Here is a 72,089-nt window from a genome sequence, read left to right as displayed (position 1 = left end):
CAGACTGCCTTAGCATCCTGCGTTGCTGCCTCCTCCCCTTTGACACCTGGCTGACACACCTGCTTGACTTGGAAGTCCTGACTTCACTCTAGATCCAGAGTTGGGGAAAACTGGGGTAATTTTCCAAGGTCACACAGTGGGAAAGTGGCACATCAAGACAGACTCAGCTTTGCCGGACTCCAGAACCCATGGTCTTAAGCTCTGACCTGTTCTGTCTCCTCGTTCAATTATAATGAACTTTCTCCTGGATTTCTGTGTCACTCCCATCCTTTGTATTCTCTGCGACGTGGGGAACACATCCCACGCTCCCGCAGGAAGGAGTGGCCGGGTCCCCTTGTCAGCACCATTCATTTCTTTCTCTCTTCTGCAGCAGATGGAAAGGAAAAGAGACATGAAAAAATCGGACAGTGTGTCATCATTCGTGATCCAGACATTGAACTAATGGCTTCCAATCGTTTTGGAGAATTGTTCATTTGCAGTTTCCCCCGAAGGCATCTGGGGGGAGGGAGGAGTCTCAGCTCCATCGCTGGACATTTCTCCCTGACCTCTTCCAGAAAGGCAGACCTAACTCTTGCCCAAACTCCTCCCTCATGGTGGCGGAATGGACTTGAGACAAAATGAGCTAATACACTATAAGAGATACAGAGAGGTCATGGAGGAACTGGACCCACTTAGCTTAGGCGTCAATGCCTGCAGGTGGTGGACCCAGGATTTGGAGCCATGCTGTTTGACTCTAGAGCTTCCTTATAACTGCCTAGCTAGGCAAGGCCATGAGGCTGTACTGGGACAATGCATGGCCCAGAGGAAGATCTCAGGATGGCCCTCTAACCCAGGCTAAGAAGAAAGGGATCAGGAGAATCTTTTGGATATGATAATATGATAATGTACGAATTATCTAAAGAAAAAGAGAAATCTCGGTGGTGGAAAGAAGACTATTAAATGGTGAGGGTGGGGTGAGAGAGAATATTCTAGGAGGAGGAGGAGGAGTAGATACAAAGGCCAGGAGGCAAGAGAGAGCCGGGCCATTGGGCTGCCAATCGTAGTTGGCTAACCCTTGTGATGGAAACTGCTCTTGGATGCCTGTGTGCCAGGCTATTGAACAGAGTGATATTCCTGTACACAGAGAGTCTTTGGACTCTGTGGCTGCCTGTGGCCTTGTTTGCTCTTTGAGATTCCAGCTCAGTTGCAATCTTCCTGGGGCAGGACCTTGACTTTGAATTAAGTTTCTTCTCCATAGCAGAGCACATGTCAAGATCTCTAAACACCCTGGGCAACGCCCACTGGTACAAATCTACCTGTTAATGACAGTAAATCTACCTTTTCATTTACAGAAAACATCAATTAGTACGTTCTGCGAGTACCCAGGGAGGACCAGAATTTCTTTCTCTCCAGGGAAAACACCTCTGCCACACAATTTGAGTATAAATGCCCTCTGTAGGCTGTGGGTGCTGGCACGGACTCAGAGCAGGTAGCTGACAGACAGTGGCCAGAGCTGGATGGCATATTTAGAGAAGAGGAAGAGCAGACATTGTTATTCTGAATCGTTGTGAATAAGGACTGTGTTGATGGCACTCTGTCACAAACCTCATTCATTGCTCAAGCCATCCAGGAAATAGAGATTATCTTTCCTTGTCACAACCAGGACCCTCCAAGTGCCCCAGCTGACCGCTTTCCTATTTATGTTCAGAACTGTAATCATCAACTTTGTATTGGTCTTAAAAAAAAAACAAAAAAAATGTGGGTTAATGATTTTGCTACATTCAAAAAGTATCAATTTTCTCATAAATTTTTAGGATAATAGAAAGTTATTTTTACTATGAAAGATCATAATAAAATGGCTGAGTTACAGCAGGCTCATAAGAGGGTAGACAGTCCCAAACCGAGGTGGAAGCCCAGCGAGGAGGCCTTCTGAGGTGATCCTGCTCACTGCTTGTATTTACTGAAATTTTGGTTTTGTGGTAAATATGGATGAAGGATGTCATGACTTCCAAAGCCTCGACTGCATATTTTTGGAGATGTTCTTAAAATGCCCTCTTTTACTCTTGAATGGAGAGTGGTTATAACTTTGTGGTGCTGGTGGCAATCATTTGCATGGTTTAGATGTTTTTTAAACTTTTTATTTGGGACAATTTCAAACTTAGGGTGCAAAGTTACAAAATTAAAGCAAAGTACACCCTTAGAGCCGATATGCTGGTTTAACTATTGTTAACATTTGACCCCATTCACTTCATCTGCCTGTCTAGGTGCCCTTTTATTTTTAATTTAATTTAATTTTATTTTATTTTTTGATTCATTGTATACAAATGGGATATAACTTTTTATTTTTGTGGTTGTACACGATGTAAAATCACACCGTTTGTGTGATCATACATGTACATAGGGTAATGATGTTCATCTCATTCCATTATCCTGCTTTCACCCCACCCTCTTCCCACCCCTCAGTTCCCTCTACACAATCCAATGTTCCTCCATTCTTCCCTTATCCCCTCCCCCTGCTGTTATGTATCATCATCTACTTATCAGGGAAAACATTCGGTCTTTGGTTTTTCGGGATTGACTTCTTTCACTTAACCTGATATTCTCCAACTCCATCCATTTACCTGCAAATGTCATAATTTTTTTTCTTTATGGCTGAGTAATATTCCATTGTGTATATAAATCACAGTTTCTTTCCATTCATCTATTGAAGGACATCTAGGTTTTTTCTACAATCTAGCTATTGGAATTGAGCTGCTATAAACATTGATGTGGCTGTGTCACTGCAGTATGCTGTGGTATGTCCTTTGGGTATAGGTCAAGGAGTGGTTCCATATCAGATATTCTAAGGAATCTCCATACTGCTTTCCAGAGTGGCTGCACCAATTTGCAACCCCACCAGCAAAGTTTGAGCGTACTTTTCCCCACATCCTCGCCATTTTCTATTGTTGATTGTATTCTTGATAATAGCCATTCTAATTGGGGTGAGATGAAATGTTAGGGTAGTTTCAATTTGCATTTCTTATTACTAGATTAAGAGAAAACAAAATTGGGTTGCATGTCTTATTCATTTTCCCATATTTCATTATACATTTCCTAGATAGTTATCAACCTTGGTAAGTCTAATAGTGATCCAATACTTTTATTCCATTATAGTTTGTATTCCAATCATCAACCAACCCAATAATGTCTTAGTAATATTTCCTCCTCTAGTACATTTTCATCTAGTTAAGTATTTAATTATAATACCTCTTTCGTCTCTACCTAAATATGTTTGGGCTTCTGTAACAGAATACCATAGCTTGGACAGCTTAAAAACAACAGAAATTTATTTCTCATGGTTTTGAAGGTCAGAAGTCCAAGATAAAGATGGTAGCAGTTTCAGTGACTGTTGAGGGTCTGCTTTCTAATTTGTAAATGCTGTCTTCTCCCTGAATCTTTACAAAGCATAAGGGGCAACACAGCTACCTGGGATCTCTTTTATAAGGGTATTAATCTCAGGAGAGCTCTAAGTACATTTGATATGTCCCCCCAGTTAGCTTCTTGTTATTCATTCTCCACTGATTGCACAACTTTTCAGTGAGATTCAGTCACATATGTATCGCAGATTCATTGGGACAAAAGTAATCTAATGGATCTCTTAGTCCAAACTGAGATATCTATACGAATTGGATGCTGCTAGCTTGGAGCCCAAGTCACAGGCCCAGTCCTGTCTTTAACTCTCTGCACCGTCCTGGGATAGTCACATAACTAGGCCTAAATTTCTTCATTTATAAGAGGAAGGGATTGCGTTGGATGATCTTTAATAGCCCTCTGGATTAAACCATTCATGATTGTTTTATGAATCCATAACAAATACTGGTGTTCAAAGCTAACCAATGCCCTTATTTAGAACAAAAATAATAATAGCAACTTTTCATTGCATAGATCTTTGGAAAACTTAGTCTGGATTTGTAAAAAGAGCTGAAACTTAAAACTAGTAGAGTCCACTGTATTTTGATTTTGAGGAGGAAGATTATGCCTTGGTCTGGGCACAGAATGTTGTTTATCTCCTGCAGATAAACTGGCATATTAGCATCAGGATTCCAGGATACTCACATATTTCAAAACATATACTTAGTATCTAAAGATTTCTTTCCAGCTGATAACACTATTCTCGTAATAACACGCATTTAGGGTATTTTCCAAATACCCAAAGGCATGCATGACTTTAGAGAGCACATGTGTATTTCTTCTTGGCAACCCACTTTTGTGCTTAATTAAATTTCTTTTGGCAAAAGTGGCAGTATGGATTTGATACACTATTATTGTACAACATTACCAACGCGCCTCTCAGACTTCTGCCCTCGGTACCTCTGGTACCAGCACTCTGTGGCTGAAAGAAGAAATCTGTGAAAAGGCCAAAAGGCAAGCAGAACATTCCCCAGGGCAGCTCTTAAGGACCAGAAGGAGCAGCAGAAGAGTTCCAAGGAGGTGCAGGCTCCTGGTACTTTGAAAGGCTGCTCTAGTACCTCTTGCCCAGCTGGCTCTTTTTTTTTGATTTGCAGCTGGGCACTCCCGGGGCTTTCAGATAGTTGTGCGGGGTAGACTGTCAATGTAGGAGTGTGAAGCTTTGTGGCAGTTTACAAACTTTTGTGCTTATGTTCCAGGGGAGGATGCTTGGAGGAAAGAAAGTAGCAGAGACCAACTCAGGAGAAGGAGAGAGAGCTGGTGCTCAAAATCTGATTTTGATCCTTAGTAATAGTATGACCTTAGGAATATTGTTTAGCTGCTTAGAACCTGCTTCACTTCCAAAATGGGCTTCATCGGGCCCACTTGACAGGATTGTGAGGATTACAGAAGACATGGAAATGCAGGCCGTCGACCCCAGAATTGGTACTCAACAGTTATATCTTCCTCTCTTTCTTCTTTTCTTTTAAAGTAGGTAGTACCAGTATTGGCAATTCCATTTCATATGGGAGAAAATGAAAGGCTCCTCATGGAGCCTTAAGGTCACTTAACAGGAAAGGTCCCAGGATAGATTGAACTTTTGACTTTTGACTAGAACATTAATGTTTATCTCCTTTGCAAAAGGAGTTCTGGAAGTTGAACACATGGCTGAGCAGGTTTCTGCAAGACTTGGGAGAATTAATTTTTTAATACATTTTTCTCTTTTTAAATTTTGGAATAGTTGAAATTACAGAAAAGTTGTAAAGATGGTAAAAAAGACTCCTATGTACTTCCTGTTCAGTTTCTCCACTTGTTAATATCCTACCTTGGGATGTTATATTTGTTGCAATTAAGAAACCAACATTGACACATTACTATTAACTCTTATTATATTACTGTGAACTGAATTCTGGGGTTTATTTGAATTTCACTAGCTTTTCCCTAATATCTTCCCATCCAGGATCCTACATTACATTTAATTGTCATGTATCCTTAGCTCCCTCTGCTCTGTGACAATTTCTGGTTTTGATGACCTTGACCATATTGAGGAGTCCTGGTCAAGTCGAAGGTCCCTCGTTTGAGTTTTTTCTGTTTCCCCCGAGTTAGACTGGAATGAGGGGGTTTAGGGGAGAAGAGCACAGAGGTGACATGCCGTTCCCATCGTATCCCATGGTTGCTTGTGCAATCGATGTGCCACCACTAATGCTGCGGGTTACCTTGACCCCGTGAATCATGTCATGCTTCTTCATTGTGAAATTCCCCCCACCACTTTACATTCTCTGCTTTTTAAAGGCAAATCATTAAGCACAGCACACATGCAACCGGTGGAGGGAAGCTCCGCCTACTGGAGAATGTTTTTAATTGGCTTATTTTACTGTACCATAAAACAATGTTTTAATAATTTGTTCTCATTTTCCATCACATATGAAGAGCATTTCCTGGTGTTTCAAATTAGATACCAGCCAGCTTTGCTAATTCACCCAAGTCAGCCTTCAGAGAGCAAGACCATTTAACAAAGAAGGGTTGAATTGAAGAATATCTTTAAAATTTCCATGTCTGTACATTTTACCTAGGCGATGCCTGGGATAACCTATCTTATAAATTTCACTGTGTGTTATATGTGTGAATGTGTAGTATGCATGAAGACAAATTGTTCTTTTGGTGGTTTCGCAAAAGCTTCAGTATCGATAATGATCTGCTCCATTTCTAAACTTGGGTAATTAGAGCAGGGGGTTATTTTGATATTAACCATGCATTTTTCTTTTTTCCTGTAGGACCTACTCTTCAGGCACTTATCAGTCTGAAGACATTGTTTTTTATAGGCATCGACAAACAAAAGTAGGAGCCATTCAGAGAGAATAAGGCACCACATTTTTGGACTTTGAGATCTTATGTGATATTTGTGAATCAATAACAGAACTATATCTTAAATAGCGTGACTTTCAACTGCAAAAGCTGTCACAGAGAGAAGCAGAAGCAGTATTGCATTTGTTTGTCTGTTTTTCCTCTGAGCTTAACTTAAGATGTGGAGAGCTAAGTCCTGGAAGATTCAAGGCATTGTATTTACATGAGGTGTACAATGAACTGGGGAAGAAAGAGCCTTCTGCTGCCCCAAGGGAAACAAACATCTGACCGACAAACAGGAAAGAAGTACGGAAGACAGAACTATCTTGGTTGCTGGTAGAATCATGAGAAGGGACCTGTCATGCCAACTCCCTGATTGCATTATTTTTGGGAGGGGTTGATGAGGGGAGGGAATGATTGCTATTGAATACCTGATTTTAATACTTCCCAGGCAAGTTGTTGGGATTCCCAGAGCAGAAGGGATTTGTTTCCCAGAGTAAAATAATGGAGTGCTGCAAAACTCAGAGATATTCTGCATCAAGCCAATTAATGAGAAGTTGATTATCTGAGTGGCTGGAGCTGAGGATGGCCTCATGGTGTCCCAGGAACTTGCTCCAGGGTGTTGTGGGAAGTAACTGAGTATTTCTGGGTTCAATACAAGGAGAAGGCCTGGCTCAGAGGTCACCAGGGACCTTGTTCTGAGGAAGAGGAGGATACAGGACAATGCAGAACACAGCGTGATGGGGTGGAAGCATCCTTGCTCTGCCCCTGATTATAGGGGAAAAGCTTCGGGACTTCTACCACCAAGATCAATGCTACCCATGGGTTTTTCATAGATGCCCCTTATCAAGTTGAAGAGCATTCCTTCTGTTCTAGTTTGCTAACAGTTTTACAGAAATAGATGGTCGATTACTCTTTCTTCCCCTACATCTCCTGAGATGGTCACATAGGCTCTTTTTCAGTCTATTAATATGCTACACTGAGTGGAAAGGACAAAATTGAGTCTTGCTTAGGGAGTTGCTTCCTATCTCAGAGTCCAAACTTATTAATTTATATTTACTACGAAGTCTTTTCAAGTTTTAATTTTGACATAAAACCCTAATCCAATGTAAGATGATATTTATGTCTGGTGCGAGGCAGGAATCCAGTTTCGACGATTTCTCTATTGCTTGAGGTTGACTTAGTGTTCCCACAAAATTCGTGTCTTCCTAAAACCTCATTTGGAAACAATGTCACTGCAGATGTAGTTGGTTAAGTGAAGCTGAGTTTGGATGTGACTTCAGTGAGCCCTGATCCAGTGACTGGTGGCCTTGTAAGGAAACTGAGACACAGACAGAGGGTAGAAGATCACGTAAAGTAGAAATTCAATTTGGAATACTCTATCTCTCTATGTCTATCATTCTACATATATCAATCTCTTCTTCCATGTTACCACATAAGATGTCCAATTTTTCCTCTAGCTTCTTGAATTGATTAATAGTAACAATAATTGTTTAATGATGTCCTTAGCTACTAATTCTATCATTTGCATTATTTATGGGTCAGTTATAATTAACTCATTTTTCCTTAGCATTCTGTATGTTTTTGCTTCTTTGTGTTCTGTACATTTTAACTGGATGCTGGACTGTGACTTTTACCTTGTTAAATGCTAGATATTTTTTATTCCTAAAAATATTTTTGAGTTATGTTCTGGGATATGGTTAAGGTGCTCACAAAATACTTTGATCCTTTTGAAACTTAATTTTAAGCTTTGTTCATGGGATAGAGCAGCTTTTAGTTCAGGATTATTTTTTTCTCCACAACTCAGGCAAAACACTTTTGTATTCATCAGAGTCAGCTTCCCGGTGACATTAGGCAGGGCAGGGCCAGTCTATAAATCTTTGGATCCCCAAGTCTTAGCTCATTTTCTGGGTGCCAAGGATAGTTTTATAAAGTCTTCTTTATTAAAATAATATTTTTCTACCCCCAAGTCTTCATCATTTTTTCATTTCTATCACCCTCATTTGAAATCAATCTTGTGATTTTTATCAAACCAACCTCAGAACCAAATTCCAAGTTTCAATCTTTGACCAGCCCTGGGCTGCTTGGAAGATTCTCTCACGCCTTATTTAGTTTCTCTTCTGGATTGACTTCCTGCTTGTTTTGCAATATTCTGTCATCAGATTGCTCTGGGTGAAATTCTTTGTGAGGGTCACCTTATCAAAATGCCAAAAATTGACTCACTAACATTTCTTAATTATGTTCAAGATTTAAAAGGAAGTACCAAAAGTTAATAAAGAAATAGAAGGAAGTACCATTTCTGCAGCATCAGCTTCAGATATCCCCTTCTCTGTGTAGATTCCCTTCATCCCTGTTTGACTTTTCTCTTGATGCTTTCAGACTCTTTTCAAAATGTATCTATTATAGTATCTGTAGGAAACATTCCTGGGTTAGAGACCACAAGCCCGGGATAGCAGCCTGGGTGAGATGGGGCTGTTCATCTGGTATCTTCACATCCTGACCTTCATAAACCCATCTCAGGGTTATGCCCAATTTTGATCAGTCTGTACACTGAATTTTGCTTCAGTTGGGAAGATATGAAATTTGTGAAAAGTGGTACAGCAAAAAAAAAAAAAAAAAAAAAAAAAAAAAAAAAAAATCAAGCTGTATCAAAATACGGCTCTGGACTACTTGGAATATACTTCATGAGTTGCCTCCTGGATGTGTAAAGAAAGACAATAAGAGCAAGGAGAGTTCCCAGGGCACCGTCAAGGGTGAGAGAAAAATGCAGCCCCTGTAGGTGTAACTTCATTCCAGCAGGATGCCATCAGAATTTTCCTCCAAAATGTATTTGTATAAAACGTCTTTATTAGTGAGATGATTGTCCTAGTGAGGGATAAGCTCCTTAAGGATAGAGACTTTGAATAATTCATCTTTTCAATTCTCACAGAACTCAGTCCAGTCAGTGCCTTAAGCAGAATAAGCATCCATTTAAACAATATTTTTGATTACCAGGGTAATAAGGAAGCTGGAGACATAGTTCCACACTGAAGAGGGAAAAGAACAAGAGAGGGAGGAAGGAAGGAAGGGAAATACATGGTAGTGTGTGTTCATTTGTTCTTTTATTGTAAACTCTGTGAAGGAAGCACACATATCTATTATTCGCTACTGTGTACCTACTTACTAGAAACCTACTTGATGCACAGTAGATTCTCAGTAAAAATCCACGTCCACAGGGAGATAGGAACTCAGAGGGCTAGGTTTCTGTGTGGTCAGTGTTCTAGGAAGAAAGATGCTACTGGTTTTACCTAGAAAAGTCTTGATGTCTTGAAGGGCCTCTTTCCTCAGGTCTCCAAGAGTGCTTAGGAGATGATGAAGTGGAGAAAGGGCAAAAGAAAGGTCTTAGTAAAGAAATAGCCTGTCTCATTGAGAAATGAGTGGTCAGGTCATCTTGGACGAGAGAACTTGTGGTGTGAGGGGGGAACACAACAGGCTGGTAGTTTGGAACCCGCTGGGTGAGCATCTGACTGTCTGCTGTGTTGATACGCTAGCACTTCATCCTGTAGGTTTGCAGTTGCATCCGTGGTTTTCAGCTGGGGAGTGACATTATTAAATCTATATTCTAGAAAGATCACTCTGAGAGCATGTTTTGGAACTGGGAAGGAGGCAGGGAAACCGGTTGGGAGGCTCTTGCAACAGTCCCACCAAGAGAGGATGAGGGTCATGACCAGAGTCACAACCAAAGTTACATTTAACACACTGTCTCCTTTGTTTAAGTTAGGCAGAACACCTAGCTCATGCCATGCATCATAAACATGGTCAAATTGTACAGTTCTGAATGATAAATCATCTCACTTTCTCAGATCAATACAGAAGAAGATAAATGAGGGCCACTGGGAAGTGTTTTCTTGAGATGCAAAGTCAGGCGTGCCCAGAAAATGAGGTAGCTAGCTCCCAGAGCAGCGAGAACTGGTGCCCGTCAGAAATGCAAGTTCATATTTGCATGTCCCCTTCCTCTGCTTCCTGATCCCTGTTCCTCTTGTTGATTCTGCCATCTTCAACATGCACAGACGCAAAAAGCTAACCTGAGGAATTATCTAATAATGTAGTCATGCTTTTAGCAATCCATGTTAGCCTTATTTGACAGACTGTCAGGGTAGAGGGACAAAGAGAGACTTTTATATTACAGGTTTAAATGTTAAATCCTGTCATAAAATGTTCAGTTATACTTCACAGAAAGAAAAATATATTTGGCGAACAATGGAGTCAAGTTAAAACAAGAAAAAAGAGCATGTTCTGTTCTCTGGTAAATGTTGCTCTGCCAGGTGGAGAAGTTCCACAGCTTTCAAGGTCTTAGACAAGGCAGGGGATTAAAAGACCAAGAGCTGTGTGCAAGGCCACCCGGGGTACACACACAAAACTCATGGTGTTGGTGGGTATGGAGATGGTGGAGATGGTGTGGTGCTGGTTGTGTAACATGACGTAAGAGCAACTTAGTATTAGTTCGCTTTCCAGCTGTACAACTGTATGACTGGCGGTTTCTAATACTTTCTGCAAGTGGCAATTTTAGGAATGGCAAGAGGTATCAAATCAGAGCAAAGATCTCCAGCTGAGGTGAGAGCTGAGTCCAGGTCCAACTTCCAAGCCTAACTCCCATGAGACTGAGGACTAGTGACTTCTGCCACTTGGGGGTTATTTTCTCCATCAGTAAAGTGCGAGTTGGGTTGAAGCACCTCTAAATTCCTTTTTTGCCCTAATAAATCATTAACTCCATGGTGCATAATCTCTAAAGAGTTATTACTAACAGCTGATAAGTAGTAGCAAGCCTTTGCTCTTTTCTCCATAAAACAGGGCTAATGCCATCTACCACAAAGTGAAAAGGGGATTAGGAAAGTCCTATTAAATCATGAACTCTCAGTAAATCCAAGTGTCTTTTATAAGCTCTCCCACTTATTAAAAATGTTCGTTGAGCCCCTAAATGAGCTAGGTCTTGTTCAAGGACGTAAGTACGTATTGATCCATAAAAGAGTTTTGTTGGCTGCCTCCCTGGAGTTTCTGATAAATGAATGAATGTATGCACACCGACACAGGCTTTCTTCCCCTCCTCCCTTCCTCTTTTCTATAACGGGTTGCTCTCAGCCACTGTTGCAGATCCTGGTTGGCTGGATCTAGTGAGAGACCGAAGGCCAGAAGGGTTGGTGTGTGAGACTCTGAATGATCTCATTCAAGGGCCACCTCTGGACTTTTCTCTCCTACCTCTAGACCTCGCCACAGGTGTGGACTAATAGCGGGAATTGAGAAGGAACAGGTACCAGGGCTTCAGGATCCCCTGCCTCCTCTCCTCCCCTACTTCTCTGGCAGCTGTCAGTCCATGCTCTGTCTCTATGAAACTATCAATTCTGGAGATTTTATATAAATAGAACTGTGTACCAGGAGAGCTCTTATGTCTGTATTCCTTCACTCACTAGAATGTTTTGGAGGTATCTTTTTTAAAGTCCAATAACCTATTTATTTTAATTTTAAGGTAATGTTTTCATACAATAAAATGCACATATGTTAAATAGAGAGCTTGAAGAGTTCTCGTTGAAGTCCCACCCGTGTGATTACCACTTCAGTAGAAATAAAGTACATTCCCATCACCCCAGAAAGTTCTCTTTTTAAAGAGAAAGTCATTCTAAGGGTTTTGTTTTTGATCCTACTGGAAATGATACCTTTAAAAAGTTTTTATTTTCTAGTTGCTGATTGTTAGCATATAGTTAATTTTTGTGCATCAATCTTATTTCCTGTGACATTGATAAATTTACTTCTGAGTTCCAATAATTTTTAGGAGGAAGTATGTGGAGAATAGATTCCTTAATACTTCCTTCCTACCTAATCAACAATGCCTTCCGTGAATAAAGGACAATTTTACTTATTGTTTTTACAATTTTCAGGACTTTTGCTTCTTGCTTTTGCCTTATTACACTGGTTAGGACCTTCAGCACAATGTTAGGTAGAAGAGTTACTGTGGACATCCAGCAAAATAAACCTGTGAATGAAACCCTAGATGTTGGTCACCATAATGGGACAGGGAGGCAAAAGGCAGCAGCAGAGAGGGCAGAGGTGGAGATGCAGATTCAGAAGCCCTGTGATGACTCCTGTCCACACAGACAGCCCGCGAGAATGCAGCCAAATACCTTTGAGCCCACACTGGTCCTTCTGGATAGATCCTAGGCCATACTGTGACCTGAGCAATTGTTAGGCATTTAATCTCTGCATCCTAAATGTATTGTTTCCAATTATAAAATTATCATGAACACAATTTACAAACCTCTGTTTCCTAGGAATTGTGACTTTGGCTGTGTGGAATGCGCTGTGGTGAGTCTTACAAATTGACACATCCATGTGGTAGAATCAGATACCATCAATGACTAGTCATCTTTAAATACCTAGAGTTCATTACAGTTTTTCAATCCTTGGACTTTATTTTTCTCAGGCCTTAAGGATCCTTAGAAAGTTGAGACTTTACCTAATAAGTCTTTTCACATGCTTTATTTGCTCCTGTTCCTCCCAGATACCCAAGTAACCCCGTCCACAGGCCTCCACAGATACCCGAGTAACCCAGTCCACAGGCCTCCACAGATACCCAAGTAACCCCGTCCACAGGCCTCCATGGATACCCAAGTAACCCCGTCCACAGGCCTCCACGGATACCCAAGTAACCCAGTCCACAGGCCTCCAGAGATACTCAAGTAACCCCATCAACAGGCCTCCACGGATACCCAAGTAACCCTGTCCACTGGCCTCCATTCTTCTAGCTGAGAAAATAGGGCCTCAGAGAGCTGAGGGACTTGACCAAGGATCACACAGAGAATAGATGGCAGCGTGGAGATAGGAACCTGGGTTTCCACCGTGGGAAGCTTGGACTTTAATCTGCATCTCCTCAGAGATGACGCCAAGGCCTGGGTCCTCATTCTGTCACACACACCATTTGGGGATAGTAGACCATCCGACAAAACACAGGAGACTGTCAGCCTAATGAACATGTGTTGATTGCCACCTGATAAAAGCCACACTTGTCAAATGGCCAGCAGGACAAAGAGTCAGACTCGATCAAGATTTCCACCTCAGCCAAAGAAAAACTGGAAGGTGTTCATGGATTTTTCTGTTCAGAAAATTACCAAACTCTTCATGAAAGAAGAAAAGCAGAAACCTATCAGGTAAGAAGAGGGACAAGACTTTAAGTAATTAATGTTATAAAAAGAAAGTGACCCTGAGAAAAGAAGTGGCTGATTGGATGGGAGGAGTCTGAGTAGGTCTTCAGATGCACTGAAGTTCTAAGACATCTTTCTGGGGATGGAGCCCTTGTTGGATAGTCAGCATGACTGTGGTGCAGAAATCATGGACGGTTCCTACTGTGTCCTCTGCTCCTCCTATGAGCTCTCCCTAGGCCGGGTACACATTTATGAGAAATGAGACATAATACTATTATCCAAATGTAGCTATTAATGCACATTCATTTGTTAAACTCTGTGGTTCTTCAGCTAGGAGGTAATATCTTGCTGATCTCTGCACCCCAGCACCTACACAAAAGCCAATATGTAACAGACCCTCAAACGTTTCTGCCATAAACAGGTAAACAATAAAAAACCTCACATCACTGAGAAATTCTTCTGTTAAAAGTAACTTATGTAAGTAGGAAAATAAAACTTACAATAAAATATACATTTGTATATTTTCTCTAGGTTAGGTGCAATACTAAACAGAAATAAATGTCAAAATTTAATGAGATTTCTCTGTTTATAGTCATGCAGCATGCTAGAGTTTGGATCTTAATATCCCCTAAAGGCCTGCACGTTAAAGTTTTGCTGCCAGCCTCTGGCACTTTTGGGAGGTGGTAGAAACTTTAGACCTAGTAAAGAAAGTTAGGTTGTTGTATTCATGTCCTTGAAGGAATATGGAGACTACAGTGCCCTCCCTTTTCTCCTTCTCCTCAGCTGCCATGAGGTGAGCAGAACTCCTCTGCCAAGTACTCCTGCCATGATGCACTACTGTGCTGCCACAGGCCCAATGTGACAAGGCCAAGTGACCGTGGACTGAAATCTCTGAAACCATGAGCCAAAGTAAACCTTTCCTCTTTTCAAGCTGATTATCTCAGGTACTCTATTATAGTGACAGAAAGCGGACTAACTCTATGGAAAGAGTATTTCTACTGCTTGTAGAATTTATTGACATCCAAGATCATGCTTTGCTTTTGAAATGCTTACAATGAGATAGAAAAGGAATAGTTAGGAAAATGGGTGCAAATATTTAATCTCTAAAATTGCATTTAATTATTTAATTATTCAATTAATGATCATAGAAAACACAAGTAACTAACACATTTATCTAGATACAACATGACTAAAATAAACAAGATGTAGGTTATCCATCATCATTACCACCACTACACATCAAACCAACCCTATATTACCAAAAATATTATATTTATATTTAGATATACATATACATACATATATGTATCTATATGTTGGAAAGGTTCAATAGCCACACGTGCCTGTTTTTAATTTAAGCAAATTAAAATACTGCTCATTTAATGAGACTACATACTAGTTAAAAGGAAGTTGAAGGAAATATGTAGGTTATACCATGAGAAAATATTAAAATAACCTGATTTTTACATTATGTTTAAGATGATAAATATCTTTGAGAATAGAGAGCACCACATATTCTTACAAAAGGAAGAGACCAGGCATCAATTCCTTGGAGTTGACAAAGAACCTACAGCCCAAAGTAGGGAAGGGGGGTATTTGAGTCAGAACTCACAACCACACCTCCTAATGTCCTAGATGATGATGTCAAAAAATGCTGCACCAGCAGGATAGAATGAAAAGAGCATGGATTTTGTCACTTAACAGATTGGGGTATAATTCTTGGCTCTGACACTGTTAGTGCTGTGAGCTCCTGAGACGTTTTCAGCCATACTTATCTGTCAATTAAATGGAGGCAATGTACATCTACCCACATTAAAAACATTTTTTGAATTTCAAATTAGACGTTACTCCAAAAGTATTTGGAAAATGTAAGCTGACATTTGTCACCGAAGTTATTTGCATGTAAGAATGTTGATACTTTAAAACAATACAAAAAATCGAACCCAATTCCAATGAAAATCTCAGTAAATTTTGAAATTTGATGAGAAATGGTCAAGTTCATCTGGAGAGCTATCAGAGCTAACCAAGAACACTTTGGAAAAGTAGAATATAAAAGTTGTATCTCCATGGAGCGGTATGAAATTACATTATAAAGCTACCATCACTTAAATGCTGTTAATACAGAGATAGGACCAGACAAACAGGAAGCACACCAGATTTTAGTAAGTGATGAAAATTGGATTTCAAACTTGGATGAGTGTAGAGAAATTAGTGAATGACTTGGCACAATTGGGTAATCATTGGGAAAAATAACAATGCTATGTAGTAGGCATGATTCCACGTGTTTTATACCAGTTAACATTCTTTATTTTCATGGGAACTCTGCAAGTAGATACTATTATTATTACCATTTTATAGATGAGGAAATTGAGACACAAGGTCCAAGGTCACACAGCTGGTCATGAATAGAGATAGAATCTAACCCAGGTGGTCTAGAGTCTGGGTCGCTTCTATTAATCTCTTGCTATACTGTGTCTCAGTCTTGCACTGAAATATTTTTCAGATGGAGTAAAGCTTAAAATGTAAATTTAAAACTAGATGAAATCTTAGAGTTGTTTTAATTTGCATTTCTCTAATTACTAGAGATGTTGAACACTTTTTCATATATTTATCAATCGCCTGCATGTCTTTTTCTGTAAAGTGTCTGTCCAGTTCCTTGGCCCATTTATTGATTGAGTTCTTTGTATTTTTGGTGTAAAGTTTTGTAAGTTTTTATAAATTCTGGAGATTAGTGCCCTATCTGAAGTGTGTGTGAAAAAGATTTTCTCTGACTCTGTAGGCTTTCTTTTCACATTATTGATGGTTCCCTTTGCTGAGAAAAAGCTTTTTAGTTTGAATCCATCCCATTTATTGATTCTTACTTTGATTTCTTGTGCTTTGGGAGTCTTGTTAAGGAAGTCTGATCCTAGATCAACATGATGAAGATTCAGGCCTACTTTGTCTTCTATTTGCTGACGAAAAGTTGTACCCCATTTGTATACAATGAATCAAAATGCATTCTATAAAAACAAAACAAAACAAAACAAACAAACAAACAAACAAACAAAAAACTAAATGAAAATATAAGTAAATCTTTATATAGTTTTGGGATGTGTATGGCATCTTTAAACATGACATCACATGCAGAAAATGTGAAAGGAAAGAATGATAGATTTAACTATACAAAAATGTTTTGTCAAAAATAGACCAAACCCACAACAAAAGTACAGGAACCAAACCAAACTAACCAAAGGATAACAACAAAAAATAAATAAGTACAGAAAATTAACACCCCCAAAATGACAAATTGGAACATTTATAAGCAACATAGTTAATTGACTATTAAAGATCAATAAATAAGGGAAGAGTCCAGTGGAGGATTGGTAAAATACCTCCTAGAGCACCCCTGGCCTCTAGAAATCATCGTTTTTAAGAACAATGATGTAGACTGTTATTATTTGGTGTGGAGAGATGTCTATGCTGCCAGTTAATGGATTAAAAAAAAAAAAGAACTATAAATCTGGTATGCCCCATGCTGTGGGGACATGTGGGAACCAGTGTAAACATTTGTGTGTGTTAGTGTTTAACACATAGGAAAAAAAACCCCAGAATTGTGAAATCAACATCTTCTCTGGGTAATACAGTTATAGATGATTTTTACATTTTTCTCTGCACCATTATTGATTTCTTCAATTTCTTACAGTATCCATTTATGTCTTCAATGATGACATGGTCTAAGCCTTGAATTGTGTTGTTTTTTAATAAGGTTAGAAGACTCTTTCAAGAGCATAATAAATTTGTACATTCCTAGATCACAGCCATTTCTATGTTTTGGTGAAAAACTCTGGGCTGAGATGAATGGTACATAGTAAAATTCCAGTAAAACCAAGTATGTCAGCAGTTTCTACATTGGATTTGTATAAAGCTCTGCAAATATGACCTCCTAAATTCCCATGTTTGAGAATTTATTTTGAATTTATTTTTATAGTCAAATAAGGGATCTATATTTGTAAATGTTCCATATGATCTTGAAAAGAAAGTATATTCTCTATTTCTTCCCTTGAAATCACTGTGTTTCTTTACTATCCACGTCTTCTATACCATTGGTTTTTTTTTTTTTTTTTTTTTTTTTTTTTTTTAGCTATGAAACCTAGGATGGTATTTTAAAGTATCTCATGTTGTGTTTCTGTGCATTTTGCTTAGCATTTCTAACATAAGTCAATTTTTATTCTTGAACTCTTCATGCACTGTGCTTTTTGATCAATATGCAATGGTGGTCCACACTCTGTTTCCTGTTGCTTGTGGCTTATGCTCTTTAGCTTGCTATTAGTGTTGTGAATCCTACCTCCTTCACAAAAGCATGTCTTTCCCTATCTTTCTATTTTCTGTCCTTTATAATGATCTAACACTTCAGTTGGAGAAGTGTTCCTGAGAGCGATGTTTTCATTTCTGACCTTGTGTGGTGGTCACGATTGATGTGCTGGGTCTCATTTCTATCATCTCTCTGTGATGCTTCTACTGATTTCCTGCACTAGGGCTTTAGTCTCCAAAATGGGATGCACACACCCCGGCTGGCACACAAGATAACATTCCCTGGAGTCCCAGGGGAAATGCTCCTTTTAACTTGAAAGTCAAGAAAGCCATTAAGCTTCACTCATATTTAATATGAACTGGTAGTGGGGCTTTGCTCAGGTGCACATAGAAGACAGAGGCTCTCAGCTCACTCTCGGGAAGGAGGTGGAAGGGAGGGAATTCCAGAATTCAAGGAGGATGACAATGATGCTTTCACACTTGGTTCACTTACACTGACTCCCTGGAGTCTTTGTGTGCTCAGAGGAGTGGATTTGAGGGTTATTTAATTTATTGTTGTCTAAGCTAATGTACAGCATTAGCAAAGATCTCAAAGTGATTCCTAAAAACAAAAGTAATGCTCATGATATAAAAGGAAAAGGACTGTGATACTAATCCCTCTGTACCCACCCCTCTTGCCCTCTACCAGAGGCCTAACTAATGCTTTCCATTTCCCTGGCAGGGCCACATCGTCAGTCACATTATGAGGTAACAGAGCATTTTCAAAACGGATGTTTGGAAACATTTCCGAGTTTCCATTGCTATGTGATACATTGCTGAAAATGATATAAATGTTACACCTATAAAAATAATCTCTCATATCAGCACACTTAAAAAACTTGAAATACAATTTTATACTCTTGAAAAAAGTTTTAGAGAATTTTCAAACCATTTGTTGAGGCATAAAAATATAATACGTACTGATTTCTTCTCAAGAGTAATTGATGGATACCATGGAAGGTGGAAATTTACTACCAAATTTCAACAAAACAATTACATAATCAGTGGATGGAACAGAACCTAAGTGCTGGGATTATTAAGCACAGCCATGGTATGCTTCTGCCCCTGAGCACAGCTAGCCACACAACTCTGGAAGGATCTTATTCAGCTACTACAGCCATGAAATCCAAATTGGAAATGAAAAGACCCAGAATCACACCTTTGGATTGCTATTTTGCAAATCATGCAACCAAGTGTTTCAAAAACATTGAGAGCAAATTTAATCACTCTGCTCCCACTGGAAATTATTTTAATAAAAAGAAAAAATGTGTTACTAATAAATGCAATAAAACTTACTTTAAACTTATGTTAATTTTAAGTTCATGTTTTCAATGATTCTAGGACTGTTTTACGATATACATACACAAACACCTAATAGTATGCATATTTCTATATTTTATATCAAGAAATCACTAAAGTGGAGATGCACTGCTAAGTAATCTTACTGATAAAAATAAAAGAGGCAATCTTTTTATTTAGTCTCTTTTTTCCCGTTCATTTCTTAAAACATTTGAATTTTTTTAGGGGAGGGGTACCAGGGATTGAACTCAGGGGCACTTGGCCACTGAGCCACATCCCCAGCCCTATTTTGTATTTTATTTAGAGACGGGGTCTCACTGAGTTGCTCAGAACCTCGCTTTTGCTGAGGCTGGCTTTGAACTCGTGACCCTCCTGCCTCAGGCTTCTGAGCAGCTGGGATTATAGGTGCCACTGTGCCCAGCTATATTTTTAATTAGTGATGTTCAGAACTGTATTTCTGTTGTATAAAAATGTTGATATGCCTTAACAGGACTCCCATAGCACAAGAAATAAAAGGAAGAATCAACAACTGGGATAGATTCAAACTAAAAAGCTTTTTCTCAGCAAAGGAAACTATCAGCAATGCGAAGAGAGAGCCTACAGAGTGGGAGAAAATCTTTGCCAATAATACTTCAGATAGAGCACTAATCTCCAGAATCTATAAAGAACTCAAAAAACTCTACACCAAGAATACAAATAATCCAATCAACAAATGGGCTAAGGAAATGAACAGACACTTCACAAAACAAGATCTACAAGCAATCAACAAACATATGAAAAAATGTTCAACATCTTTAGTAATAAGAGAAATGCAAATCAAAACTACACTAAGATTCCATCTCACCCCAATTAGAATGGCTATTATCAAGAATACAAGCAACAACAGGTGTTGGCGAGGATGTGGGGAAAAAGGTACACTCATACATTGCTGGTGGGACTGCAAATTAGTGCAGGCACTCTGGAAAGCAGTGTGGAGATTCCTTAGAAAACTTGGAATGGACCTACCATTTGACCCAGCTATCCCACTCCTCGGCCTATACCCAAAGGACTTCAAATCAGCATACTACAGAGATACAGCCACATCAATGTTCATAGCTGCTCAATTCACTATAGCCAGACTCTGGAACCAACCTAGATGCCCTTCCATTGATGAATGGATAAAGAAACTGTGATATATATATATATATATATATATATATATATATATATATATATACATACACACACACACAATGGAATATTACTCAGCTATAAAGAATAATAAAATTATGGCATTTGCAGGAAAATGGATGAAATTGGAGAATATCATGCTAAGTGAGATAAGCCAATCTCAAAAATCCAAAAGACAAATGATCTCACTGATAAACGGATGATGACACATAATGGGGGGTGGGAGGGGAGCAAGAATGGAGGAAGGAGGGACTATATAGAGGGAAAAGAGAGGTGGGGGGGAAGGAAAAAATAACAGAATGAATCAAACATCATTACCCTATGGAAATGTATGATTATGCAAATGGTATGTGCAACATGTATCCCATTTGTTTACAATAAAAATAAATTTAAAAAATGTTAATATGTTCATCTATATCTTTCCCATGTGATAACTTTCATTGATAATACCTTGTGATACTGATCCAAACAATTATTATTTTTTAATCACATAGCTTCTTTTTTAAAAAATTGTCATAGATATCTGTATTTGTTTAACTTCGTTTGTACCACTGGAGGCTTCTGCACTAATTTTATTTTATTTATTGTTTTTTTGGTACCAGGGATTGAATCCAAGAGTGCTTAACCACTGAACCACATCTCCAAACCCCAACCCCTTCTATTTTTTATTTAGAGACAAGTAGCTCACTACATTGCTTACTGCCTCACTAAGTTGCTGAGGCTGACTTGGGAGCTGCAATTCTCCTGCCTCAGCCTCCTGAGCTGTTGGGATTACAGGTTTGTGCCACCACACCTGGCCAGCCCTACTTCTTTAAAAACTTTTGTTTTATGCTTTGATTATTGCTTTATCGTTATATAATAGTTGGGTTCATTCTGACACATTCATGCATGCACGAAGTTTAATTCGCTCCATTTCAGTCCCTGGCGCCCCTCTTTTCCCTCCCCCCCTCCCTTCCCCTATTCCTTTCCTGCATTCTACTGCTCATTCTTCCACTCATTTGTTTATTTTTAATTCGTGTTTTACAAATATACATAAAAGTAGAATTCACCATGATATATTTATACATGCACATAGTGTAATTTTTAAAATTTGGTTTATGCCTTGGATAAATTTTCAGCTATATTTATTCCTATATCTTTTCAGAAGCACACATAGATAATTTCCATGCCTTACCTCCCTGAGTATCCTCGGGGCTCCCAGATACATATCCTCAAGAGTCCCGGTTTGGTTACGGAACTCCTTGTCACACCTTCTCACTTCAGAATGCTCCCGATATGACTTCGTTGTTTCCTGGAAGTGTAACCCGAGGCCAGCCAACATTCTGTCTCTACTGAATATGTAAGTGGTTCTTTCCCCCCAGTTTTACAACTCTGTAGTTATCCTAGTTTCTCTGGGCTGACTCTGCGGTGCAGCCATCAGCCACTCATATGGGCCTGAGGGTCCAAGATGGCCTCCTGCAGTCTGGGCCTGCCCTGACCATCACAGGGGCTCCTGTCAATCAGAGGGTCCAGCCTCCTTACATGGCAACGTGGGGTGCTTAATTCTCAAGAGGCGAGGACAAGAGCTCAAGGTGTGCCCAGAACTCACACAATGCTACTGCCACCACATTGTGTTGTGACAGTTGTCACACCTCTGATGGTTGGTGTAGCAAAGTTACATGGCAAAGGTGGGTACACACTGGGAGGGGAGTGATTTCCACCCATTGAACAATCCACCACCCCACAAACCTCAGCATTCAATACAACAATCAGAAGTTTATTTTCTCCCACTACCTGACAGTTCTGGGTCCCAGGTTCCCTCTGACCCTGAAGATTTTGAGTGTGCTGTCTCCAGCCAGCCAAGGCAGAAAAACGCAGAGAAGGCAAAAGTGCTTCTTCCAAACCCAGGCCCAGGAGAGAAGCTTCACTTCTGCTCACAGTCCTGAGGCAAAAACCTCTCCTGCACCCTGATGGGAACGGACAGGTGCCACCAGGAGCAATTGTGGAGGGACCTTGGGTTTGAGGTACAGTTATGTTTCTGTGCTTTGCTGCTGACTCTCCTCCCTGATGTCTTATCCCGTGTGAACCTGCAGCATCTTAACAGGACCTAGGATCCCCAAGGAAGTCCTGCTTGCAGTGGCCTCCAGCTCCAAAAGAAGTCCCTTCCGGAAGTGGCCTCTTGCATCCAATGCATTCAATGTGAGCTGCTTCTTGAAGGGGCTGCTGGCTCAAGGGAAGGCCTTGTAGCAGCACGTGCATTTTGCTTGCTGGTTTCCCCATCCCAAGATCTCTTTCCAACCCTTCACGCTAGTCGGTCTTACGTAGATTGTCCGGGCCTCTCTGCTTTCTCGTTACTCCTCTGTCCTGGGGACAGTCATATGTAGACTCTAAATGTGTCTTTGGTCCATTACCATCAGCCTATGTGAAAAATACACCCCCTTACGTATTGGGCATATGTGTGGCACCCTTCCTATTTTCCAGCACTGATGCTGGTTTTTCCCTGATTTTATATCCTCTGATCATCCCATTTGACTGAGGGTGGAGGGCCGAGCGGTGGACGCCTACACTTACATCATCATCCGATGCAGAGGAATTACACAGTCTTACATTTAAATGCTGGTGGAAATTATACGACCTGTGATATCAGTTTCTTTAAAACACCTTGTAAACTTTCACTTCTGCAGAACTACCATAAATCTGTTTAATTCAACAGTTTACACTAAGTACTCTAGTATTCCACTTGGAAGTACAACGCTTTTCTGCTCGATTGAAACTTTGCACTGTTGGAAGTTGTTAAGAATACCATTTGGTTGCAGCCAAATGTCTCCGTATCTGATCATCAGGAATAGTCACAGCTCACATGTGTATCCGTTTAGCGAGGGGTCCCTGGGGCCGTGCTGCTCCAGAGCAGTGCTGGGCACTGGGGTGCAGGCGTCCAGGCAGGGCTTCTGCCGCCTGGCTGTTTGGTCCTGGGAAGCACACGGTCCCAGAGTGTGGCGGTGCTGGGGAGTATCAGTCCTCATGCTTCTCTTTAACTCCATGCCGGTGATGCTTCATCCGGGGCACTCACACTGTTTTGAGGTATAACGGGACTGAAAGGGGAAGAAACAGGGAGTGAGCTTTCTCAGTGCTCAAAATGGGCTTTTGATCCCCAAAACAAGGCTTGAGGGAAGAAGCATGGTGCAACCTGTATGTCAGCACGGTAAATTTGGAGAGTTTTCTGTCTGCAGGAGAAGGGTTCCCTGGGCAAGGGCACCTGCAGGGGGAGTGACCTTGGAACCAGAGGGTCAGATTTGGGCACCCATGTGGAGAGCGGCTCAACACGTGGATCCCCCAATCCACCCAGCACCTGGCTGAGTCCTGAGAAGTGCCCTGGGTAGGGAGCCCCTCCTTATCCATGGTTTGGGACAGTTTGATAAGTCCTCTCCAAGAACAGGCTGATGTAGTGACAGCTGGAGAAGCAGTTGATCTGGAAGATGAAGCCTGGGGACTGGGCGGAACCCACTTGCTCTCCACAGAGCTGCAAGGTGGAGCGTGAAGGGATTTTTATATGATCAGCTATGAGCAGCGAGGAAGGAAAGAGCGCAGGAGGCACCGCAGGCAGGGCTTCTAGGGCCTGCCTCCATTCCCTGAGCTTGCGGCCTGCTGGCTAAGGCCACAGAGAGGCTGTGGTTGGTCACACTGGCGGAGTGAAGACGGTCGGGGATTTTGGTGACATAGTTTTAGAACTCAGTATGAAGCCATCAGCCACCCAAATCTCCCAAACGGATAACCAAAAAACTTTGCAAAGGCATATGCATCAAATCACATGCAACTGGAGGTTTAGAAAGAAAGCACTTTAATTAAAAACGATGATCACATTAAATAAGTATCATCCTGGAAATCCTAATCATCACCCAGAGCACAAACTAGGAAAGATAACGAGCTTCTAAAAGTGAGCAGGAGATATATGTGATAGTGAACGTACTTTCTCCTAGTAGCAAAATTATCATGGTTGGCAAGAAATGATGAGTTTTTTCCCCTTTATTCACTTCCAAAAAAATGAGCATATGTATTTTTAATTAAAATAAATGTGATTATAATTTGTTTGCAAGTAGGAGGTCGAAGACACATCTGACAAAGACTTTTTCTATTTGTTTTTCTCTATAAATGATCTTGATGTATCAATTAAAATAATGAGTAATGTGAAAACTTCAAATTAAGTTTGTTTTCGAAATTACTTTGAATTTTTTAGAGGGAGATTGTTTTGTTTTGGTCCAGTGTCTATTGCAGTAGTAACTCAACATGAAAATATGACATTTTCATCATGACTAATAATTTGCAAATGTGATCGCTTTGACAAAAGAGGGAACTATGATCCTTTGTTCTTGAAACCAGAGGCAAGACATCACTAGGCTGCTCCCTCTCTTTCATTTGGTTGGACTTATTTTAACATCTATGTCCTGTCTCGATGGCCTGTGTGACATTGATCTCAGCATTTCATTAGGATTTCAGGGTGGAAGGAAATTACCCTGGACACTTGCTCCTTGTTCTTACAGTAGCTGAGGTGTCATTTACATTTCATATCTTTTCCTGTCAACCTGTAACTCTTTGAAGACTTGGGTAGTTCTCCATAGTTAGCTCAAAGGCATTTATTCTCATTTTTCTTCCTGATAGTATTGATACTGAGACTTCAGTCCTGGAACCCTGATTCTCTGCATCATTGTATAAAATTGTGTAAGTGCTCCATGAACAAGAAATATTTCTTTAAACTTCTTCAAAACAGCTTTAAGAAGGGATTGGTTCTCTAGTTTTTCCCCTCTATAAAAAGCACTATGTACATATATGAATACACCACAGTGAATCTCACCATCATGTACCTCCACAAGACTGGGGGTCCTAATTAGAATAAGATAAATTCCATACTTGTATAATTATATCAAAATGGATTCTACTGTCATGTATAACTAAAAAGAACCGATAAAATTTTTAAAAGGGCTGTGTTATTATAATGGTACAGTTTCAGTTAGTGGGGTTTGATCTTCTGGGTGTGAAAAGTACTAGTTTAGATTCTAGAAATGACATTCTGTGGCGAAAAGAGCATCAACATTAGAAGTGACAGACATGAGCTCTCCTCCCCAACACTCAGATAATTAATTGCTTGCTGTGTGTTCTTAGACAAAACACTTCACTTCTCTGTTTTCTTGTCTTAAAGTAGGATTCTAAAGATAAACTGTTCCAAAGTTGTTATGAGGCTAAGAATGCAGTTATTAAGTATTTTGTATGTAGTGAGTGATAAATCGTAGTCTGAGTTTAATTAGATATTTGCTTTCTGTTCTCCCAGTTGACAGAATGGCTGACACAGGCTGGATGTGGCTCTGAGTTCTTATCTGCATAGGAACCTTGAAAGTTCACGTGCTTTTTTAGTGTACAAAGGACAGAGTACTCGATCCACATATTTGTGGTGATGAAGTCACACTTTACAATTATTGACATTTTAACTATTTTGAAATCTAAAAAAAATCGGAAAGTTTCGGGTTTTGTAAACCATAAAACTCTTTTGCTTTAAAAAATCAATTTTTATGGAAGATCTACCATCTCCCTGGACACAGGGTAAAAGGTACAGGTGAGGCTCTTGGTTGCCTGGCAATGGTTGTTGGGTAGGGAGAGACAGGAGAATCCAGAGAGGCAGATACATAAAATGACAGAGCTCATCCAAAGTGCTGGGGTCTGAGCTGGAGAATAACAAAAAGATCTGGGCTGGCCCTGCTCCTGCAAGGCCTGGTGGTGGGGTGATACACACGTCATCTGCAATGAGAAGCAGCAGATCCCATAGATAGCAGTGAGCGGGCTGGGCCTGGAAGCCAGGGTCCTCAGGTCAAGATCTAGGTCTGTAAATAGGGAGCTTGAAGTGAAGACCCAGGGGGTGGTTGGGGGCCCATGTGAATCTTTGCTTTTCTTCTCCACTTGTGAGACTTGTTATAATTTGATGTGCTTTCTGATGATACATTAAAATATTCTGCAATAAGAAGATGGTAGATAAGCAGGTATCATTTCCACTAATCTAGACTGATGTGCCACTGAATGAAAACAATTCAACCCCCTCATTTGTTACTATAAGTAACAATACCACTGTTTACTAGGTGGTGCACTTAGAGTTCACAGAAGGCCAAAGAAATATTCGAATACTAAAAGTGGAGCTGGGGATACTTGGGCTCGGGGTCTATTGTTGTTTTCACTGTTCAGGTGCTTATCCTGGAAACCCCAGAGTCTGGACACTGCTCAGAGGACCCCCAGACTCTACGCCTTCCAAGCTGTAGGGGTACTCCTCCAGGACCCCCGTGTTCCCTCTCCTCCACTCAAGAGAACTTATTGTTCCAAAATGCTCAGCAACACTCTCTCAAAGGGAGTCTCATCTGTGGTCCTGGGAAATCCATAAAAATAGTTGAAATAATTTCTATAAATCAAGAAGTAGACTAGGTAGAGGGGAGTGAAGGGAGCGGAGGGCCATGGGGTAGGAAAGATAGTAGAGAGAAACAGACATTATTACCCCCAGTACATGTATGACTATATAGAACTGCCTGACCAATGTGATCCTGCAACATGTATCATCAGAAAAATGAGAAATTACACTCCATTTATGAATGATTTATCAAAATGCACACATGCATTCTACGGTCATGTAGAACTTATTAGAACAATAACAACAAAAGAAGTAGCAGGTGAGCTTGATTTAACTATATAAAGATGTGTGCAAAAAATTCTGTTGGAAGTGCTCCCAGTGGTTGCCTCTGCACAGAGGGACACAGGAGTCAGTGAGGAAGATGGGGAAGTGCTACCTTTCATTAAAACCTGCCGATGTATAACTTCTATAGAACAGAACCTAAATTTTGTGGGTTTTTTTTTTTTTCTTGTTTGTTTGTTTGTTTACTGTGTGATATTGGGGTTTAAACCCGAAGGTGCTCTACCATTCAGCTACATCCCCAGCCCTCTTTGTTTTTACTTGGAGACTGTCTTGCTAAGTTGTTAAGGTTGACCTTGAACTTGTGATCCTCTTGCCTCAGTCTCCTGAGTTGCTGGAATTACAAGAGAGCACCACCATGCTGGGCCAGAACCTAAATTTCAAAAACAGGAAATGAATTGCTTTCCATTTTGTGCTTCCTGCCATGGTGGGTTCAGAGACTGGTTGTTACCATATTCTCCCCGCCCTATTCCAAATAGGCAGCCAGCGAGAGTCTCTGTTCCATAGTCAACTTTCTCCCTGAACTTCTTCCTGACCAGAGTCTTCCAAAAGGACTTCCAAAGGTCCTTAAAAACTGAGACCTTTACCCCCAATCAGGTAATCTCAGAACACATTAGGTATTATACTAATTCCATCTCTGTAAAGGACTTCCTTCTGGACTCTGTTAATCTGATCCAACATAGATATTATGGTTTGGATGTGAGGCATCCCTCAAAAGCTCACGGTATGAGACAATGCAAGAAGGTTTGGAGGAGAAATCATTGGGTCATAACCTTAACCTAATCAGTGAATTAATTCCCTGGTAGGGATTAACTGAGTGATAACCGACATGGTAGGTGTGGCTGGAGGAGGTGGGAATCGGGACATGGCTTTGGGTATATATTTGTATCTGGCCAGTGGTGTCTCTCTCTGCTTCCTGATCTATATGTGAGCTGCTTCCCTCTGCCACACTCTTCCACCATGATGTCTTGCCTCACTTTGAGCCCTGAGGAATGGAGCTGGCCTTTTATGAACTGAGACCTCTGAAACCCTGAGCCCTCAAATAAACTTTTCCTCCTCTGCAATTGTTCTGGTTGAGTCTTTTCAGTCACAGCAGCGAGAAAAGGTGACTAAAACAATAGACCAGAGTGGTGGATGTAGAGATGTGTTAGCTGAAGAAAGCTGTGTGTCCCAGGAGCATGCGTGTCCCAGAGTGGCCATGTCCAGTGGCCAAGCATGGGAGGGTCTAATGTCCATTCAGTCCTCTATGAGATAAGTCTAATCGGCTGCAATGCTCCCATGCTCTGCTCAATCTTGCTTCTACCCTCTCCTTTCTTCCCAATCCCTCAGAAGCATTGATCTTTTAATATCTCACCTGCATACCAGATTTCTTCTTGGCAATTGCAGCAGGAGAACACCATCCACAAAGACTAGTTACTCTCTGAGGCTTCTGCAAGGAGCCGTCTTGTAATGTCCCTTCACTATTATCCTGGAGATTCCCTTTGCTTATTTTTTATTGTGGCACGAACACTTAATCTGAGATCTACTTTATTAACCAAATTTGAAGTGTGTAACAGTATTATTAACAAACAGGCACGATTTTCTACAAAAGATCTCTAGAATTTACTCATCTTGCATAACTGAAACTTTGTACCTATGAAACTCCCCATCCTTCCCTGTCCCTAGACCCTGGCACCACTGTGCTACTCTCTACTTTGGTGAGTTTGGTTATTTTAGATACCTCATAAAGTGGTATCATACAGTGTTTGTCCTGCTGTGTGCATTTTTGTGTTGGCTTCACCATTTTTGGTTCTCATGTTTTCTTCTCTTTGGTTTACTTTCTTGTTTTGATGGAGCACATCCTTTAGTAGTTTTCTTAAGAAATGAATACAGGAAGTTATTTGTCAAAAATATTTTTTTGTCTGAAAATGGCTTTGTTATGGTTTAAATGTGAGGTGTCCCCCAAAAACTCATGGTATGAGACAATGCAAGAAGGATTGGAGGATAAATGATTGGGTCATAACCTTAACCTAACCAGTGAATTAATCCCTGATGGGATTAACTGAGTGGTAACTGGATGGAGGTGGGGTGTGGCTGGAGAGAGTGGTTCATTTGGGATGTGGCTATGGGATATATTTTTTGTATCTGGAGAGTAAAGTCTTCCTGCTTTCTGATCATCATGTGAGCTGCTTCCCTCTGCGAACTCTTCTAACATGTTCTTTGGCCTCACCTTGAGCCCTGAGGAATGGAGCTGGCCTTCCATGGAGTAAGACCTCTGAAACTGTGAGCCCTCAAATACACTTTTTCTCCCCTAAAATTGTTCTGGTCAGATCTTTTAGTCACAGCAGTGAAAAACCTGACCAGGACAGGCTTTATCCTACCATTGTATTTAATTGATAGCTTAATTGGGTAGAGTCTTCAGGGAAGGACATCACTGTCCCTCCGAACTTGAAGGGCAGTACTCAATTTTCCTTTTGGTTCCAAGATTTCTATTTACAACTATGCTGCCAATATAATTCTTGAATGTTTATATGAAAACGGTGTTTCTTCTCTGCAAATTTGTGGAATCTTTTTTGAAGTTGCACAATTTAAGATTTAGAATTCAGTTTAAGATTCTACTAATCTATTACTATTCATCTAGTAGTTTTCCACCATCCAAATTCCAATTGTTATTAGCACCTTTTCTTTTCTTTGTTCTTATTCATGCCCTTAAATAATAGGCATTAAAGATAGACAATTAATATTAAAATATTATGATCTCTCATGACATTTAAGTCGAGTTTTAGTAAGTAGGGAGCAGGGATTAAGTGTGTTGTGTAAAGGTCAAATTAGATTTTCTTAAAGGAAAAGTCTATCTGCTGAAGCTGCTGCATCTCCATCCTCTTCCCTCCACCCCTCCTCCCTGCGGTTTTGCCTTTTTTCCAATTGCATTAACTGAATATGCTGCACTGGGTCTCACGTTCACAAAGCTGTTATGTCGGTACCTTTAACTCTCCATCACCTTGGCTAAGAGTTAGAGATCCCTCTGCTCTCTGCTGATGCCAGTCTTGCAGGCTTTGCTAACAGTTGAGGAAATTATTGCTACCAGATAGGAAGAATCACATTTATGTGTTACGGGTGAGGTGGCCACCTGTGAATTCCCTTAGCACCACAGTCCCGCAGTGTCCATATTCAATGAGTGTGGAAAGCTGAAGTTCTCTCTAGGAAATATAGTGAAATACAGTGCAATGTTTTTTTTTTTTTTTTTTTTTTTTTTTGGTACCAAGGACTGAATGCAGGGGCGCTTAACCACTAAGTCACATCCCCAGCTCTTTTTATATATTTTTTTAGAGACAGGTCTTGCTGAGTTGCTTAGGGCCTCGCTAAGTTGATGAGGCTGGCTTTGAACTCATGATCCTCCTGCTTCAGACTCCCCAGCCGCTGGGATTACAGGGGTTGCCACCTCACCCAGTATGAAATAAGTTCTTAAGCACACTAGTGAAAATTCCCACCCACAATCGTCTTTGGCGGGACTGGGGTACTGAAGACAAAAACTTCTCAGCTGAAGAGAATGAAAAGTGACTTGGGATGAGTGACAGAAATGGATCCTAATGAACCAGATGCCTAGTCCCTTATATCCTCTGGAATTAGACAGGGTCTGTATATGAGATTCAACTAGCACTATGTAATAAATCATGTGAACTCACAGACCATAATTCTATAGGCATTAATTAGTTAGGAAATTGAGTGATAAAATTGAAAGCTCCTTAATTCTTATCTTCCGTGTCACAGTGACAAGAGCACCTGCAGAAAAAAGCATAGAAATCCCTGTTTTTGTTTGTTGGTTTTAGTTTTTAGCTACTATATAGCCTTGTGACTTGAGGTAACTAACTTCCTTTTTCTAAGATTTATAGCTCTTATTTGTAGTACAGAAAAATGAAATTCTCCATAGTGTGACTGTAAGTGAATTAATATACATATAACCAAGAACATTGCAATTTTTATGTGTGATAAAATTCTGGGGCTACACTTCCTTCAAACAATCCACCAGTTAAGCAGATTTCATCTGTGTTAATTGAATTGTGCATTTCAATGGATTTTAATTTGCCTCCTTGCATACTTAATCCTCAAATTAAGTGGGTCAATTTAAGGTGGTGTGAGGGCCTCGGAATCAGGGAAGATTTCATAAATAACTTTAACTGCAGGAAGGAAAAATCGGATCTGTAAGTAAGAACTGACAGCTAAAGCAAAGATCAATCTCAATGGCATGCATTGACTCTATGCAATTTGAGATTGGCAGGGGAAAATTGTTCCTGAGAATTGGCATTGGGCACTATGGGTCTTGACATGGGAATTCACATGAGTGAGCACACTGTTTTCATTCCCAAGACGCTGACTATCCAGAGACACAAGATCAGGCAAAGTGGCCTGCTTATTCAGATCAAAACATCATGTCGGCAGACAGTTCCCATTTAATATAATAGCCATCCTGAAGTAAAGACGCAAGCTGGATAACTTAGAAGTGGCAGGGAAATTAGATGGAGCTTCAAATGGTTGATTCTAGAAAAACAATGAAACAATGACTGGAAGTCTTAATATTAAACTCTACTGTCTACTGTGGCTTGGGAGGCTGTGTCCATGTAAAAAGTGATTGGGGAAAGGAATCCGATTTCATTATTGGGGACTTTTGAGCAGACTTGTTTCACAGGATGCTTGTTTTGGATCAGGTTCCAATGTAACGGATGTGACTACTGTGATCACTAGCTCGTCTTCCTGATTGGGAATGACAAAGGTTGAAGGGCAGAGAAACCTTGAGGTACCTGGATGTTGCTTGCACCAGAGTTATTCACCCTAATATTCTGTTCTCTGGGCTAATTAGGTCATTTGAGTAGATCCAGTTATGACTACATCCATCCTACCTGATGAGAATGTCATAAAAATGAATGGAAGTTATTGGAATATCTCACATAATGGAATATATGAATCATTATAATTTTTACCTTTCCAAAATACGATTACAGTATAACATAGGAAAAGTTTATTTACCTATGCTTTATTAACAGCTGAATTACATACCTTTCTAAGTTTGTGTTGTCTAAGAAAAAAAATTTTCCTATTGACTGTGGGCACTCTTTAAGCAAAGTACAAGAGACAGGCTTTTGTTTGTTTGTTTGTAGAGGAAATTATACACATACCCTATTTAGTAGGTTTTTATGGAAAATCCAAATATGTGATCTGAGGTTATTGAGAAATCAGACATTTCCCAGCTGGGTGTATGACTGAGACTTGGGGTGAGGGGAGGTTGTTGGTGATGAGGGGGTTGCCGTCGGGGAGGGCAGGTAACCTGTGGAGTTATCATGAGGACTTGAGAAATCCATGCATGTCCCAAGCACAGATCCAATCCGTATTGCATAGAGCATGCATGTGCTGGAGACACTGGAAACTGGGGGTAGCACATGGACATTTCTTAATTTTAAAAGGCTTTCCTTCAATTTGGGAATGTTGGTGTTCACTTCTCTGTTCTAAATGTTCAGATAGGATCTGCATACTACCTCACCTGGTTCAGACTGTTGTGGACTGAATAGAGAGGCTGGGAGGTTGAATATGAACAGCCCCAGAGGCCAGATACCAGCCTTGGCTCAGAGATCCTGCAATGTGGACAAGGCCATGCAGCTGGTTAGAGGTAGAGTCAGGCTTAGAACCCAAATTGGTCTGATTGTGTAGCACAGACTCTTTTGACTCTATCATGGTTCCTTTTAACTGAGCAGGTTTGTGTGTGTGTGTGTGTGTGTGTGTGTGTGTGTGTGTGTGTGTGTATGTGTGCAGTACTTTCAGATTCCATTCCCATGAAGATGCAGCAAAAAAAAAAAAAAAAAAAAAAAAGTACTTTTGGGAAGTAGAACAATGTGTACGTGTGTGGTTTGGAGCCTCTGTAATCAGTCGTTTAATGCAATAAAGAGTCAGGGCTACGTAATGCCCCCAGTCTCCTAGAAGGGTGGACAGAACCCTACCTGGAGAATCAGCAGGCCTTGTTTCTCCCTGAAGCCCAACCACTGACCTTCCATGTAATCTCAGGAAGTCCCTACCCTACTCTGACCTCTGCTTTCCCATTTGTAAAATACAAATTGAAACCATGCTTTTGAAACAAACTGGTTATGTGGATACATGCTCTGGTTTCCTAGTTCAGTCATACAAAGCACAGGCTGGGGAACAAAAGCAAACTTGACTCGGGTCTTTGCTGTTATCACTGGTTGTATTTCGGGAGCAAACAATTTAATCTGTTTTTCAAAGAAACAATTCTCCTCCAAAATCATATGGCTGAAGAAATCACAATAAATATTCTTTTATTTATTTTGCCGAAAGGCAAATTCTGTCGTAAACATTGTTTCTGTACCTAAATATCCTGTTGGCTTCATTGTCAAAAAAAGAACAGTGGGAAAATATACACACAAAAGTTGTGAAAACTTTTTCACAAATGGAAAGCATCACAAAATAGCCATGGAAGACGCCTGCTAAAGGGTTCCAAAGGGTCCCAAGGACAGCGTGTAGGTTTATGTACATGGTTCGCTGTGGAAACATTCCACTGAAACTTTCAACCAGTCAGTTGATAAATGAATACACTATATTTTATAAGCAAACTACCTCAGAGGGATCATATTAAACAAATTAAGACACAACACCATAACATAAGGTTGCTAGGACTCAGTGGTACCTGAGGGTAGGGCTGGAGGTGCCCTTAGCTTTTGGTCATTTGAGACCAATAAAAGTTGAGTGAGTTAAGGAAAAAAGTCTGAGATGAGTTAAATTTAACAAAGTTTATTTGAGAAAAAAAAAAAAAAAAAAGGTCCTAGAACTTGGCAGCATTCCAGACCAAGTTGGTTCAGAATTTCCCTCCCCACCACATGTGCAGGTTATATTTATAGTTAGAGAAAAAGAAGTTACACACAGAAACATCCTGATTGGCTGTCTGCCTTCTGTGAGCATGGCCTGACCCGTGGGCAGCCTGTGATTAGCTGAGGCGTGATTGCCGTGATTGGCTGAGACTCAGGTACTTTGTTAGGTTACAACTTGTTTACACATCAAGCTGGGGTACAGCTCAGCAGGTATGGCGGCCACTTTGGGCCAAACTTTATCACCCAAGTACAGAGACAGGATAAGGCTCAACTTAACACAGTTCAGCAGGGGCCTGCCTTGGGGCCACCCTGAACTTCCAAGGTCAGCCTGCCTGAAGAGCAGGGGAACTGATTTCCAGGGCCTAGCTTTATGACTCTTCCAACAGCAGGGTCGGGGTGGGGGTGGTTCATTTTGAATTATATAGATTCTAGAACTCAAATTAGTAGACATGCTGTTTCTCCTGAATTATCTGAGAGTAAATAAAAAGGTTGCTTAGTACTATCAGAGAGGAAGACATGATTTTGAATCACAGTGTGGTATATCTGGGAAGGAGCCCTGCCTGACGTCACGTGGCTCTGCCAGTCACAGGACAGCAGTGAACAACGCAGAGACTGTGAGTGTCTGACTTGCATGGTGAGGAAGAAAATCAGGGATAAGATGGCAGGGGGGCAGGTGCCAGAGCCGGGCCAAGCAGATGACACATTTCATGTCACTTTAAGGTCTTGGGGAAGAAGAAGAAGAACCAAAGTTTCAATTAGGAATTGAAAGATTGGGAGTGAGCCAGAGACTGTCACCACCATCACTAGTCAACCAGGCAACAGGAAAGACACAAGAAAAACAACTTTAATAAGAATCTTTTGCTCTCTTGAGACACTCAGCATTGCCTTGAGATAGACAAAGAAAGGAAAACAACTCCCCAAAAACCAGAGGTCAGGAAGAAGTTCTTGATTTGGATTTCATTCCCATTGCACTTGCATATGAACAGGGGCCTTTCGTCTTATATGTAAAATACAAATTCAGTGGTGTTCCTTTGCGTTATGAAACTACCATCTTAATGCCCTTTGAAAGGGGGAGAGTGATAATATGGTTTAAAATTGTAGTGTGTAAATGCATAGGAGTGAGAACCAGGACCATGAGGTTTAATCCCATGGTGAATTCAGGGAGGAAGCGGTCTGGGTTCCTCAGGCAGTCTTCTCTCTCTTCCACAGAAGCTAACTTCTGTTAGAATCCTTATTTGTCATGTGAGATGTCACTGGTATCATTTATTCCATCTGCCTTAAAGGGTTACTAGAGGGCCGAAGGGATACTAAGGATGCCAGGCAACCCAAGGAATTCCTGCTTGTCAATATGAAGCCAAAGAATCAGTTGTGTGCAAACACAGTGGGGGTAAAAATCACTAAACCTGTGCAATGGTTTTAAAGGAAACAAGAAAAGAAGTTATATCCAATCTGATGAAAATGGGCCTGATTGATGCTGACCTTTAAGGAGGACGACAGTTCCTCCTACCAAGATCCCTCACACCTCTAAAAATACCTGAGCTACCTCTGTCCTTTTTGGAAGCACAAACAGATTGAATAGTGTCTCTTAGGCCACATGTCTGAGCTTCTCCCAGTCAACCCAGGAGCTCCTTACGTCCCATGTGATCTGGGGAGATGGCTTTGAGTAATTTCTGCAGAACCAAGTTCTTGCTAACATGGCTCTGATGCTGCCCCACATCCATGCTGGTTTTTGTTTTATGGACCAGTCTTACTTGACCTCAGGCATTGATGAACCTGCACACCATCAGACCGCCAAAAACTAAAAATGGTCTTCCTTTTTGAGAATGTGGGCTTGAGACAAAGACCAAGTTCACGGGTAATCTTCTGTTGGCCCTGGACAATAGGGGTGGACCAAAGTGAATATGATGGACCCTCCTCTCCCAGGGAGCTGGAAGCCCTTATGACCTTGTCTGCACACAGAAGGTGGTGCTTCCCTGGAGGAAGGCTTCTCCAGCAGAAGTTGTCTTCTCTGTCAGAGGGAGACATGGCCCATTAATAAAGATGTGATGCTTTCCTCTAGTCCCTCCAAGAATGCTCCTCTATGTTTCAAGGCAAAGCTTTATAAAGGCCACTGGTCTTTTATGCAAGTCCTGCTCATCCAATTGAGATGTTCTGGGGTCTCCACTCTTTTTGTGTATCAATGAAATACAAAAGAACAGGAGAGGGGGCTTTGCAGCTGCGGCTGGAGACAGGCCATCCTTGGTAATTGTGTTTTGCTGGGAATTCACCTTTCTTCCAGCTACCATTGGTTGGTTCATCTAACGTAACATCTAACATTTGTCAGGTTCAGGAGACCGTGATCATAAAAGCCCCTGAGTGGATAAGTTAGTGGGGACAGTAACTCACGTGGTCAGGACATGTTGTTTTGGCTTTTCATCCAGCCCTGGGAAAAGTGTTCTCATGGTTCTCTGTCTATCAGGCAGGTCTAGAGCACCTAGCTCTGGACACACCAGCACATCTGAGCACATCTGCCCTCACCCCTGGCCCACTGCTAGTCCCCAGGGATGGACTTCGTGGGAAGCAAACAGTGGTGCCTCCCATTGCTCTTTATAAACCTTAGTCCTCTCATGTGTGAAACCAGGGCAACCACAGCTTCTGGTAAAACAGGTGCTTGCTGGGGTGTTGTGAGCACCAAATGAGAAGGCCTCTTAAATCTCCCAGCCTGGTGTCTAACGAAGTCCATGCTTTTGCTTCTTCTCCCTCTTTTCCATTTCTGAATTAGAATCAACTCCAGATTCGCCATGGAGTCCACCTCCATTTCCCAAATCTTCTAGTCCTCCTTTCTCTTAGGTGAATAAGAAAAGTCCAAAGTTATCCCTCCCATGGAATAGCTTTCTATGAATTGGCCTAACTATCCAAGCCAACCTGTCCCCCATCTGTGTCTAAAGGACCTCATCTCCAGCCTCTACCCTTTTGGGTCTCTCCATACTAGACCCTCAAATAGCTGCATTAATTGCTCCCTCCTGGGCCACCACTGATACTTGCTCTCATCATGGAGTGAGTCACACTCTACTGTAAATGTGCCACACAGGGTTCCTCTTCTGGCCACTGAACTCCTTGAGGGGCAGGACCCAGATCTTGCTGGTACGTGGGATCCAGCACCCAGTAGGGAACCCATACACTTCGGGTTAATAAAACATCAAGCCAGACACACTGGAGGGTTGGAAAGATGGCCTAAATATTTTAGATGACCTTCTAGTTTCTTTGAAGACTCCTCATTAGATAAATACATATGATTTCATTTTAAGGGGAAGGATAATTGATTTTCCTCTGTGAACAAGAAAAACTTTGTTCTTACAGATGTGTGGTGAAGAACATAAAGTACACAGGAAGCAGGACACGGAGACATAAACCTGCTTAACCCAATTACACAGTTTGGTCAACAGACAGGGTCCCAGGAGAGAAGAGGGTGATGTGCGGGATGGAGCCACTAGGCAACTTTCTTCTTCTCTTTCCTTTGGAAAGTGAAAGAGAAGAGACGAGAAGTAGGAGAGAGGGTTGTAGGCAGTGTGAACTCATGCTCGTTTGTTATATAACAAAGCCAACCTTGAATAGGATGCTCAGTTTGGGGATGCATAAATAATTTTCTGAAGACAAATGAAAAGAAGCAAAAAGCATACAAAGAAAGCAAAACAAAGAAACCTAAGTGAGAAAAACAAGAACCAGGCTTTGAAAGGAAGGCAGTCTAATTGTGGCAATTTGACTGAGAAAATGTCATCCTGTAGCTCAATACAAACAACACACACTCTATCACTCCAAGGAGGGGTCCAAGGAAGGTCGCCGGGTGGAGGCAGAGGCCTGGAGGGACACTGACAACTTCTGAGCACTGGCCCGAACACTTCATGCACCACACCACTTAATATAACTGTCCTGTAAAGCAAGAGACTCTTGTTCCATATCAACTATTTCAAGGTCAAGGGTTTGGTTTAGCCGGTTAGTGGTAGAGCTGAGATTTGACCTCACATTTACATAACCCATCTTGCACATCTTCACTGAACCATGCTTCTTTCTATAATGAGATGTGACTCATGTGACACATAAGACCCTATTCCCCTGGCCCCCGGCTCCAAGCTATCTGCACAGTTGCATTTGAACTCTCCCTAACACCGGCTGTATTGCTCCAAGTTAAATGTTCGTATCTCTGATGCAGGCTGATGGAATGATCACCACCTGGAACCTTGTTCATCACTACGGGTGGCAACGAGTATGCCCTGGAGAGCCCTCAACTAGGATTACAGGCCCTAGCCCTGAAGTGACACTGCTTACCATTCAGACCAGACACACGGACAGCCCCAGGAACAGTTGGTGAATAGATGTTGTGGTTACTTTTAATAGCACATGTATTTTATTGCCTGTCTCCCCATCTAGTTGCTCTGGAGGACCGAGGGTCTCATGTTTTGGTCATGAACAGTGGACCTGGCAATATAGGACACTCAGCACATGGCTGAATGACAAGGGCAATATTGTCACTTTTGCTCCAACTTGCTGAGTGGTCTTGGGTCAGCGGTTTCTACTTTCTTAGCCATCATGTTTCCTCTTAAGAAATGAGGGCGAAGGATGATTTCTTGCAGAATGTGTTTACAAATAATGAGATAAGCAGGCAAAGCATCTAGCGCAAGTTCTAGCCCATGATAAGCCCTGGATAAATGTTGATTTCTTTCAACCACCAGAGGCCAAATTAGCCTCTTTTAATCTGATTCTCAAGCAAATTTATGGGGGAAAAAAAAAAAAAAGGAAAAAAGTGCAACTGCATAGTTGAATACATTCCATAACTTTTCTGTGTCTTGCTCAGTGGGCAGAGCAATACTGATGTTCCTTCCAAATTTTTTCTCCCTAGAATGTCTGGAAAACTGTAAATGGAGCAAGCTTCAAAACACTGGTGGGGGAGGGGTGGGAACAGCCACTGCCAACCTTTTCAAACAGTGTAACAAACGAGGTGTGGACCCAAGTGGGGAGAGCACGCACCTACTCCGTGAGCTTGGTGGAATCATGTTTGGCCTCCAGGTGTCCTTGACCCATTAACAACATTGAGACAGATTTATCAGCTGTGAACTTTCCATAGCCATCGTGGACAACAGTATGAGTTTCCTCAGAAAACTAAAAATAGAATTAATTACCACATGGTCTGATGATCCCACTTCTGGGTATATACCCAAAGGAAGTGAAATCAATATGCCAAAGAGACATATGCACCCAGGGGTTCATTACAGCTGTCAAAACAGCCAATAGGCAGACACAACTTCAGGGTCCATAATCGGATGAACGCATGAGGAAAAGGCACTGTGCATACACTGGGGAATGCTATTCAGCCTTTAAAAAGGAGGAGGTCCGGTCATTTGGGGCAATGTGGATGAAAATGGAGGATATTAAATGAAGTAAGCCAGACATGGAAAGGTAAACACCACATGATCTTGCTCCTATGGGATATCTAAGAGCTGAACTCACAGAGACAGAGTGGGACAATGGTTACCAGGGGCTGGGGGAGGTAGGGTGATGGGGGAAGGGAGGACGTTGGTGCAAGGGTACAAAATTTCAGTTCAACAGGAAGTACAAGCTTTAGTGATTCAGTGCACAGAATATTATTATAATAAATAATGTATATTTCGAAATTGCTGAAAGAGTGGATTTTAAATGTTGTCATCACAAAAATGGTAAGTATGTCTGGTGATAGATTTAATTAGCCTGATTTAATCATTTCACATTGTGTAAATTATGTCAAGGCATTACACTATCCCATAAATACACACAATTATTATTTGCCAATTAAAAATAAAAGTGAATTAATTTTTACAACTCACTTAGTTTTTCTTCTTCGGGACATAAACAGAAAGATTTTTGGACAATAAGAGAAATTCAAGCAAATTAAGCGAGGGTTTGACCCTCTCTGCCCCTTAGTAGGGTAGTGGACTATACATGGACCCCAGGCATCGAGTTCACAGAAACCTGGAGTTTTGGGAGACCAGGTGGGGAGATGGGACATGGAGTTGGTGCTTCAGCTGGGAGTGGCAGAACAACCTTGGACCTAAGGAAAGAGAGAATACATCCTTAATTGACACCATCAGAAGAGGGGAGGAGAGAAAGCACACAGGCCTTACAAACCTTTCCGGAACTTTCCATGGTTCTCTTTCCCATGTATTTCTATGAGATCATTTGCTTAGAGACATATTGTCTGAAAAAGTAGATGGAGCTAATTTCAAAATGTCCCAGATCAAACTGATTGCCATGAGCCAGAATACACCATGTACCTCGTGTGGATGAAATTCCATGAGACAGTGGAAGGAGAAGGGGTTTGAAGTCCAGACCCAAGTCTGCGGGCAGCGGCCTGCTGGCCGTGTGCCCTCATGCAAACCATTAACTCTCTAAACTTGGGTTTCCTCAACTGTCGCACAGGCGTTATGAAGCCTAAGTTAGGGGTAGTAGAGTTTCTTGAGCTCATGGCTTCTGAAATGGCGTTTTCAGTTTTAAATTATAATGGTATTTGTAATTTTGGGGGAATTACAAACAATTAAAAAAATATTCCTATTTATTCTTCGAAAGTAGGTACTCTTCAATCTCTTCTTCCTGAGGCACCCCACACTTTCCTTCAGAGTCAATTAGTGTGTGGTATGTGTGTGTGTGTGTGCTCACTATTATGTATAACATATGTAAATGTTGTTGTATTTATCAGTATATACACTAATTATGAAATACATGTGCATCCCTTCATTAGTATTCTCATTGCAACTCATAACACTTTTCTTAAATGGTTGAAATTGCCCAGTGAACCAGACAGGCTATCTTTGTGCTCTCTTTCTAATGCAAAACAAAATTAAATACATACTGGTCCATGTCTTTACCTTTGGAACCTTTAACCAAGCATCAAATTCAAAATCCTTAGTTTAATGCTTCTCAACAAGAAGGTGGGGGAGGGGTGATTTGGAGGAGGCAACATTTGACAGTGTCTGGCGACCTTCTAGATTGTCACAATGGGGTTGTGGGGTCAGGGAGGTGGCTCTTGGAATCTAGGAAATAGAAATCAGGACTAAACATCCTACGATGCCCAGGACAGCTCCACAGGACAGTCACCTACCCCAAACGTTACAGCGTTGAGACTGAGAAGAGCCCTCAGCCCGTGGAGTCTCTCTAACGGGCTTCCACCTACACCAAGCCACAAGTGCATGCCTGCCATGCCCCGGCTGTAGCTGCAGGGAATCAGCCTCAGGACTCTGGGTCATTCCTGCAGTTGCCAATGGCATGGCCTCTCTGGCCCTGTTCACTGCTCTGCCCTTGCTTTCTTTGCTTTCTTCAGCTGGTGGCCTCTGTCCTCTCATTCCTCCCAGGATCCCTTTGTACCTCCTGTCCTTCAGCCTTCCCCACACTTGGACCCCTTTGCAGTATCCATGGCTCCCTCTGCCTCCTTCTCTTGCTTGATTTATTGGTTATACTGCCATAGACTGGAGCTTATTATGCGATAACATCGTTTTGGATCTGACTCTCCCAGCCATCAGTGAGTTGAGAGAGGGCCAGGGGTGTTCCTCTGTGTTCTTTGTAGCCTCAGAACCTAGCACTGGCAGGGCTCATCATCTCAGTAAACATAGTGCTTGAAGCAGAGAACAAAGCCACATCAGTGATCATCTTATAGTCAAAGCTCTGGGGCTCTTTGGGATGCTGAAAAGATAGCCACTACTCTGTCCTGGTTCTGCGGCTACTGCACACCTAGACTCTCAAGGATAGAACCATTTCACTGATGTTTGCTAAGACTCACTGCTTTGACTGCACGCCAGGGTCTTACAAGGATTTTATATTGGAACCTCGCTCTGCTGAGTCTTTAATTTTGTGGGTGTCTTCTCCTTATTTCCATTTTACAGATGTGGAAACTGAGGCATGGAGTTCCAGCCAGTAAGTCATACAAGTGGGAAGCCGCAGTCTAATCTAGGTATCCAGACCCCAGAGACCACGCTCTGAACTATTGTGCAATGTCAATCTGCTGTTAGATCCACCATCTTGATTTATAGTCTCCTTGGAACATAGTTTCAGTGGGTCTGCATTTTAGAAATAACGAAAGAGAGCTTGTGGGAGACCATCATTAATGACACATTCATGTCACATCCAAACCACATACTGGTTTGAAATATCTCCATTCAATAATATCTCAATGATATGGTGGTACTCTGTCAACCAAGCCTGTATTTGTCAAAATTTGCCCGTCAGCTGGGGCAAAGAAGTCTTGTTTGCAGGACTCACATGAGAATAGACCCTAGGCATCTTAGTACCCACACTGGGGGCCTGCCACAAATAGATCTTGAGCCCTTAAAAATCTTTACCAGATCTGGAACAACTTTGATTCCTGTCTAGGACAAGTCCTACATCCTGGGAGGTCTTTCTGCTGAATCCCATTTGCTACACATCTCTAAAAGCTTCCAGGCCTCTTAACTCTTCCCAAGCTTTTTGGTTTAAAAATACATTCCTAATCAGTGGGTCTGGGTGCATTCTCTGTGCATAGAGAATGCTGTTCTCTTTAGCTTTGGAGTAAGGCCGTACACAGCACAGACTAAAAAATGTGACACTCCAATTCCAGATTGTGACTGTAGAGCAAGTGCGGGTGGAGGGGCGTCCATGCAATTCCGAGAAGAGGGCTTTGCTTTCCAGGGTGGTCCAACAGTCTTGGATTGCAGTTGGCTCCCGGTGCTGGGATCCTCTGGGAAAGCTTGCAGGAATTTACTGAAGGGTTCCCACTCTTGCTTTCTTTACTCTAGGAGTGTCTTTTCCAGGGTCCACAGACTACTTTAAAGGTGTGTGGTTGTCACTCGCCTGTGTGCTTCCTAACTTGCTTTGGTCCTCTTGTTTGCATCTTATAAGCACTCAGTGCCCTTCGATGGCTGGGTACGCTAGGTGCTGGGGTGCAGGAGTACAGATGTACAAACACTCTTGGGGTGCTCATCATAGTCTAGCAGGAAAGACACTAAAAAGGTCAATGACTGATGATTAATCTTATAACAGAAGCTTAGAGACCCAGGGGTGCACACAAGAAGGTCCCCAAATAATCCCTGAGAGTCAGAGATGGCTAAACTGATTTATGAAGAATAGAGATGGGCCTGGCAGAGGGTGTTGAAGGAGATAGGGGACAAGGATTCCAAGCGACTGAGACAGGATACACAAAGTCCCCGGGGCAAGTGAGAGTCTCACCTGTGAGAAGTGCCAGTGATCCATTCTGTCAGAAGTGGAGTCTGCGTGTGAGGTGCTGTGGCAGGTGGATGGGGATGTTCATGAGAGGAAGTTAGAGCAGGCGTCGGGAATTGTGTTCTGCAGGAATCGGCGAGTCATGCTAGGGTTTTTGAGCTTTATTTTATGAGCAAATGAAGCAGATTTGGTCAGGTTTGCTTTTTATTATATCCAGGAACCCCAGGATTCAGCAGAAAGACCTGCAGCAGTTGTGACTGAGTTTTTATCAGAACAGAAACTTGCTTCCACCCTTATCATCAGAGCCAGTTGCCAGGATGTTAGTGAGTCCCTCTGGGCAGGCTGATGAGAGAGAGTGAGAGCAAGGTCTGGGCAGACCTGGGAGACCCAGAAGCACGGAGTAGACAGGGTGAAGCATGGGGTGTAGAGGAACCCAAGGGCTCAGGAAAGGAAGGAGGAGGAGGGGAGAGGACAGGCTTCTTCCAGACTGTTCCTTGCAGTAGCCAGGGTTCCAGGAAAGTTGGTTAGTACCAACAAAACTAAGGTTTAGGGATTCAAATCAAGGTCAAAGGTTAAGGTTTCATATAAGTTACCTAAAGAAGGAGGAGAGAGTCAGAAATATACCCAGGATTAGTCCATGAGATAGGTGCTTTGCAAACATCTGTCCCCCAACCACGCCATGAAGTGGGTGACATTATCCACATCTGCTGGCTGAAGAGAGGGAGACTCAGAGAGGCAAAGCAATTTTCTCAAGGTTGCACAACTAGCAAATACAGACATTTTAACCCAATACTCTACAGCTTCAAACTCATTTTGACCAAATACTAGTGTGAGGACTTAATCACAAATCTACCATAACAACCCATCACATCTTTAGGCCTTTTACATTTTTCTTCTTCGGATGAAATTGGGTCTGCATGAGCCATTTCCCATCTTGGGATCTTCATCCTGTGATACTTTGTGTCAAGGGGTCTGTGGCACCAGGTCTCCTGCATCGCCTTACCCCAGCCTCTGCTGCCTACAGGGTCATGCTCAAGTTCAAGTTTCTCCCACTTTTTTGCATTAGCATCATTGCTGCAGGTACCCAAGGGAATTTGCGGGGGCTCTGGGGATTGAACCCAGGGGTGCTTAACCAACATCCCCAGTCCCTTTTACCCTTTTTATATTTTAATTAGAGACAGGGTCTTGCTATGTTGGTTAGGGCCTTGCTAAGTTGCTGAGGCTGGCTTTGAACTTGAGATCCTCCTGCCTCATCCTCCTGAGCCACTGCGATTACAGTCATATGCCACCATGCCTGGCCCCAAGGGTACCTTCTATTCCTTTGCAGAGTGACCTCTCTTCCTCTTGGAGCTCAGAGTCCACCCATCATGTTAGACAGGCATCGTTTCCCACATGATCTACAAGTGCAGAACACCCCATCCTTGTCTTGACATTCTTTTTACTCCACCTCAACTTCCTCCAAGTGACAACACCCAGCCAGCTCTCTTAGGCAACATTAGTCACTGGGAAGAAATGGCCCCAGTCATCCTAAATATGGAGCCAGTGTGGTGCTATGGAAAGAGTTGGGGTTTTGAGTACATCAGACCTGGTCCCTTGCTAGTTGTGTGAACTTGGGGGAGGGGTCCTTTAACTTTGCTGAGGTTCAGTGTGCTCATTATTAAATGAAAATCATAATGCCTCACTCCCAGAACTATTTTGCAGATAGCTTGAACAGAGCTTGATGTAATGCCTGCCCAGAGTGTGGTATTATAATTAGTAATCAGTACAATCAATATTATTACGGGGAGCCTCCTCTCCCTTCAAATCTAAGTGACGCACCATCTAAGCATCTTTTATAATTTGGGTGCAAGTGGAGGGGTACCTTGTTTCATTCCTCTGAGGGTGAGCTTCTGAATCGCAGCCCCAAGCCAGATCCTGCCACTCATGAACATGCTGCGTGACCTCATAGCTTTTCCCAAAGAGGAGCATGAGTACAAGCCTGCGTCACCAGGAGGTGGCAAGGGTGACAAAGATCAATGGAACAATGAGATTTTCCTGCAAACTGTAAAGTCCTGTGCCTGTTGCTGTTTGTTTTTCTGATTCTCCATTTTTTAAATCAAATTTCTTTCAGTATAATTGGCATGTAGTACCATGCTCACATTTTAAGTGTGCTCTTTGATGAGTTTTGACAAATGTGTACACAAATGAACCAACCGCTTCAATCACGACGCAGGACCTTTCCATCCCCCCAGAGACTTCTCTCTTGGCCCTTTGCACTTGATTCTTCACACTCCTGGTGTCAGGCAAAGACTCATCAGAGTTCTATCACTATAAATTAGTTTGACATGGCCAAGGACTTCAAGTAAATGGAATCGTACTGTCTGTACTCTTTCATTTCTGTTTTCTAAAATTCGGCATGATGTTTGAGATCCACCCAAGTTGTTTTGTCTAGCAATGGTTTGTTCCATTTTATTGCTGAGAGAGAGTCCGTTATCTGACCATGACATAGTTTGGTTATGTACTCGCCAGTTGGGGTCATGTCTAGTGTGGGGTTATCATGAAAAAAATTGCTTTAAATATTCAAGGAAAGTCTTTTGCTCTTATTCCCCTAAGAAGATTAATACCCAGGCTTGAAATCACTGAGTTATATATTAAGTGCATGGTTAGCTTGAGAAGAAATCTCTTATCTGTTTTCCAAAACGGAGCACCATTTTACAATTCAAGTAGCAATGTAGGAGCAGCTTCAGATTGTTGTCAGCATTTGACGTTGTCAGTCTTTTAATTTTAGCCATCCACCTAGGTCTACATGGAATCTAACTGTGGTTTTAATTTGTATGTCCCTGGTGGTTACATGTTTGCTATTGTTTTAGGCACTTGTGTCCATGTATATATCTTCTTTTTATCAAGGGTCCATCCAAATATTTGGCCCATTTGTTTATTTTTAATTTTTCTTCTTATTGAGCTGGAAGACTTCTTCTTATGATTTGAATTGTTGTCCTTTGTCATTTGTCTTTATCATGAATATCATATTTCCTGTCTGTGCCTGCCCTTTTCATTTTCTTAACAATGTCAGTTAAAATTCTAATTTTCATGAAGACAAATTTATCACTTTTTTTCTTTCATGATTTGTTCTTACTTATGCAAAATTTATGAATCTTTTATTCTATGTTTTCTTCTAGAACTTGTATGGTTTTACGTTTTATACTTGTCTAGCATTCATTTTGACTTTAATAGTGTATACGGTATTAAGTAAGAACTAATTTTTTTTGTTACAACAGCAATTCTTGCTGTTTCAGAAAACTGCATGGAAACAACTGTCTAAATGAATTAAGCTAATGCAGTTGTAAAAAATAAGTTGGTCATGTATGTGTGAGCTTACATCTGGACTCTCAGGTTGTTATTATTGATTTATATCTGTTTGTAGCCAATGTGATGCAATTCTAATTCTTGAAGCCTATGTTAAATCTTTATTCTTTATCAGCACTACTTTTTCTGTTCTTCATTCTTCATATTTCCACATGAATTTTTGAATCATCCTGCCTACTGCAGTTTTGGTTGGAATTGCATTAAATCTATAAATCAATGGATAGAGCAATTGAATGATCTGATCCATAAGCAGAGAATACATTTACTAAGATTTTTAAACATTGGCAATATTGGTTTTCCAATCCATAAATAACTACTAATGATACTGAGCTTAATAGTATCAACTGTTGCCAATATTGTGTTTTCTCACCCATAAAAATATAAATTTACTTAGTTTTTAAAAAAAATTCTCTCAGAAAAATTTCAATGCTTTAATATAAAGTGCTTGTATATCTCCCATTAATTTATTTCTAATGATTTTTCAAATTTCCAATCCTATCGCAAGTAGTGTTTAAATTTAATTTTCTAATTAGGTGTTTCTACTTTTAAGGTGTACCATAGGAAAAGTAATCTGGTGCCAGATATTCTATCATAGCAAGATGCATGATTTTATTTTTTAATAATAACCATGGGAAAATTGATTCATTTTTCATGAATTACTATTTTTTTCTTTTAAAAACGTTTCTAGAACTTTGTGCAAAATGCACCTTTGTGTGTGTGTGTGTGTGTGTGTGTGTGTGTCTGACAGATTGCAAAGCAATAAATAAATAGGCAATGCTTTTTTTGTTTGTGTGTGTGTGTGTGTGTGTGTGTGTGTGTGTGTGTGTGGTGCTACTGCTGCTGCTTGAATTTTATAAATTCTCTTCTAGAGAAATTGACCGCTATCACTATTTTTGGCATCAGTAAACCAAGACCAATTTATGAGCAAAGCAAGTATCATACTGTCTATGTTCAGTACATTCATAAGCCTGGAAGCATCTCAAGCTTCCTCGTGGCCAGTTTAGAGACAGTGCTGACATATTAACTGAGTTACTAAGCTTAAATTAGAAAGCACATAAAAGGGTAAATATTGACTTATTCAACAAAATTGTTGGATTTGCATTCAAGGTACTGGAGGAGACTTGAAAAAGGAAATTGCCCAGCAAAATGGAAAATACTAAAATCCAACTAAAAATAACCTATTTATGTAAATCCCCAGACAGGAGGGTTTCAAGTTTTTAATGACACCTTTGACTCTGTAAAGCATTTTCAGATCCCACGCTGGACGTATGTTCCTGTGCACACAGGCTTATTCTGTTCTCTGCCTACAACACTGCTCCTGGATGGTTAGTCATTTTTCAACAACGAGCTTGACTGTCCCCAGCCTCCTCACCTCCAACACCACCTCCAGTTGGCAGGGCCCACATCTCCTCCCTGTGCCAACCTGACACCTTCTATATTCAGTTCAACTTAGCAGGATCACTTGTGCTCCAGTTAAGTTCAAAACAGAGTATCAGTCAAGTTCAAAATAGAGTTTCAGTGAAACTTTTTAGGCATCCTCAAAGACCTTAAATAGCATTTGTAGATTTTTTTCCCCTTTTTTCTCTAATTGTAATCCTGTCAGCATTGGGGGTTTGTTGAGAAATTTCTTTGTACTTGGGGAAGGAGAACCCACCTAAATGCACACACACAGGCAGCGAGATTTGCCTGAGATCACATGGTGATTTTGAAACAAAACTAATACAGGACAGCACTGGGGTAGGAGTTGGAAGGAGCTCCAGGTCTTGAGTCTTGGTCTTGACTTGGTCAACACCAGCCCAACACCAGCTGTGACCAGCCTGTGCCCTGCCCCACCAAAAGTACTTGTTCGTGAGTTAAGGAACTTGAAAAGGTCTCTTAACCTCCATGGCCTTGTCTTATGCATCTCAGAATGAAGAAGTTGGAGTTGATGGTCTCTTTCTGTTTCAGTTTCAGAATTCATGAACTTTTTGATCTTTCTGGTCTTAAATCAATGACAATAGTAAAGACTTCTTGTTTAGGTTAACCGGGAAAGGAGAACAGAGTGGATGCTGATGGACTGCTTTATACATGTTCAGCACAGCCTGGGCTCAGGGAGGTGATTCAGCAGAACACATCTTATTGATCCTGGCCTCTCAGGTGATCTGTTGGGTTTTCGTTTACCCTTCTAATTTCTCTAAGTTAAATTTCGAAGTGAGCAAAGGTGAAGAACTACTCTCCCAGGGAGGGAGGAAGGGAAGGAGATAATTGCTTTGGAGTTGGGACAGCCCTTGCTGATGTGCAATTGCATATTTCTGACCTCCTTATAGCTGACCTAGGGAAGTACTCCTTTTTCCTTGAACTTAGTTGATTGATGTCCTTCATTACCTCATTCATACCGTGTATAAAGACAAACTTTGGAACAACTCTTATCACAAGATCCAAATGAGTGGGAGGTAGTCTTACTGTATATGCCAGGACTGAGAGATACAGATGAAGGAGGCTTGTTATGATGGACATTTTCTTGGGTAAGAGATCCTTTGGATGTGGGCTGTTCCCTGAAATAGGACCCTGTCCCACGGCTGCCAAAAGCAAATCTGCCTCGCTACAAGGCCACCATTCTTCTCTTCCATTACTCGGCAGATTGATTACCTTGGCTCGTGCTTCTTTCTTCAGAAAAAAAGTTGGTAAGATTTGATCATGCCAAATGACGTAGAGTTTATTCCCTCCCTTTAGTGGCTGGGTTCTAGAATTAAGGTCTGGCTCTGTGTATTGGTTTGCCTGGGCTTATACAACAAAATACCACAGACTGGGAGCTTAAACAACAGAATATTCCCCCCAAAGCCCTGGCAGCTAGAAGTCCAGGATCAAGGTATCGGCCAGCCTATTGTCTTCTGAGACCTCTCTCTTCTTGGTTGGCACATGGCCACTTTCTTGTCTTCATTTGGCTGTTTTCCTCTCTTTTCTTATAAGAATGCTAATCATATTGTATTAGGGTCCTTCCATATGACCTCGTTTAACTTTAATTATCTCTTTAAAGACCCTATGTCCAAATACACTGGGGATTATGATTTCAACATATGAACTTTGGAAGGAGACACATTTAGCCCCTAACATCCTTTCAGGACCTAAACATCTTTGTTGACCACATAACATCCATTCTCTCCTGCCTCCCTCAAAACTGGGAGGGGATTGGAAGATTATGTGTGATTTATATTAGGGTCAGACCCCTCTGAGTCACTGAGACAAAGAAAGGGTTCAAGTCTCCCGTGAGAGAAAGCCTACAGCAGAAGGGACAATCACCCCTTATTAGATCCCACATGTCAGAGAGGCCTTTCTCAAAGAGTTTTCTGGAAAAAGAAAGCAAGCAGCCAGGTTACCATGTTCATTGACAGCTCCAGAATTTCAGTGCAACCTGCAAGAAACCTCCTTCAATGAAAGATGGCCACCCTGGGTCTCTAGTGGGATGTAATTTATAATTCACATCCATACAAGCACGTGGCTCACTTTGTCACAAGCCCAAGAGGTTACATTATTTGCCTTTTTTGACATGTGTGCTTGGATGCTTGCACCAGGGAGTTGATCAGGTCTTCCTGGGTCTGCTGTTAGATGTAGAAGTGGCAGAAGACCCATTAGGACTTGGTGGGTCCCATGCAGACAGATGCATTTGTAAAATCAGAGGGGTGAGTCTGGGACAAGGCTACTCAAGTCCTGTTTTCCCTAAAGGTGAAGCTTTCGTCACTGCTGTACTCTGACACCCACCTGTCATCAGAGGCAAGAAATCCGATGGATCTGGGAGGCTCCCTGCCTTGGCTCAAATAACAAGCTCTGGTTTCATGCAGGGTGATGCCAAAGACTTTCACAGTCCTAGAAGGCTAGAGGCCTGAGTGATTGAGCAAGTGCTGGGTGGCATATCAGCCGGGGCTCTTCAGCTAACTAACTGTGACATTTTGGGCAACTCAGCTCCCTGCAGGTCTCGGTTTACTCCTCTGAAAAATGGATGAGAAGAGCTCAAAGATGCCATCCACCTTTAAAACACACCTTGTCCAGGTGACAATTCTCACCAAACGCCTGAAAACTTTGTAGCAAATGGATTCACCCAGGAATTATTCAGTACCCCAGAATCAAGGGAACAAACCCATATTACTTAAGGAGGGTTGGGGTTTTAAAGTACCACTGATTTCTGACAAAATCCCTAAAACAGGAAAACATCAATCTTTTATGTCTTTAGTATCATGTTCCAGCGGCATTATAAGGAAGTAAATCATTCCTTGTTTTAAATGCTAACTTTTTAATAGGGCAAATTATTGCCACTTAATTTCTAATTAGGGTGCTTACTCATATAATGGTCTTTGAGAATTGTTTGCATAATAGACATTTCCAGGGTATAGAAAGATGGAGTAAGAGGTTACAAGACTATAACATATATATGGACACAGATGTCAATTATTTCTGTATCTTTAATTCTGGTCTGGAATACACAAAGGAAAAAACTAGGAAAAGTATCCTTTCTTGTCATTATCATTGAGAGCTGTGCGTTCATTATGGTATTGAAAATATAGGCCATGAAAATATTTCTTCATTCTATCTGTTATACAGCAAGACAATAATTTAAATGCCCTACTCGTGTAAATTGGTCATTAATAAAACAATGATCTAAATAATTGCTATGTATTGCTTTAATCAGACTGATTGCTTCATGTCAATGTGAATGGTCTAAATTTTGCCCTCAATGAACAGATTTGTCATTGGAATGAGAACATCTTTTAAAAACAGTTTCCCTCAGAAATATCTTGACCAAAAGTTTTAAACTCATGGGTTTAAACTTTTGTGCTTTTCTTGATGTTTCAGTCTAAACCAAACCCACCTCCCAGGCCAAGTCACTGGGTCCCCATTCCCTTAAGTCTCTTAGACTCCACAACGTCCAGACGCATGCAACTCTTCATTTCCTTCTTGCCAAATCAGGAGGACTCTGCTGAGTTCCACCCCTTCCCGGCCCTTTGCATTGCAGTTGCCCTGCATTTGGTCCTTTTTGACCTTATGGAGTTGAATCTCCAGCCTTTTTCAGTTTGATCCTCCTAGAGAACAAGTCCGGCTGGGTGGCCATGCCTCTCCAAGAACTGGAAGTGAAACACATACTGGTCCCTCTGCTCACTCAAGGGCTTTTGGGATCTGGTTCTCCCTGGATTGCCAGTAGTGTTCTCCAACACATTTCTGATGGCCCCCGAGACCTGGATCCTTATGCTAGTCCCATTTTTCCACTTTAGCCTGAGGTTCTGCTGTCATCTCTACCTAGAAGGCTTTGCTTTTGAACTTTACCAGTGGAGAGTCCTCTGGTTCTTCAAACTCCAGAGCACCCAGTCTGGAAGAGAAACCCAAACACGGTGGTTAAATGCAGGGTATTTAGGTATTTAACCTGGGGAATTAGTCAAAAGGCTGTTGGAAAAGATAAAAGGTCCAATAGGGGATGCGAGGCAATTTAGAGACTGACATTAATGGAATCTACTAGCATCACTGGAGTTGAATGATAAGAAAAGGAGCTGGGGTCATCTGTGGGAGCAGAGGCATGATGGAGATGCAACCAAAGCCAGAGATGCCACCTGAACACAGCCAGACAGAGGTGTTTCTGCCTCCTGCCTTCTCGCAGCCTCCTGCCTGAGTCTTCCACTGGATAGACCTAACCTGAAACCAGTGGGCAGAAGAGACTGGAAAATGCAGTTTTCAGGGATAGACCATCCTGTGCCCCAGAGCAGAGCAGGAAAAGGGCAAGGAATGGATTCCAGAGCATGGAGGCAAAGAACTTGAAGTCACCCATTTCCTGTTGGAACTACTCTCAGCCCCAGTCTCTCCACCGTGTGCCTTGAACCTCTCTGACAGTTTCTTACAAGTCTCACCTATATGAGAGCCACTTATTTTGACTGTGCTTATTGGCTCCATTGGATTGGAAGTTAATTAAAGGCAAGGACACTATGTCAATCATCCCTGGAGCCCAGTACAGTGTTTGGACTGTTGTCACTTCTCAGGAATAGTTTACGCTGAAGTAGAAAGGGTTAAAAATAGCAGCAAGAAAGATCAGGGGTGACTTTTTTCTTTCCTTTCCTCTTTTTTTTTTTGGTACCAGGGATTAAACCCAAGGGTACTTAATCACTGAACCACATCCCTACCCCTTTTTAATATTTTATTTTGAGGGTCTCACTAAGTTGCTGAGACTGGTTTTGAACTCGCAATCCACCTGCCTCAGGCTTCCAAGCTGCTGGGATTTCAGGTGTGTGTTGCATGAGAGCAGGGGTGGATTAGCAAAATGAGGGAATCTGATGCTGTAAGGAGACAGAGATGAGAAAAAGCAAGGAGAGTCAAGGAACTCAAAAGCCAAAGAGAAAGCAGGAGTAAAGAAATGCTAAGTGTCAGTCTTGGCTTTATAAGCTGTCAATAAGACAGAGTCCTTACATCTCACTTTTTTCTCAGAATGGAATCCTTTGGGCTGACATTCATACTGGGAGATTCCATGTGAGTTTGCAAAATGCCACATGCAATTATGCTTTCCAATGCTTTCATGACTTGTCTAAGGGAGAAAGCACTTATTAACTCTTCTAATTACTAAAGGGCAGGCCATAGAAGGGGACTTAAAAGCATGGAGGGAAGTGTGTGTCATTACTCTGGGCTTTCATGGGGATGATTCAATATTGGGATTCTGAACCCATCTTTATTTTAAAACAAGCTTCTAAATTCTGAATTGAGGAGAACATTGTTGTAGCTCTCCCTTCTCCAAGCCAGCAACGACTCTTTTTATGTATGTGTTTCCAGTTTTACAAAATGCAAGAATCAGGGTTGGAGTAGGAGCTCAGTGGTAGAGCACTTACTTAGAGTGGAAGAGGTCCTGGGTTTGATCTCCAGCTCTGCAAATAAAAACAATAATCATGACAATAATAAAAAAATGAAAAAATCAGTAAAAAATAGATTTTTGTTTATAAAGGATCTTTTTCTGAAGAAATGTGTTATAAAATTAACACATTTACTTCATAATTGTTGGAGAATACAGAAAACTACATTAAAAAATAGAAAAATTTGACCATTCATGACACCCACTGTAAATCATTTGGAGTATACACTTCCAGTCTTATTTTCTTTCAAAATGGACTCATATTCTATCTACTATCTTTTAAGGTGCTTTCATGCTTGGAAAAATGAAATGTACATTTACCTTTTCCAGTAAGCATGAATCCACACTTTTTAAGAGACTGTGTTGTATTTGATTATAATTTATTTACTTCATTCCCTGTTGTTGGGTATTTTGGCTGTCACTCAGTTTGTTTAAAATACTATGTTACACTGTTGTTATTAGTTTTGTGTTGTTGCTATAATGACTCACCACAAACTCAGTGGTTTATAACAACACCAGTTTATCTTATTGCTCTGGAAGCCAGAAATGAATGATCAACATCACTAGCTAAAGTCAAGATGGCTGTGGGCCTGGCTCTCCTGGACACTCGAGAGAACTCTTCTTTGCCTTTTTCATCTGCTAGAGGTGACATTTTCCTTGGCTTGTGGCTCCATCTTGGCCGGTCCATTGGTCAGATCACTGTCATTGCCACAAGGCCTTGTCTTCCTCCTGCTTCCTACTGTAAGGACCCCTTTGATTACTCAGACCCATTTGCATAATCCTGAATAATCTCCTCACCACAGCATCCTTATCTCAATCCCATGTTCAAAGTCCTTTTTCATACATGGTAACATTCACTGGTTTGGAGCATTAGGGGGTCTTTGGGGGCCACCATTTGATTCACATCAGTGCTACAAACAACATTTGTGGACACCATTCAGGCCTCTCTCAGCTCCAAAATTCCACAAGAAGGCTTTTAGAAGGATAGTTGTAATTATTGAAATGTCAGAAAGATTAATGAGAGCAGGTAAAATAGACAGAACACCCAGAATCAGGATCCAGGGCAGCTCCGGAGCTGCCACTGACTTGCTGTGACATTTTCTTTACTTCAACATCCTCATCTATAAATCATGGAGCTGAAGATTCCTTTCAAATCAAATATTCCATAATGTTTTGAACCAAGTCACTATAAACAGTGTAACATGTTCAAAAGATTAATGGAGATGATATATGTACAGTGTTCTAGAGCCAGACACACGGTGAGGTTGTTTTAATTAGCTACAACGTAGGAGGAAAGAATTACCTCAACCTTAATGATAACTCTCATTTATGAGCACCAACTGTATACAAGAGGGTTCATATACAGCATTACATTTCTCACAGTCATTTCATAAATTAAGAGACACTCTTCATATTTTTCAAATGGTTTAACTTGTGAGGGACTGAATTGATGTCTTGTGCTCCATGCATCTGGATCCAAGTGTTGGCTCTTTCATGTAAGTCCTGTTGCCAGTGCATGCTCCAGATAGAATTTAACTGCAACAGAGGCATTAGAGCCCTGACTTGACATTTCTAGAATTATTCGTAACGCTGGGTCGTTAGGAGTTTGGGAGTTGAGTGGGCAGTTCTTGGTGAGCCTGCCCGATGGGCTTGGAGAACACTCTGCTTCACTCTGCTTCTCTTGGAAGCCCGTCTTCCTGCCCCAGACTTTGCAGAGAAGCTGGAGGAGGTGTGCCCACTCCCTCTGGCTGCTTTGAGGGGTGCTCGTGGTCGGACGGGCACGTGCAGCAGTGACGTGGGCAAGCCATGCGCCAAGCTCCCTAGCTTTATGGAAACCAGATGGAAGCTGGAGTCAAAGTTCTCAGCCTCAGCAGAGGCTGGGCTGCCTCTCTGGACTGACTCTCTGCCTTTCACGAGGCACCATTCTTTCTCCTCCCCACCCCCTGCCCCACTTCTTTCCAAAACCAGAGTCAATTTCAGAGACGCAGCCTTTCTCTGTGATTTGCCCAAATGCTCCTTTTTTTTCTCTTTTTTAAAATTTGTAATTACAACTTTGTTTATAGCAAAAGCTCTGTTTGGTTGTCATAAATTGTAACCAAGAGGAATAATACTCACAAAACAGTCAGTGTGAGCATATGCTTCGAATAGCCTAGATTGATAATGTGAGGTCTTGACTAACTTTACTAACCTCTAATAGCATTTTGGGAGAATTAAACAAATACACAGTAAAATAATCAGCCAAACAGAAAGCAAACAGAGGAGGCTGGCGAGTGGGGAGGGGGTATTTCAAATGCACTGGTGATGAGTGAAAGTCATCAGGATTGATTTTGAACTTGTGTGCTGGTTTTTAGGGAACAATCATTTCAAGAGCAGGGGAGAACTTAACGTTCACCCACTCATTATTTCATCTAGCTATTCCCTACTGGAAGCGTCCCCAAGAATCCAGGGATAGTTGTATCATGAAATAGGGTTGCCACAAAAGTTCCATTTGCTATTTATGGATTTGTATAATAGTAGGAGTCACGACAATTGTGGAAATAGAGCACCAGATGCAATGCAAGACATGTGATTTTCATAGTTAAATAGTCACACGCGAGTTACATGCTTTGAGGGACATCTGGTGCTGTAGAAGAGCATAAAATATGAATCAGAAACACACTGGATTCTGTTACTTATTGGCTGTGCAGCTTGGGCAACATGTTTAACCTGTCTGAGTTTCTGTTTGGGAATCAGGAGCAAAATTTAATAAATGAGCTTAGGATGCAAATGGTGCAGTACTGGGAATGCAGTGTGTGTTTGCGGAACGGAAGTTTCTAAGTTTGCTGTGCCCATTCCAACTCTCTGCCTGAGCATCTACTCTACCCTTGTAAAATGCTACAGAGAACCATGGGGACATTCATCTCTGGACCCAATCCCTAGAGTCCTTGCCTTTCCCAGTGTCCCAGTCCTCTTTGGAGGAATCACAGTAAAATTGAGGTAGGAATTAAATAGTCTCAAGTTTAATATCTGAGACAATTCACTTAACATAGCACCAGGCACATTGTAGAGGTAAAATAAATGTTTGCAGAATGTAGGAAAAAATGAATTGCACTTTCCTGTCCTTTTTGTAATGTACAAAGCTGCTCTCCCACCCTTTCCCTTGCAGCCATTTCCCCACCTCCCAACCACTTGTCAATCTGTGAACATCCTAGCTAGCTATTGGTTCATTAGTCAGCTTGCAAGTACCCTTCTCCGTTATTGGTCCCCTGTTAGCCTGGAGGAATTCAACTGCTTCACAGTAGCTACCCCACCATCTTTTCTCTTGCTTTTCTCTCCTACACCCTTGCTTAGTTTCTCCTCTTGTGCATGCCCTTTCTTTTCCTCTCATTTTCTCTTACCCTGCAGGGAGACACTCTGTTTGCTTAATAAACTTCCTTATGTGATTTTCCGTGTCCGGTGTGGTTTTCGTGGGATTCCTTACACCTTTCTACCTGGATTTTAAAAAACACATTCTTCAGGGCCCTCTTTGCCTTACTTGTACTGGATACTCCCCCGTGAAACATCATATTGTAAACCTGGCCACAGTTTTACCTCTGAACCCCAGCCGCGGGTAATGAGCTTCTCCATGGCAGGGCTGTGACTGCATTTGCAGAAAGTAGCAGTTTCTGGAAACCGAAAATAAATTAATCAATGAAAAACATAAACAAACACACAAACAAAACCCTGAAGGCGCACCCTGACCTTTGCCCTCCCCTACTTCTGGGCTATTGTTTGCTTCCCACACTTAGGTCCTCTGCAGAGCACTGGGCACATATTGCTCACTTCCTGCCCACAGTACAGTCACAATAACTGCCAGTTCTTACACTTATCTTGTCAGGAAGGTGGCCCAGAAAATTTCCTGAATAGAAGCAGAAAGTTATTACCAAGGTGTGTCTCAGAGTTTTCCAGCATCTGAGATGGATTAGGCAAATGTAATGTTGGCTGATCACCTTCAAGACATCAGTGTACTGGAGGGAGAACTTTGTGAGGCTCAGCAAATAGAGAGCATGGTAATCCAAACTCATCTTCCCTGTCCTGTCCTGATAGAATCTTTTCCCTTCTTAGTTCCATTTCTTTTTTCAAGGAAGTGTTTTTCTCTAGATCAACTAGAAAACCTATCTATTTCTTCCTGAGCACATGTAATCAGTTATCAAACTCTATTATTTCTGTTTTGCTAACTGATCTGGATTTACTGTCTTCTGGTTCTGGCTATTTGCTTTGGGGTAAGTCATTTGTGTTCTCTGAGGTCCTGTTTCATCATAAATAAATGTAATGATAACCATTCTGCCTTTTTCATGTGGTTGTTGCCATGATGAGCTCCAATCATTAAGGGAAAGAACTTTTCTATCGGGGAAATGCCAGCACTATTATAGTTGCTTCTGTGATTCAACCTTCTAGAAGATCAAATGTCCTCGCTTATCCAAGATGCTCTTGGGTTAGCACTGAAAAGTTTCACATCCTGGAAAACCCTCCATCCTATGTAAACCAGGATGGTCTGTCACCCTTCCCTGATCTGTTTCCATTGCTTCCTCCTCGCTTGTTCCTCCTTACTGTGCCTGCAAGCCTTTCCGGGAACTCTCAGGTCTGTCTAACCCCACCCACCTGTGGCCACCAGCATGACTGCCCTGAAGCACGTGCAGATGGATAATTGCTTCTTTACATTAAACCAGAGGGGTTGCCCCATGTGGAGAGAGAAGGAAGGACTGTGTGGCACCACCGAGACTACTATGTGGGCAGGAAGAGGGGTAATGTCCTCTCTGGAAGCTGATGTGGGATATCAGAGTCACTGCAGCCAAGCTGCCAGCAGTCTGCCTGGACATCTGATGTGAGGTTGGTTGAATGCTATCCTGATGTCACAAGAAAGCCGACTTCGAGGTTATTCTGTTCTAGATTCTTGGTAGGGCTGATCATGGAATTGGCTGAGCCTATGAAAATTGAAACAGGAGGCCTCAGCTAGAGAAGTCTGTCTCCTCTTGCCATAGGATGGCCATTCCAATGGTGAATGGACATCATCTAAGGGAACAAAACAGGGACACTTTTCCTGGCTGGCTGGGAGTGGGTGAGAGGTCACCAGTCAATCACCTTCCAGACATGTTATACTGCTGCTGGCAAAGACCCGCAGTGCCTTGTCTCATTCAAAGATGCTACAGGGCACTTGCTGGACACTGACCTTCTCCTTGCCTGCAGACCAAGACTGTGGCAGAGACCAAGGTCAGAAGGTAGACCTCTTCCAACCAAGAAGATCCAGTTGCATGCCTGAGTGGAGGGCCCTGTGGTTTTTGGATAGAGAGGGTTGCTGTGTGCCACAGTGAGGGAGCAAGAGGCCAAGAACCCACAGAGGCTGAGAGAGAGGTTGTGGGAGAGGAGAATGCACATGAGCTTGAGGCTCCCAGATTCCAGAAAGTACTCCACTGTCTTATTAGATGTCACTTGTACAATTCAAATTCAAAGTTAAAATTATTAAAAAATATGAAGATGAAGACACCAGGGTCTCTCTGAGCTCCGGCTACACATCCATGAAGCTGATTCTAGTTCCAGATTGAGCTCAGCTACCTATTACTTAAAGCAAGTCGTCTTTCCTCGCGATGATTGGTCTCTTCACGTGGAAAGAGATCCTGGTTCCCATCTCTCAGGGATGCTGGGAGAGGGAAGGGGTATTTTACCTCATTGTGCCAGGTGGAAGTGTAATATACTTTGGTTTCCTTTCTGTTCCCATTCTTGACCATTTCAATAAGATTTTCTAGTTGCTTTTGGCCATATTTAGTTTATTGAAAGGGAATTTCTTCTTAGGAGAAGAATAAAGTCTAATTTAGCTTTACAAGCCTCTGAGCTCAACAAATCAGCGCATAATATGTACTAAAAATAATATGCTATGTAATGTATGCATGTTCCTTCTTTGCAACTTTTTCCTTCAGTTGTTTTCTTTTACTTTCTTTACTACTTTATCTTGTCTTGTTGTCTTTGAGTTGTGTAGGAAATCAGGAAGGCTTAGCTATGAAATGCTATTTACAGGATGTATTAAAATACAGGATATAAATTTTAGAATGGAGTTGGCCCTCTAAATGAGCATTATTAGAAAACTGCAAAAGAAATAACTTGCTTATTTGACTATAACATATAAATTCAACCCTATCATCTATTTTTTACATGTAACAATATACAAAAAGAAAGAAAACTAGAAAATTTATCAATATTTCTATAGTGTTCCTCTCTAGAATCAGAGCTTATTTTTCTTCTTTAACATTTCTTATTTTTCTAAATTTTGTGTAGTTAATATGTATTCCCTCCATAATATATTATCTACATTATTTATCAAACATAAAATATATTGCTAAGGCCTGGGGTAAGTGCTATTTTCTGCATACAAGTTTTCTCAATCTTTGTGAACTTCGTATACACTACAACTCATGGTCCCTTGTTTAGGACACTCTGCTTTTCCATTTTCCTATCTGGCTTCTTGTCCATCCCTTCTGCTGGCCTAGAAGCAAGGTGCGTGTAGTGTGTTTAGTGACTGTGCTTGGTCCATCCTTGGTCCCCACCAAGTCCCACAGGCAGGAGGGGCCAACAGGAGCTTCATGCTGGTTGAGAGAGTGCTCGAGGAGTGAAGGCAGGCTCCCTCCATGTGACCAAGAAGCTTGTACCTACCCCACCTCCTCTCTTGTTGCAGCCTCTGCTTGGGAAGAATTGGACGTTCTGCCAGGAGCTCTGGCTGAGGTTGCTGCTCCTCAAAGCAAAAGTCATCTCACGTGTTAGAGTATTTTAAATGTCAAGACAACTGATATTCAATGGATCCAGGCTGGGGCCTGGGGTTGTGGCTCAGTGGTGGAGCACTTGACTAGCATGGGTGAGGCACAGGGTCCATCCTTAGCACCACATATAAATGAATAAATAAAATAAAGATATTGTGTTTATCTACAAATATATATACAGTCAAGGCTGTTTTGTTTTGACCCAAATGTACTCCAAAATGGATTAATAAGAGCTTTTAATCATTTGGTTTCTGAGGCATTGTAACAGAGTTGTTGGACCAGATGGAAGAGTCTTTTCTAAAAAATAATAGTTTAGGTGTTCAAGTTGATAACCTGACAAAAAAGTCTTCCTTACATAGTCCTTTTAGTTTTCAGGAGGTATTTTGGGCCAAACAAAGGCTTGTGGGGAACCAGAAACGACAGGAAGGCTCCAAGCACATTTAATCATGCTGTTTTTTGTATGGGCTTCTGCCTTTATTGCTGGGTATCCTCGCCTGCTGGGCCATGGACAGAGTGTCCTTGGCCTAATGTATTGCAAAGTAGGATTTCCTCAGATATGTATTAGCAATTAGAGTGCATTTTGGTTTTTAGAATATAAGGATCTCTTTTGCTCTCTCCTCTTCCTCATCCTGAGAAAGTAGCTCTGTCTACGGTCTTCCAGCCCATCCAGGGGATCTGCTTGCTCCCAAACTATGACTTTGAATTTAACACAGAATTTTCTCCCGTCAACGATTTCTCCATCTTTATGAAGCTGACTCGGGTTGGTTTCTGCAACTCATGGATCATTTCTTATTACCACACTTGCCACTGGTTTTTAATTAGTCTGGAGTCACTTTTCCCATTTAGTTGAGAGTTTCTCAAGGGTAGAGACCTGTTCCGTTATACCCCCTGCACTTGTGATATGCCTGGCACACAGAGGTTCAGTGACTATGACACAAAGGGATAAGTGACAGAGAGTGGCAGACTGTCAGCTTGATCCATTCGTCTAGGAGATCCTCCTGTTAGAACAGTACACATAGCTGCCATTCGTTTTAAGATGATATGAGTACATTCTGAGTCATCTTAAGGTATTGCAAGTCAAGAACTATATATATAGACACATACATATACATATACACATACATAATCTTATCTTTAGAATTCTGGGAAATACAAAGAGGCTGTTAGATGAATTTAGTAAATGAGGTTGCATATGTACACGGTTTGGTAAGAAAGGGATTGAGAAGAGAGAAGGTGGTCTGAATCAAAGAGGAATGACGTTAGGCCTACCTTGAGAAGATTTGCTCTCCCAGAATGGGCTCAGGAAGACGCCTGAATAGATCCTCAGCTTTTGGTGTGTGATATTGATAAGTCTTCCAACTCCCCAGTGAGACCGTGGGTACAGAGAGCTCTTTCTGTGTGCACAATTCCCTTGGGAGAGATGGAGGGTAGTCAAGAGCTGATTGCCATGCCCAGACACACTCACAGGAGTCTGCCAAACTCAATAGCAAAAGAGGCCTTGACATGTTTCCAATTCTGATTCTGCCCTTATAAAATGTGTTGCTAATTAAAATAACTGCCAGCCCAGACTCCTGCAGGGAAACCCATCCACGTGCACAGAGGCTGTTGTTTTCCATATTTTTAGCTCTGGCTAAATAAATAAAACTTACAAACCCAGCAGCAGAACCCATCTAGGGCAACTTGATGGGGCCCCTCTCCATGTGCAAGTGATCAGGCAATGTGCTCATTCAACCCTCCCTGCACTGGAGAAGGAAAGGGTTAAGTAGCAGATGATGCTACTTCCACACAGTGCTATAGGCATGTTTGATTTGGCAAGTGGAAAGAGAAGCACAGACACACATGTCCTGACAAAGTCAAGTATTAAATCGAATTCAATACACTTACCAAATTGAATTTGGAGTGTGTGTCTTTCTTCTTCTTCTGAGCCATAGTTTGTACAATTGTTTAAAAATTCATATCTGGCTCTGCTATTCCTTGCCATGCCTCCTTCATTGGTTTCCCATTGCACTCTGGGTAAAGTCTAAGCTCCTTCAAAGGGTTAGAGATCTCTGCAATCTCCAGACCTCATTAGCCCATCCCTCACTCTTCAGTCACATCAAGTACTTGCAGTGCCCTAAAAGTTCCACATTCTCTCTTCCCTCCCTGCCTTTGTATGGCTGGTTCCATCTGCCTGGGCTGCCCATCACATCTATCCACCCCACCCCTTCACCCCACCAACTCATGAACAACTCTATGGTCCATGTCAGGAAATCTCGGACTGCCTTGCCCCCTCCCTGACCTGACCCCAATCTGGAGAGATACTTCCCTTGGGCTATCCTGGCTCTTACTATCACACTTACAAGTTGCAACTGACATGGACAATGGAGGAAATAGCTCCATAACTTTGTTTAGCACCAGAGTTGAGGGCATTCAAGCTCCTAATGTTGCATATAGCTCATTGATAAAAGGAGGCTCACAGAGCTGGAACTGCAGAGGACTGAGGCCCACAGGTACTAACCAGTCTTAGAAATTTTGTGTTGATTAGAAGTATGAAATGATAAATTCCCTCCCTCCCTCCTTCACTCACACGCGCACTCACTCACTCACTCACTCACTTGCTGACTCTAGAGTATCTATTGTTTACCCTTCTGATCACGTGGTTGATTGGGAGCTACTGTCCAGCCTTGGCAGCCCAGGAAAGATCAAACTTCAAAATTTGAAGTATGTTTTTTATTGAATGCCTATCACTCTTGCACCATTGCAAAGATAAAGAATCGTGATCATCCATCAGGGATCTTCAGTACTTTCAATAAATTCACATTGAGCACTCACCTTGTGTTGGGGATCTCTAGAGATGCTGGGGATTACATACATGACTGTGACCAAGTTGGTCTCTTACTGCTTGGAACTTATAGTTTAGTTAGAGAGAAATCCATATGTACAATTTTATAAGCAATTATAAAAGTAAGGTGAGTTAGATACAAAATTTAAGGAGACTCTCATTCTCAGGGTGATTTGTGCAAGTCCTATAACCCTAAGATTGAGGACCACCTTAAATTTTGCATTCTAGTGCCTCAATTGCCTTAACCTTTCCCAGGTTTGGCTTCAACTCCTCCTGCTTCCCTCTGTGTGCACTGTAGAATTTATTTGTTGATCTGTTGTCTGTGCTGGAATATGAACTGCTTTTCACTGAGGAACCACAATCTCTGTACCTAGCAATGTGCCTGGCATGCAGGAAATGTTATAAATGACGGTTGAAATAGGAGAATGATGGAATAATCAAGTGGCAATGAAAACACACGGTATCAGAGACTTAATAAATGATCATGGGCAAAATGGTATCTGTTGGAGAGCTAGGGGAGGATTCCAAGGTGAAAAAATTGAATGAAATGTAAAATTTATCAACTGAAATATTTCTAGTAACCAGATGTTGGTTAACTGCTTAACTATAATATCTGCCCTCTAGCAAGGCCTGAGGAAGGTTGCCTAAGCACATGGTCCAAGACCTCGGCCAGGTGAAACCAGATTGTCCACCAGATCCAGGTTTCCTCCAAATAGACTCCCTTGATCCCCTCTATCCTTCTTCACATCCGGTTACCCGATGGGTTCATGGCGTCAGTTCAGAAGGAATGTGACAGGCTGGACATGGAGAAGCCTCTTTCATGAGCTTGTCATCATGTTAGGTCCTCACAAAGATGGTATTCGATCATCACAACAACCCAGTGAAGCAAGTTGGCGTCCCTGGTCTGTGGATAGGGAAAACCAGAGGAGATTGACCCTTGCCTGATGTGTTTCAGGGACACACAACAATCGGGTAGGAGCCCTGTGAAAACTTCAAAATCATCATGAAGGCTGGGATAGTTCTCAGTTCATTTTCAAATTACTCATTCATCATTTCCAAAAGTCAAACAGGAGAACTCAAGTGATTTCCGTCAAATTCTCCGAGCCGAAGTCTCACTTTCTGGGACACAGTTACAAACGCTTTTAGCTCCATTTTGCATACATTCTAGAGAACTCTTGGCAGGGCCTGCAAGTGTGTTTTCATATACTTCGGATTTCATCTTCATGGCGTGGCTTCATGGAAAACATCACATTCCAAATGCAACTGGGAAATTTCATTCACCACGGTGGTTGCCAATAATGTGTGGGGAGTTTATCGTCCCTCCAGCAAGCTCTGCATATCCAAACAGAGCGTGCTCGCTGCAATCTCAGCTGATTCATTTCTCTCAGATACAAGTCGGTGCCATTGACTGGATACCAAAAGCCCCATTTAAGAATCTTGAGAATGGTGGAGTTAAATAGGCAATAGTTTTTAACTCAATGTTTCAATAGAGTTTTAGCAGGAAACAGAAATGGCATACTCCAAAGGGTTTAGATGAGGGTAATTTCATGAAGAGACTATCCACAGATACATGAGGCAGGCTAAGATGATCAAGAAAGCAGGGACTCCAGCCCCCAGGCTGGAGTTGTGGCTCAGTGGTAGAGCACCTGCCTGGCATGTGTGAGGCCCTGGGTTCGATACTTAGCAGCACATATAAATAAAAGGTAAAATATACATTGATTACTAAAAATTTTTAAAAATTATTTAAAAAATAATAAAGCAGGAACTGTCAATAGCAGGAAGCCCTTATTGTCACAAGCAAGAAAGGGCAAGGGGCAGGACTTCAAGACTGGAGTCCTGGAAAGAAGGGTGGCTTTATAGGACCTGTGGATGTAGGAAAACAAACAAGGTCAGGGGGAAATAAGAGAATAAATATCCCAATCTCTCTATCCTGGCACCTTCTGATCCCTTGCTGGTGCTGCCTATTGGCCAAGGACAACCGAAAATGGGAAGGGAAGGGAGAGTCTGATTTTCATAAAGGTCAGCCTCCTGGGGGTCCATGACAGACAGAGAAGGGCAGAGACTTGTGGGGACAAAGGGCGTTCTGAGAAATGGGGAATAGTCAGGTGGCTTACACCAACTGATTTCAGATTTTACTCCAAGACACTACAGTGACAGAGGTTTTGATGTCACAGAGATCTGAATTCAAATTCCACCTGCTAGTGGTAAAACGTTGGGATTGTTTTGATTGTGTTGGACAGCTTAAGGGTCATTCCAACTTACCTCTTCTTAGTTACAGCTTTCTCATCCCGTAAACTGGAAATAATAATAACAACCTCCCTAACTGAAATATTGGAATCCAATAAATTGTACCCAAGAAAGAGCCTGACAAAATGCTTGACACTCGTGTGTTTGGTATTTGTTGGTTTCCTCCCCTTCTATGGTAACATGCTGTCATGTGGATACAGGGGAGCCAACTGGCCCATTATTGATGATCAGGTTCCTAGGGGTGTTCCCTGTTGACTCACCCATTGTAGATGGATGATGGATAGGCCTATTTGGGTTCTGGAATCTTGTTTATTGAGGATCCTTGTCGGAAGAGAATCAACCATTTTTTTCTCATATCATTTCTCTGAGGAAAACCTATTGGAACATCTTCAAAAGAGAAATCCAATATGGTCACTCCATGGGATCATGGTTCTTAGGTAGTTAGCTGTTCCTTTCTTAGCTCTGCAAGTCCTCACCATTTCTTTGGCGAATTTCATTCTCCCTTCAGAAACTGAGATCAAAAAAATATATTACCCTTCCTCCTAGTCAGCATTTGCTGTTGACAAGGCATGATCTGCTTCTGCAAGAACTCAGCAGCTCAGCTCCTGACTGGTCATCTTCCTATCTGAAGCCACCATGGAGGCTTTCTGTTGTTGTTCTTTGCTGGTTGGAGAACAAATGAAAATGATTATTGTGAATTTTGATTGGACCCTTGAAAGTGTCATTAGCAATTGAAAAATAAAAAACCACAGTAGTTCTTCATTTAACTATTCATTGGCTCAAACTGGTATGTAGGGGCCGAACATAGTCCCTATTCTCACAACCATTCTGGAATGTAGGTGTCTTATTTTCAGTTGAGGAACTGAGGCTAAGATAGCAGGGGCAGCATGTTCAGTTACTAAAAGGCAGAGTTAGACTAGAAACTATAGGTTTCCCTTAAGCAAAGCACAGAGCTCTGTTCATCTTTGAAATGGTTAAGAAGAGTCAATTGCAATATTTTCATCCAGCCATAACCCCTCAAAAATAAAAATCACAAGGTATGAGTTTCTTCATGAAAGGGTTCTTATTCATCCCTCTCTTCCCACTGCTCACCACTGCCCCTGCTATAACATGGGTGACTGATTAATGTTTGTTGAATGAAAAATGATTGACTGAATGAATCATAGATACAAAGATATTTTTGTCTCCATGCAGCATTTTTCTAATGCATATTTATATTTCATTTGACAGTGTTTGCAAATTGCATAATATTCTCCTTCAGCATAGCTTGCAGTGTGGAAATGCTTCCATATGCTAGATGTTTCCCCTCATTTGACTGAAGGGGAAAAAAAGACTAAGAAAAACATCACATAGTGGCTAAGCATCCATATAAACATAAGTTATAGCATGCACTGTTCACAAACAGTATATTTTGGAAGGGTGATTTTCCTAAAAATATTGAAGTTGACATTCAATTTGGACTGATATGAGTTAGGAAAATGTTCTTGTGCAGCTAAGTACAGTTTTATATTAATTGACTATGTTGTAGGAGGTAGACTGGGGGGAGAATACCAGTCCTGGTAACTGCCTGAATTTAAATCCAGACTCTACTACCTAATAGCTGTGCAACTTAGACGATTTAGTCAATCTCTGTACATCTTAGTTTGACTCCTTTGTACAAAGGGGATAAGTGCTATTTCTACCATGAGATGGGTGATTAAAATGGTGTCTCATAAATGGTAAGGCTCAATCAATGTCATCATTCACAAACTCTGTGGAGTCTATATCAGAAAAGCCAGATCTCTTCCACCTTCTCTGTCTCTATCATCCCCACTATATTTCAGGATCCCATCAAGTCTTGCCTGATTTGCTTTCCCCTCAGGCTCACTGGAGTGGATCCTTGTGGACTTACACTTACCCACCCTTTGCTGTCTCAAAGCTCTGCCTTTCTTCCCTAATCAACTGCAGAAGTACAGTCCTCTTAGCATGATGCTCAAGGTCCTGTGTGATCTCATTCCTCTTTTCCTCCTCTGGCTTCATTTCTCATCACTCCCACATGCACGCTTTACTACAAAGTACCAACAAATGCCCGAAATAGAAAAAGCTATACTGGCTTGATGAATAATAATATTTGAGGAAGAGGAGTGAGTAATTGATTTTTCTGTTGACCTTATGACAGACTGCAGAGAAGAGGGCATCTATTTCAATTGTTCCTTAAAGAATACGTTGACCTTGGTCAAGGAAGATAGGTTAGAGGCTGATTGGATGGATCACCTAGATTGAGGGGAAGGTTCATGCCCTGGCACAGAAAAACAGTGTCATCATGGAATGAGAACCAGAGTAATGCTTGGAGGTATGAACTGATGAGCTAGAGAATGCCTAATTCAAATGTTGGGATGATGGTGAGCAGAGCATCACCAAGGGACTTAAAATCAGGCACAAATACTTGGATAGATAGTAATATTGGTAAGGGCAATGAGGGATATGTAGGAAGAGGAGTGCGTGTACGTGTTTGTGTGTGTGTGTGTGTGTGTGTGTGTGTGTTTGTGATTTGAATAGGAAACAATAAGTATCTTGTTTGTATACATGTTTATACAGCCCTGAGACCTGATTTCATCAAACTTCCCCTGTTAGCAAATGGTTGAAAATCTTCCATGATTCCTTTCTCTCAAATTAGATATCTGATTCTTCCTCAAATTCTTTTTGGCTTTTGCTTCAAAATATATTCAGCCTCTGATCATTTTTCTCCATCTTCATGGCTACCACTCTCCTGGAAGCCACCACCATATTTTATGGAATTACTGAAATGACTGCCTGAGATGCTGTCAGCTTTCCACCTTGCCCTCCTTCAACTTGTTCTCAACACAGCAGCTTGTGAGGTCCCCTTAGAGAGAAGCCAGGTCATGGGAGGCTTCCCAAAGCTTTCCAAGGACAACTTATTTCATTCAGAGTAAAACCCTGAAGTACATACAGTGATGTTCTTCTGGACCTACACCTCCCCATATTCTGTAACTCAGGCCCACTGCCACCAGGACTTCCTCTCCTCCCACACCAGCTCTCTCTGCTACCACTCTGCCATATTAAACTCCTTGGTGTTCCTCAGAAATGACCAATGTGCTCCTTCCTAGGAGTCTTTCTAGTGACTATTCCCTTGCCTGGGGAAGGGAATTCCCCTCCCTTACCTCCTTTAGGTCTTCACTTCAATGTTACCTGTTCAGTGAGACCTCCTATGACCACCTCATTTAAGATGTAGCCTTCTTCTATGTCTGATCTATCAATACCCCCATTTCTTTTTTTCTCTTTAGCAGATAACATCATTTGCCACACTCCATATTTTATTTTTAACTTTTACCTATTGTTTGTCTTCTCTGCACTCTCTTGTTTCCTTAATAGATGTCCCATGAGGGTACTGGTTCTTCCATTGTTTCCCACCATAATCCCTGTGCCTTGAACAGTGCCTGACCACAAATTACTTAATAGGCATTTGCTGAATGAAAGAGTAAGCCCCGCCAGGGACTCTAGCAATGTGTTCCTATAAGGATCTGACACTCAGAATATACATCTGGGCTAAAGGAAGATTTAGGATCCTTAGCAATGATGTGACAGCTGCATGGGAGTAGCTAAAGTAGATCAAGGAAAAGATAGTGAAAAAAAACTTAAAAGATCATTATAAAACCTGGAAAAAAATAACGAAGATCATACAGGTAAAGTAAAGAAGTTGAGAGCAATGGCTTTGAAGAAGTAGATTTGATTTAAAATCTTTGCTCCACAGTTTACCAGATATATCACCCTGAAAAGTGACTGGATCATTTTTAACCTCTATATTCTTAAGCGAAATTGGGAAAATATAGACTGCTACTTCAGAGGACTGTTAAGAGAAGTAACCAAAAAGATGCATGTAAATCTTTCAGCAGAAGGTAACAAAGAATATGGGTTGTTCTTGTTTGACATGAATGCCATCATAATTATCAAAATCTAGGGAAGAATCTTGTAAAAAAGAAATAGAGGAGTGTAATGGGATATAAGTAAGGAGGGGTTTTTGAGAAAGAGGGACAATAAACTCTGTAGATATTATTATTCTGTGACCACAGCAAAATATGCCCAGGGCTATGTGAGGCTCTGAGGTAAAACTATTTGTAAGAACAGTTTCACTTGGACCAAAAAATCATAATCCCATATTTTAAAATGAGGTAATGTTTTCTGGAAAACAACAATAATTGTCCTAGGAAAAAAATCAAATAAAAACAAAACAAAACAAAACAACACTGGATCTTCAATTGTGTCCAGCTGACAAATGTAGGAACATGGTGACCCAATAATTTGTTTCTCTCTGGTCTTTAGGAGATTTACTTGCTCACTCGTCAGAACTAGTTTGCTAGTTTTATGAGGTTAAGCTATTGTGCAATACTATTCAGCTGGCTCTGTGGGTGTTTATTTACAGATGGCCGCCATCTTGATTTATTGTCTGTCAAATTATAATTATTAAGAATGGAGTTAATTGTCATTTCAACCACCTGGTAATTACCCACTGTGCTTTCATGTGGTGACAAATCTTCCCTTTAGATCAAAATGGAAGGTTCCTAAGATACTTCACTTCCACATTCATCTCCATTCATGTCATGTTCAAAATAAAAGATTAGTAGAAATTATCAATACTTTTAACTGTAATTTGTGGGCCTCTAAGTAAAAGAACTGCCAATTGTTGTAAATACTTTTAAGTAGTAGGGCTGGTAAAACCAGAATATAGTGATGTGAGTTACAATAATTGAAATTAAAATTACGAGGCATTCTCTTTCAAAGATTGGTCTAATAAAAAATGAATTAACAATGCTCTCAGTATATTCCATGGTGCATCACATAGAATGGGGGTTTATGACCCTCATCATGTGTTTACCTCATTGTATATCAAAGCTGTTTATTCTTATGCCCTTCTGAACTTTTAGGACAGAATTCATCAGACACATCATGGGTATTCTAGTCTGTAAGGCCTCTATCACTTTGACCTAGGACCAAGAATGATATTCTCCTCTTGGTTCGGTAGAGAGACAACTGATAGGGTTACTAGGAATAAAGAGAAGGAGAAGTAAATGTGTTATATATATTGCATTCTTCCTCCCATTTTTGAAATCTGCTCCCTTTGAATATATTTACTTTTTCTGCTTTCCCAAATGAATACATTTTCAGGAGGGCAAACATAATTTGCTAAATTAGTTAGAAGAAAATTAGGCAAGAGTTTTTCCACCAAATCACAACTTTGGGATATTCCAATCATCTCACCATTTTTCCCTCCCAGAAAACCCATCAAGCAAACTTAATGTATCTAGTTTCATCTAGCTTTCATAGGGGCGTGGAGGGAAGACACTCATGTCCCTGGTTCCTTCTAATTGACAACAGCCATATTGAAGTCCTTGGTTGCCAAAAGTCCCACCTTGTCACTTGCTCTGCAGTAAGACAACCTTCGCTGATTTCTGCGAATGTCCTTTCTAACCATAGAGGCATCTATCCATTAGGCCCATAGAAAATCAGTGAGCAACTTCTATTTCCCTTTCTCTGTTGGATTATGAATCTGTTAATTAAGGAAGAAAAAGTTCAGAGATTAAAGGTGAAGGACACCTTGTAGTTCATAAACAGGTTCAGCTATTTCCTGATCCCTCTTTAGAGAGGATGATCTGCCATGAAGGATTTCAGCTTACTGGGCACTTCTTTTTCCTGTCAGGTGCCCAGATATGGCCTCCTCTGACCTCCCTTCCTCACTTCTGCTCCATGAGGCCTTGACAAAGCTCTTGTCTTATCTGTAAGATTTTTTTTTCTCTCTGGTACACTTGTCCCCTTCATAGCTGACATATTGCTGCCTGAAAGAGTTGTCAAATTGTTTTGGTGCAGTCTGGTAGAGTCTAAAGTGTTCACCGCAATGTTCAGTGACTTTTATCATATCATGTCTCTATCTGTATTCACCTGATGTTCTGATATCTTCCATGGTGAGTGACATTTCTTTGCCTTTCCAGTGAGGGCTACAGCTGGCTAACATGTCCTTTCCTTCTCCACTTCATTCATCTGGAGCATTCCTGGTTATTCTTCCAAACTCACAAGTCAGCAAGAACCTCCTCAGTGGGATCTTCCATGGTCACCTCTGTCTGTGCCCCCAACAATTAATTCCTTCTGCTTCTGAGTATTTCAGCAATTTACATTTCTTTATGTTATTGCCTTATTACATAACATGAAATATTTTTGTTTTTGCTTATTTGTTTGTCTCCCTTCTGGGTTCCTCAAGAAAGGATCTAGTATGAAAAATTTTCTGACGTCATAAAGTAGGAATAAAAAAGTTGATTAAATTTGGATTCTAGTCTTTGTACATTTCCTGCTCTGAGGTGTAGTGCTCAGTATGCAGAGCATACTAGATAAATAGTTGCTGATGGATCCTGATGAAAAAGGTAAAAACCTTGACTAATATTGGTACCAATATCAGAGTAGGTAAGTATCTTTATGGACAAATAAGAACTGTCTTCATGGAGAAGTCCACTCTTTATTCAAGACATACATGACAGCTGATGTTTGGAATAAAAGACAATCATATCCAAATGGAAAGAAAACAAGCCTTTGGTTTGGTTTAAAGAAAACATTTTTACTAAATATTAAGGGAATAGAATATGCATTTTTATGGTCAATGTATATTTTTCTTTTATATGAGAGATTTCTGTGGAACTCAAAGGATGTTATTTCTTTTATACATCTTTCCCTCCCTTCTCTCCTATAAGAATCTTGAGCAAAAACAGAGGACTGCTAACTTCTATAGAGAAAAAGTGGAAAATCTGTCCTCATGTCAATAAAATCCTTTAGATGGAAGATTGGGCCATCTCATCCTCAATCCAAGATTGAAACTGAAGTAGACATCTACAAAGCTCTGCTCTCACTCAGGGCCAACTTGAGAAATCACTGACTTTATTGGCCTAGCATGGAGATTAGGTCCTTGAAAGGGGATTTCTTTCTTGGATGGAGTTGTATAAGAACTGTATTTTGTGAAATTGAAAAACTCTGCAAGTCAACTCGAACTATTCTATGAGTTCTAGTCTGATGTCATCAGAAACTTTCCATAGCGCAGTAGGCTG

The 72,089-nt window shown here is 41.3% G+C and overlaps 1 long non-coding RNA gene across 2 annotated transcripts; it reads right to left on the bottom strand.

Annotated features, from left to right (window-relative positions):
• Nucleotides 1-16,511: 16,511 nt before the first annotated feature.
• Nucleotides 16,512-62,086, bottom strand: LOC306645137. Of its 2 annotated transcripts, XR_013759549.1 has the most exons (4): nucleotides 61,821-62,086; nucleotides 61,206-61,346; nucleotides 21,394-23,290; nucleotides 16,512-18,312 (listed from the first exon to the last, which is right to left on the bottom strand). It is a non-coding gene; the product is annotated as an uncharacterized lncRNA (long non-coding RNA). The 2 variants fall into 2 exon arrangements; XR_013759550.1 differs by lacking the exon at nucleotides 16,512-18,312 and having other exon boundaries at nucleotides 21,183-23,290.
• Nucleotides 62,087-72,089: the final 10,003 nt, after the last annotated feature.

This window comes from Sciurus vulgaris, assembly GCF_902686455.1.
Source record: "Sciurus vulgaris genome assembly, chromosome: 15".
NCBI classification, from domain to species: domain Eukaryota; kingdom Metazoa; phylum Chordata; class Mammalia; order Rodentia; family Sciuridae; genus Sciurus; species Sciurus vulgaris.
Note: the sequence above shows the minus strand (reverse complement) of the source record. Positions and strands in the feature narration are given on the sequence as shown.